Raw genomic sequence first — 60,948 nt, 5'->3', positions numbered from 1 at the left:
GCTCTTACATACACCCACACTCTCTCCATCCCTGCCTTTCTCCTGGGTGTAGGGCCATCTCATGTCATGCTGTGCAGTCCAGAGGCATCTCGCCTAGGAAGCAGGGCGAGGGAAGACAGGCATGACGGAGGGTGACAGAGCTGTGCAGCAGCCATGAAAGATGCAGAAAGTTAAAACCAGAAGACTTTTCTTTTTTGGGGAGGGGGGGTTAAGTTCTACTTAGAGTAAAGCTGAATCCAAGGCTCCTTACTTCTCTTTCTCTTTGTTAAACTCTTCATATCTGCAAGTAAAGAGCCGACAACAAGACACCGGGACTTACCGTTGCAGCACCGCTGTACACAAAACACTTGATCCTAAGCAACCTGATTAGCATTCACTCTGCGTTACCCTAGAGTGGAAAAAGCAGTAAGAACCACTTTATTCAGTTTATCTGTCCCAATTCAGTGTGTTGTTTTATTCTTTGGAAAGTCTTCAAATAAGAAGACTCACAATTTACATTCTAATATTTAAAGTTTATATGCACACTAAATGTTAACCTATCTGCAGCAACAAGCATATCTATAATTAAGTAATTTCCTTTCTGTTTTCCTTTAGAAAGTCTCCAGCGGTTTATAGTTCTGTGCAAAATGCTACAAATGAATGCAACTGAAACAATAGAAAAATTCTAAACATCAGTCATGATCACAAGGATGATGGTGGTAGCTTTGGTGGACATAACGCTTCCTTTTGAGGTGTGAGCCATCTGTATGGGTTCTTGCTTTTAATGCGCTGCCAGTTGGAGGCCATTATGATGAATATGCCACCAACACCACTTCCTGAAACTGAGAAATTGTGGTGCAGCTTAATTATGGACAGTTTGGAATAATGTGACATTTGAATGGCATGTAAATGAAGTAAAGGGCGGGGGGTGGGGGGTGGGGACTATTGTGGCAGCTTTGCAATTGTTTTTGATCCCGATTGCTTCTGAAATCTATGTAATGGTATTTCAGGGCACTATTCAAAGCCACATACTGGCAGCAGTGGCTCAGGAGTTAGAGTCATCCACTAATCAGCTCCTCCAGTCTGCATGGTGAAGTTTTCTGAAGCAAGAAACTAAACTCCAGATTGTCCGTGATGTATCTATCGATGTGTGAGTGTGATAAATAAAGGTCTGTATGAATGAGTGGGTGAAAGGGGCTTGTAGTATAAAGCCCTTCGAGTGGTTAATAAGAGAAAAAAAGCACAATATAAATGCCACTCTTTATTGTCTAACCAGGCAGCGATAAAAAGAGTAGAAAAATAGACATTCACATTAGTAATTCATAAACATTCATTTAACTTTTGCAGCGATTTATCCAGATAAAAGTCATCTTATCTCTCTGATTATCTTAATGCAAATAATGGCATTAAGATAACTATCAGGATTTCCTTAACTGGTAGATTTTAGACAACATCATACGCTCACCTGCCTTAATTCTTCATGGCATATATTCAAGGTGCTGGAAACATTCCTTGGAGACTTTGGTCCATACTGACATGATATCATAATACAGTTTGATTTGCTGGCTGCGTATGATCCATCATGCAACTCTTCTACTCCTTTACATCCCAAAAAGTGTCTTTGTGGGTTACTTTTGCCTTCCTCAATTTTAAACAAACCATAAACAATGCAAAGTTTTTGTCTCAAGATTTTTTTAAAAAAAATTACATCTTCTCACTAAATGCAGCAAACATAGTTTTTAAAAAACATAAAACTAGTTTGGTTTATCAATTAGTAAAATTACAAAAATAAAATAGTCTCTGTATTGATGTTTCTAACATAAAATAACTCTTTTATGGAAACATTTTATTTACTTTTGCACAGAAAAAATGTAAACATAACATGCTGAGATGCCATCTTTATTTAAAAGATAAAACTACTGAAAACTAGCTTTATGCTATACAAACATATCAAAAATTTGATGAAATTAGTGTAAAATAACACAAAAAATGACAGAGCAAAAAGGAATTTTACTGTAATTTTACATTGGTTTGTTTATTCATTAACAGATATGTTGTGAAATTACAGAGGTTATCACCACAAAACTGGTGGAAAAATTGTATCAATGTTTTTTTATGAGTGTATAAAATCTGCAAGTATTGTGTCAAAAGGTATCATTACGCTAATTTCACAGTTGATGTATTTCATATTACCAAAATTGGTTTTAGAAAAATAATAACAATAGAAACTATTCAACCAACTCTTCCCTCTCTGATATTAAGAGGAGAGTGGACTTGCTAGCAATGCTAATGGCTCAGGTGATGTTAGCAGTTTTAGCTTTTCAGCTACCTGTACAAAATAATTAGCATTAAGTAGTATGCCTCTTTGGATTTAGACAGATTTATCTATTTACCTATTTAAGTGTCCCCTGTTCCCACACTTGTTATTCTTTCTCTCGGTAGATTCATTATGACTTGTTGATGTCAAGGGCTAGTGAAAAGGTGAGTTTGCACCATACGCATTTTAGGGATGTTCAGAAATTACACTTATATTTACATGAAAACCCTGAAAGATTATATATATATATATATATATATATATATATATACATGTAATGACATTTGAAAATATAGAATGAAACACTTGAGTATATAGAATGAATGAACCTCATGTTTAGAGTTAATTTTTTTCTGAATTTTCTGCCTTTACAAAATGGCATCAGCTGAACTATTTCAGTATTTTATAGAGTTTGACAACTATTTTTTTCTGACAGCTGTTCAAACCACAAATGGTACAAATAATTTTGAGTCTATATTGCGTCAACTTGATGATCATATTTTCATTATTGCAACATTTCTAGCTCCCAGAATATTTTTTAAGGATTTTTTTGTTAAATCTTTTTTTTTTTTTTTTTACGGTGCACATTGTGAGATTTTGTTTTAATAGTTCAAGACCTTATTATGCAGGGGGTGGCTGTGGCTCAGGTAGAGCAGTTTGTGTACTAATTGGAAGGTTGGTGGTTCAATCGCTGCTGCTCCAGATACTGAACCCTGAGTTGTACCCGATGCATACACAGGAGTGTGAATGTGTGTGAATGTTAGACAGAAGGCACTTGGACATAAAATAACATGCTTGCGTGAATGGGTGTGTGAATGGATGAATCCGGTATGTTGTATTAAGCGCTTTAAGTGCTCAAGTAGACATAAAAGTGCGAAGAAAAGCATTATATTAGAACCAATCTGTTCACCATTTATCATGCACCCAATAGTAGTGAGATGCAGACTGTTTCCTGGAATGTGCAAGCATGGGACACTGTAACAGCATAAGGATCCCACAATGCAATGCAGACAAAACACATAATGCACTGAAAAATATTCACTGTAGCTGAGATCCAATGTCAATAAGACTTTAGTTTAAGTGTTCATACTTGATTTTATTGTTTACATTTGTCAATAAATCAGTGGAGCATCTCAAACAAGATCAAATAAGGTTGTTTTAGCCACTGGCAATGTGTCTAAAACAAGAATACATAAACTGGGATGGGCATGCTGGGGACTGTGTCAGATTTTGGAGTTCTAATTTAGACAATACAACACATTCATAAATGAATATCTTACATCATAAAGTCTAAATTATTTTCACTTGTAAGGTTGTTATTTAAATAAATCTAACGTATACTCACTTACTTTCAAAGCAACTGTTCTAATATCATCTAAAAATGAATCTGTCTGACTAAAAGGTCTTACTGTAGCCCCTTTGGTTATAGTTTGGTGACTTTCACAGTGTTGTCTTTGCTCTCTTCCTTTTCTGACCTGCGTGTGAATATTGTCAGGATTACTGGGATGAAAACAAGGCCGTGAACCATCCCGATAAACATAACAAGAAAAAAAATCTTAAAAAATGTTCTAAAGGTGTTAAACTTTGATACAGACAACACTGACACCCCAAAAATGGTGGACAAGCCACCTTGGAGGATGGGGAACCCCAGATGTGTGAGAGCATCCACAGCCTTTGCATTGGGATCCGTCTTTTTGCTGGAGACGAAGGCGTAAGACATGTGAGCGGAGTAATCGACCGTGAAGCCAATGCAGACGGTGAAAATGATCATGGATATGGAATCCAGGCTGATGTCCCAGAGCGCCATGAAGCCGGTCACGCCTACAGTCACTGAACCAATCGAACAAGTCACCAGAAATGAGCAGACAGGGTTAGGAATAAGCAGGAGAGAGACGATGAACATCACAGCTGTGATCACACCAACATTTTTGATCGTGCTGCTCACTACAACATCATACTGGTCAAAGAAGATGAATTTCTGGTTATAGACTAATAAAGAAGCTGCTCTGCAATCAGCTGAGGTGGACCGAAGTGCTTTAAGTGCATAAAGTTCCATGCTGCCACTGTCAATATCAACCATCTGTACGAAAACTCGGGAGGCATGGATGACATCTCCAGTGATGTTCACATCTTGCTGGTAGAAAGGGAATAATTCAAAAAAATTAGGGAGATTTTTGAGGAAGACATCTTTATCATTAAGGTTTAAATTATTTGCCTGCCCATACAACAAATAAGAGTCTAGCCAGGATGAAAAAATGTCTTTATCTACAATGTGGAGCCCTTTAAAGTCCTCCACGCATGCCTGGAGTTCGTGCCGCTTGGTCTCATCCCAGTATGGGAAAGGCTCACTGATAATAACCATCACAGATGGGCCATAATCATAGAAATAATGCCGATCCTTCCTGTTGTATGTGTTAACAAGGGAGTCATCAGCTGCCAGGTCATGAAGCTCAAACCCCTGCTGTACATGGAGGCATCCATAAATGCTTACAGCTAAATATGCCACAAAGAAGAAGATTACCATTCCCTTGACCCAGGGTTTGATCAAAAATGGGCCGTAGTAATCCTTAAAGAAATAACTGACTGGTTGCGTCTTCTCTGCTCCAGTGCTCTTATCAAAGTCACCTCCCACGCAGCAGATGCTGTATAGCTCAGAGCGATTTTTAGGTCTGTCTGATGGGATTCGCTTGCAGGTCAGCCAGTGCCTGTTGCTGCCTTCCCGCCGCCCATTTAAAGCCAAGAAGGCTCCAAAGAAGGTGATGGTGTAGATGTAACAGAATATGATTGAGGTGCTGGTGTACAAGCAGAAGGCCTGCACGGATGGGAAGTAAGACTTGACACCTATGAAGAACTTGAGAACATCGGTCACAGCGGTGATGGTGATGGGCATGATGGCTTCTTTGTAAGTGTGAGCCATCCTCTTTGAGACCGGGTCATTCACATGTGTGTGCTCCCAGTCAGACACCATTATGAACATGTTGTTCAGACCAATTCCTGGAAAAAAGTGATAACAGTTCATGATAGTTTTACGGTACTCACATGACTCACATGCTTATAAATTAATAAAGTCACCACCTTATAAAACACCACTGAAACTTTTTTTATGTTGTCACCTTTATTACTTTTATTACACTTTTAATTACTTGGCTGGTTTTGCACTTCCAGCTAAAAGCTAAAACTAAAGTGTGGAAGGAAAGAAGCCAAGAGTGAATTTTTCTCACCAAGTAAAAGGAAAACGGCGTTTGCGACGGTGATAACAAACGGCACTCCGATGTAAAGCAGCAGGCCAAAGCCAGACAGAACTGCCAGCACAGAGGAGAGGATACCGAAGACAGCCACCCACACCTTGTTCCTCACATTGTCCAGCCTGCCAAGGAGGAATAGATTGTATTTAAATCCATACAGATGATAAAGATAACAGTGAACTGAGGGCAAGGTCCAGTTTTTCTGAACAGCCTGTAAAGGATCATTGTTGGATGTTTTATAACAAAACAACTTCCTAAATATGATCTTTTATTGTGAATGTTCTTACAATTTGTAAAGTGAAGCTTGTAAAAAAAAGCATCTTGTTCATAGTTAATACAGAGGTAGCAACAGCTGACACAATCTGAGCCATAAACCTGATAAACAATAGCTATCACACGTTCTGAAAATGTCACGTCATAAAAAGAGAAACAGAAGGTAAATATATTGACCTGATTGTTAATTATTATCTTTCCCTGTTACCCAAGTTATATGTTATATTCCCTGTTGTTAATTATTACCTGGTTAAATATCCAGGAAAAAAAAATATGCGCCGCCTTAAAAATCTGTGGAATAAGATTATAAAAAATCTACATTTAAGCTAAATATAGTAATGTATTTTTTTTAAGAAAAATATGGAGGATTTCATAAATGTTTTTTAAATGGTATCTTCAGAAAATAATCATTTGGTAAACATGGACAGTTGTATGTTAACCTAACATGTTCTAATAATATTTTTATGTAAATTGAAAAGTAAGTAAGAATTTTACTGATTAAGTGCACAGCGTGTTATTGATTAATTGAAGCTGTTAGTGATAATAAGTCAAGAAACTTTTAAAGACTCTACAATAATACAGAGAAAATCCCTTTGAGAAGGCACTTGGTGACAGTGGGAAGAAAAAACTCCCTTTTAACAGGAAGAAACCTCTGACAGAACCAGGCTGAGGGAGGGGAGGCCATCTACTGTTACCAGATGGGGGTGATGGGAAGAAGACAAAGACGAACTGCGGAAGAGATTCAGAGTAATCCAATGATTAAATCCAGGCTCACGTGATCAAGTCCTGCCTATAAGTGTTGTCAAAAAGGAAAGTTATAACCTAATCTTAAAAGTGGGGAGGGTGTCAGTCTCAGAGAATAGAGGACATTTCATGTGACATGAACTGTTTTTAAAAACACTGTTCACTATACGTTCTTCTGTCTTCAAACAGTTTGAAGATAGAGGCATCAGCTGCTTTAAATATGAAAAATGGAAACAATGTTTGGCTCTGATAAAGGTAAAAAAAAAAAATGCCTCCGATGTGTAACTCTGAAGCTCTAAAGCTCGGTAATTGAGATTGTGTTTCTTCAGTTGGATCATAAATCAAAGCGCAATAACAACTTCTCCATGTACAAAAGATTTAAGTGAGACATTATTACTCTTTACCTCAAGACAAAACTAGGCCAGTAGCTTCTCTCTTTGACTAAGCTTCTGGCTGTAGCTTGATTTTCAACAACCAAGCATGTGAGTCCTATCAATGTTTAATAGGAGGGGTGATAATTTGCACTTGTTTTACAGCAACAGGAGCTGGGCACCTTGTAGTAATCGACTCAGTCATTAACTCCTCTATATAACGAAAGTATTCTAGAGTCAAACGTGAGGCCATCTAATAGCTAAAACTGAAACTAGGTCATGAGACATCCAGATCCAGGCCTCAACCTGACTGAAATAGTGGGACTTTAAGAGAGCTGTTCATAGATTTCAATGAGCTGAAGCAATGCTGCAAAACAATTGCTCATGTTACTTAAGATTATTCATGCTAAAGGTGGTGTTACAAGCTTCTGAATCATGGGGGTGTAGTTAGGTTTCCACACATTGCTTCAGATTCAACTTCAGCTTTTTGTTTGTTAAATTAATAAAGACAATGTTATACATTGATATAGATCCTGGTTATTCTTCACCTCAGGCTGCATTTCCATAGACTGTTAAGGACCAGATTAGTTTTATTGTCCTTAGAATTTAAAGAAGGTCTATTTCTTTTTACTAGAACTGTAACAATGAATTCAAACTTCTTAATCTACATGAAAATAGCTCAAAACAAAAAAAAAAGTTAATTGTACTGCACTACATGTAACCTGACCTGGGTCAGACTTATATTGATAAACTATAAGCGCTCTGCATCCTGGATTTTGCCACTTACTGCGTGACGGTTGCTGATCACTTCTTACCTCAGGCAGGATATCACAGAGACGGTGACAGCACAGGCATAAGCGATGAGGAATAGGGGGAAGCCATCTGTGGCGTGGCTGTCAATCTCATCCTGCTTGGATTTCGAGGTGTAGTAAGACACCTACAAAAGAGCACAGCAGAAGGAAGTCAGCTTGAGCGTTTAAGTCACAAAAAATGATTGCACATGGAAGTCCTGGCAGCTGTTACATCAGTGTTACTCAACAGTTTGGATGTAAAAGGACAGTTCACCCATAAAAGTCAAATATTTAGATTTTTCCTCTGGCCTGTAATGCCTGCCTGTTCCTCCACTTAGACTGTTTGGATTGAATTGCCCAGTTTTTGGAAGTAAACTGTAGAAAAGTTTATCTTCTCATGAATATAATGGCACTATGTGATAGCAGTACAGTACTTTTAAAAGAAACCCAGCAGAAATGTTTCTTGTTCTTCAAATCATACAATGTTAGTTCAACAAGGAAATCTTCAGACCTTGTTATGAGCATGTTTAACCTCCTAAGACCCGAACTCCTCCGTGGCATTCATTTTTAATTTCTCTTTGATATTTGGGAATATTGGGACCTGATGAATGTAAAATAAAGAATTACCAGATTTTTAATTTTTTACCAAATTTTTGTTTCTGAGAAAAATGAGAGCCACATATGAGGATATTGGTCTAAAATTTCGATAGCACAGTGGCAGTATAACATCCTCGTAAGTGGATATCAGGCCCTTGTAGAGCAAAATTGAGTATTTTGGTCTAAACAACCCAAAATGTGTTGTCCACATGTGTGGACGCCAGGTCCTAGGAGGTTAATGTTGGAACACATCTGCCAACTAAAAGAAATGTGTGCATAGTTCCCATTACAACCATTTTCAGGTTATAAATGACTCTATTATTCAGGAATACTTTCTTAATGGCTCAGTTTGTGATTATTCCATTTTTGTAGTTTCCTTTCATCATGAGATCAAGAGCTTGGTCTGCATAGCCGGCAATAAGTCAGACTCGTTTCCAGTGCATGATGGACTCTGCCAGGGCTGCCCTTTGTCACTGATTCTGTTAGTACATTTTATGGACAGAATTTCTAGGCCTATCCAAGTGGTGGGAGGCTTTCACTTTGGTGGTCTGAGAATCTCATCTCTGCTTTTCGCAGATGATGTGGTTCTGTTGGCTTTATCGGGTGATGGCCTCCAGCTCACACTGGAATGGTTCGTGGCCAAGTGTGAAACGGTGGGAATGAGAATAAACACCTCCAAATCTGAGGCGATGTTCCTCAGGTGGAGTGCCCACTCCGGGTCAAGGATGAGATCCTGCCCCAAGCGGAGGAGTTTAAATATCTCAGGGTCTTGTTCATGAGTGACAGGAGAAGGAAGCGGGAGATTGACAGATGGATTGGTGCTCCGGCTGCAGTGATGCTGTACCGGTCCGTCGTGGTGAAGAGAGTGAACCGAAAGTAAAAGCAATGCTCTCAATTTACCAGTCAATCTACGTCCCTACCCTCACCTATTGTCACGGGCTGTGGGTAGTGACCGCAGAACGAGATCGCAGATACAAGCGGCAGAAAAGAGCTTCCTCTAAGAGAGGACTCTGCTTGGCCCACTGAAGATTTAAAAAGTTATTTTCCCCAAAAATATAGGGGGACGACATGAACTAGTTTGTGCATAAAGTGAGAGAATATCAATGTCAAACAACATAAAAGTAAAGTAGTTATTCCTAAATCATATTTTGTTTAACTAAATAAAATGAGGCTTAAAACTAGAATTACATTTCCACATTATGAAAAGGGCATAATAAGCTGTTAAACCATCACTGATAATGGCATTATGAATTAAAAACACTGTAACATGAAATTTTGTGGGGGTGCTTTTGCATGACTTTGGTATTTTTATGTAGTTTTTCCATGCTGTTGGTAAAGAGAACAAACAACATAAAAAAGGACAATAAAAAAAAGAAACAACCACTCAGTGTGGCTGGTAGTTTTCCACTGCTGATGGCACGTACTTGACCTTCATCCAAATTGTCTTTAACTCAAGTAGAACATTAAACCGCACAATGCTTCCAAAATTTACAACTGACTCCGAGCTTTTTTGTCAAAAAGCTTATGGTGGCACATTCCAATGAAGAAAATGTTTGTAGTTTCTAACTCCTTTGAAATCTTTCTGTAGTCGGTCTGTGGTCAAATGTATCTTTCAGTGATCATTTTATGTAGTTTTATTTTTGTGATTGAGGTCATTGTTTTTGCCCCAATTTTTGCAACCATGTGACTGGAAGAGTTTGGGCTAGAAGCACAAGTTTGCTAACACATTTACTGCAAAAACTTTTTTTTTTTCAAAATTTATGAAAGATTTATTAAAAAATAACAATACTCATTACCAAACACAAAAAGCATCATTTGATGGCATTGTTCAAAGTATTTGTGGCTTTTGCAAAGCATTTCATCAGTCATGTGAAAAATAGTTAATTGTAAATGCACATCGAATAAATACAACCAAGAATCTCTGTTTGCGTTTAAGCATTCGGAGAGGTCATGTTACTTGCTTCAACTTTAAAGTTTAAAAAAGAAAATGAATAATAAAAACATGAGTAATGATGTGATACTCACATAAATGTGTTTGCTGTCTGTGTTGTCTGATAGGAGCTTTTTAAATTCTCTCAGCCATAATTTTGAGGCTTCAACTGTGCTTTCCCGATCATCTAAGTAGTAGAAAAGTTTGACCGCTTCAGCATTTCTGACTGAGCCGCTATCATCTGTAATAACACCACCCAGCACTGCACCTAGAAAGAGTGGAGTAGCTTTGTGTATGTGGACTGGATAGGTGATGCTGGTCTGATTGGTTAGACTGTTGCTGAGGATTTCCAGGATGATGTTTGAAACACACTCTCCCTTGGCTCTGGCACACAGTTCATTGAAGCCCAGTCTCCCATTGTCCACAGTGATATCAAGGATCTTATTGTTAAGTGAGATGATGTCCTCTAAAACAAGTGTGTCCAGTAGATTACGGCTGTTCCTGGCCACAGCAATGAGGGATGCAAAGCTGCCCTTGTCATACTGCCTGTCTTCAGAAAACATGGAGTAATTGTAGGGAAAGTTTTCTTTCACAAAGGCTCTGGTTGCCTTTGAGGGTCCTTTAGTTGGCGTAAACTGGCGCTCAAGACCATTGTCCTGTCTTCCCTCGAGAAAAATGAAGCCCCCGCTGAGTGCTGCTGAGAGTAACACAGGAACAATGAAAAAATATAATGGATAGGATCCTACTTTTGACCCAAGATTTTCAAAAAGCCGTGACAGAGGCTTTGTCAGGCAGTCAGTGCGTCTAGAATCCATCCTTAGTCTTGCAGGGCAGTGACACGGATCTGGTGTGACTGCATTCTTATAAAGGGTGTCAAGATAAGCTTAATCCTAATACTTATTGCTTCTAGAAAGAGCTACCCTTGTTCCAGGAAAAACAATATGACATGCAAATTATTCAGTGTTCAGTTTTTATTCTGTGACAGTAAAATGATAAGGCAAGCCCTTAAAATGATAAAAGGAAACAAGCTAATTAGTGAACCTAGACAAGGATGACCAAATGCTGACCTTGCTCTGACTTAATGAAAATAACCAGGGGGGTGAAAAATCCGATTTTATGACATTATGTTGCAACTATACCTGTAAAACTGTGTCATAAATATGTGATTTTATAACTAAATTACTTTGTAGTTGTATCATGTCACTAAAATTACTTAAGAAGACTCAATGCTGAAGACAAACAAGCTCATAAAAAATTAGATTACTTCTTAAATTAGTTAGTCATATTAGGGATTAAAGTATTCCTTTCTGTGAAGACTCTTTTGACATTTTGGAATTCAAAATGAATGCTCAAATCATTTCTGTTACCAAGCTGTAGCTTTTAAAGTCAACTCCCTGTGAACCACTTGGACCTTCCATTGCTGCTGCTATGATGCAACCTGAATGTCCTGTTACAACCGTTTGTACCCACTGACCTCAGCAAACATCATCTTCTGTGTCAAACTGTCCAGAAGCTGGAAATCCCCAGAAGTTTATTCTTACTGAAATGTTGCCATTTTGCCACAGTGGAGAAAATCCAGATCATTGCAAGCACCTCCAGGTAGTCAGAACAGGACATTCAGAGAGCGTATAAAAGTAGTAGGAGGGCTGGCAGAGACAAGAAGTTAAGCCTTTCTTAAGCTTATACACAGTTATACAGGTATAATGCGGTGTTTAGTCTATTTAGATCTAACTCTGTTTCATTTTGCCCCTTGGTGCGGTTCATTTCTCCAGGTGTGAACACAATAATGGCACTCTGGTTTGTGGTACTCTGGTTTATAGTACACTTCTACAATACATTTTGCATCTCAAAATGTACTGTAGGGGTATGAAGGCTTGCAATTAGCTGTGAAATTAACATAAATTTTCTCACACAGTACCTTTGTCATGTACTTACATTTGTTGCTCCCAACCCAGACATATCTGGCCAGTGACCAGACTGAATATTCTCACGTGGTTTGTAGTGACACATTTTGGTTCACTTGGAGTTTTTGTGACCACACAGACTCGTCCACTGAGAATTTATAATTGATTGTAATTCATTATAATATATTTATAATTCAACTGCACGTGCACCCCAGGCAGCGTACTTCAAGTCAACATCAAAGAACTATAACAGGAATGACTATTCGGTCATTGGATCTCCAGCTAACCACACCTGATTGTAACCTAAGCTTCACACTTAATTTACTGTACTGCATTGTTGTCAATTTTGTTATGTATTTGCCTACAGAGAGTGATTTTCAACCAATGCAAACATGCTTCCATGCAGCCCAAGTGCACCTCACTCAACGTGGATGGCACTGGGCATCAGTCAATAGGAAACAGTTAAGGGAATGACAATGAAGTTCACCAGGAATGGGAAAATTGTGAAATAAAACCATCGAAGATCAAAAATATTCTGCGAACGAAGTGCAGGCGGCGCCACAAAATGCCATTGGACTGCCAACATGCTACCACCACTGAACTATAATTTCCCCCATAATGTTTCAAGGGACAACTGAAGGTCAGTTATAAAAATGTGTTTGGAATTTAGCAACACTTGGGCTCTACAAGGTGTGAAAATCCAGGAGGATTAGTTTTACACTTCCAAGCTTGTCTCCATTGATATCATTTAACCCCTGTCATTCAGCTGTCAGTGAGAGCCCTGCCTTCGAGCCACAGCTCATATCTCATCTTGCAGAGGTCCTTCATGGGGTCATCAATTTCTCATTCTCTTGGTGATTCTAGCAGATAGTTGGTAGAAGACTGGTGGAGACATCAGTTAAGTCAAATCTTTTCTTCAACTTGCCTTTTGTCTTTAAGGCTATTAAAGACCGTAAACAATAGACAAACACTGGTGTCTGTTCTTTAGCCCTCAGTTTGCAAATGAGTTGTTCCACTCCAAAAGCTACCATCTTCAGGTGGGTGAGTAAAAGTTGACACTTTCATTAGCTTTTCTCTCCCTCCTGTGTTAGGAAATGTGTTATAGAAAACTAGGACAACCTGGCTTCATTTGATGTTGACGAGCAGTGGTCCTACTCTGAGTTCCTCACCCTACCTCTAAGTGAGAGCACAGGCACCCTTCAAAGAAAACTCATTTCTAAACCAGTCATGACGACCTTTGTAATATCATAATCGTATCATTAACGAAAATCAAATGACGAAGATGAAAACCCAAACCTCCTAAACCCATACAATGTTTATATTAAACTTTATTATTAATGGCTTTCCACCCAAACACTCTCACCAAAGCACGCGGCCAGCTGCCAAGAATTTAACTCAGATCTTTGCAATGGTGGGCGAGTGTTTTTACCTTTGCTTCAGTACCAGTATTTAGTGCCAGAATTATATGCCAATGCTTTCCTTTTTTTAATGTGCCAAGATGGACAAGGATTAACTGTTCCCCCTGTGGGCTTTATTTTTGGCAGAGTGGAGAAGACTCTGAAATAGCATTTATTCAAAGCATCAAGGGACAGTAAAATGACACTGAACCAACGCTAATGACTTTCTGTGGGGATGTTTGAAGCTGCAGTTCATTTATACAACAAATGAGTGTAAAATTTGAAAAGACAGGGGAAACATTCTATATTTTTACACACATTAAACTTAACCATGGAAAGGCTTGCAGTTTTAATTTGATTGTGCCACATTGCCAGCCACTTCATTAGAATTGCTATTGTAAATATCATATCAGCCAATTACATGGTCTCAAGAGAACATGCTAAAGTTCAAACCAAGCATCAGAATGAGGAAGAAGGATCTCTTAACTGGCTTTGAACGTGGCATGGTTGCTGAATCCATTTGGGCTGGTCTGAATATTTCAGGAACTGCTGACCTACTGGAAATTTCTCATGCAATACTTTCTAGGGTTTACAGGGAACGGTCATAAAAAGAGAAAATACTCAGTGGGTGGCAAAAATACCTTGTTGGTGCAGTAGGTCAGGAGAAAGGGACCAGATAGCTTACAGCTGACAGTAAGGCAACAGTAACTGAAATAAACACTTGTTACAGCAAAGGTATGCAGAAGAGCATCTCTGAATGCACAACATGTTGATCCTTGAAGCAGAAGACCACACCGGGTGTCACTTCTGTCACCTAAGAACAGGAAACTGAGCCTACAATTTGAACCACCTTACTTGAATTAAATTGAATTAGCTGAATATTATTGCTGACCATGTCCATCTCTTTATGGCCACAGTGTACACATCTTCTGATCGCTGTGTCACAAAGTTTAAATCATGTCAGACTGGTTTCTTAAACATAAGAATGAGTCACTCTACTCAGATGACCTCCACAGCCATCAGCAATCCAACAGAGCACCTTTTGGATGTCTGGGAAAGAAAGAATTGAATCGTAGATGTGGAGCCGACAAATTAGCAGCAACTGTGTGATACTGATCATGTCAAAAGGGAACAAATGTCTGAGGAATGTTTTTAACACCTCGTTGAGTCTGTGCCATTAAGAATTCAGGCAGCTCTGAAGGCAAAAGGACAACATCACTGCTGATCTGTCTGGCCTGGCCCTGCTGAGATCCTCCTTGAAGTGGGTTTTTTTTTTTTTTTAGTAGCTCCAGTGCTTCACCAATCGTACTCTATCATTTTTAGTTGTGTTTAGTTTAGTATGTATTCTTTTTTTTGGCGGGGGAAAATCCCAGTTCCCAAACCGAATACAGCTGACTGCAGTCGTACAACACTTCCTCATAAACACCACAGGTTAATAAATTACCTGGCAGTGCTGTTGTTTTATAGGTTATAGAAAGAATCTTTATAAAAGCAAGCAGCTAGAAGCAGAAGCACAATCTCAACATGGTCCACTGGATTTTCTTTCTAAACTCCTGCGATGCATTCATTTCTTCTTCTCTTTTCTATTTCCCTTCACTGTTAAAGAGCAGTTTCCATTATGCCAGTGGTTCACATTAAGGAGATGGGAACAGGCTGCTACCTGCAATTATCCTTGCTCACCCAGCCGTGGGTCACTAGGTGCTGAGCGACAGCTGGCTGTCTCGTTCCCTCCACCACTCACGCACACTAACAGTCACACACCTGCACACCACACTCATGTGGTTCCAGACTCCTTCCCACCCATTCTTTACATTCACCTGCCAAGCAGCTTGATTTATAAGGCCAATGTTCAGAGTGATACAAACCGCAGACACATAGGTGACGCACAGAATCAGTGCAGTGTGTTATGTAATATATTCATGCATAGAAAAGCGATCAGTCATCCTGTAAGTGTGGAAGAACAAACACACACACACAATGTAAGCAGCGACAAAGTGATTGTTAAGGAACAATACTGGCTCGGTTAGACTTTTCTGATTGAAAAACAGTGGGATCAAGTTAGGAACGCCAATGCAAGACTAAAGGTTCTAATAATGAATTACGACATTCCCTTAAATAACAAAAGAATAAATAAAAATAAAGGTTTTATTGATGTATGATGTTTGATACAAATTTGAATGGTAAATACAGTTAGGGCCTTAAAATTTGTGTGTTTTGCCCCTTTTTATGCACTCTCAAAGTATGAGTGTAGGAAGTACAAGACAGAGTCATAAACATGACTGTGCTAAAAAATACAAACAATAGCAACTACAGTTAATGGATAATGAAAAGGCAATCAAATGAGCTGATAAACCTTAGATCTAGAAGACCTAATAGGTACTATACACCTACCTGTGATATTAAAGTGTTAACCAGATTACCAGTTACTATTACAGAAAACACTTCTTCTCACTTCCTGCAAAGAGAGACAGTGATCCAGATCAGAGGGCATGCTAGCAAAGTGCTTTGTCAAATCCGGCCTGACTTTCCATCTATTTTAGCAAATGCAGCCATAAGCAATCCTGCAGATCTATGAAACGTATCTTCCCCCTTCTTCTTGCCACAGCTGCTGAGGCAGCACCTGGATTTAAATGACTAGACTCATTTCTGAACGCCTGATGGTGACAGCTGAGGATGGAGAAATTACCCACAGACCTGTTTCTATTCTTTCTCATGTGAGAGCCATCTGGGAAGAATAACTGTAAATTGTTTAATTCCTATATAACCACCACCTTAACAAGTTCACGTGCTGCATTCTTATCATCGAAATCCACAACGATACCATACAGTACAAAAGTCTTTGACCACTTGTAGTTTGGTGATATTTTGTTAAGGAAATAGGAAACAGGTGCAAGAATAATTGAAAAAAGCACAAACTGTACAAATCTAACAAGCTTGAAAGTCAAATTGGTGGTAATATAGCGTGGTCACCGTTACTGTCCAATGCAGCCTGAACTCTTTAAGGCAGGAGTGGGAAACTCGGGGCCTCAGGGGCCGGTGTCCTGCAGGTTTTAGATATCACCCTGGGTCAACACACCTAAATCAAATTACCAGACCACTGGAGAACTTCAAGACATGTTGACGAGGTAATTTAGCCATTTAAATCAGCCGTGTTGGATCAAGGACACATCTAAAACCTGCAAGATACCAGCCCTTGAGGCCTGGAGTTGGACACCCCTGGTTCTAAGGCAAGCTTTCTTGTCACTTTAGTAGTCTTCATGAATAGTTCTCTGGGCATCTTGAAGGACATTCACAGCTCTTCTTTGGATGTTGGCTGCCTTTTGTTTCTGTTCTCAGTCAAGATGATCTGGGCCCTGAGGACACCAGTTAATGATTGATGGCGCTCCATTGTTCTTTCTTCTGTCCAGGCATGTTTTTACTGCACTGGCAGTGTGTTTGGGACCATTGTCATGCTGATAAATTAAGCCGTTGATAATCAGACACTTTTCAGATCCATGGTGGATCAAAATCTGACAAATCAGTTTTGACAAGATCTCCACCATTGGCTGAAATGCTAACTCCAAACAATGACAGAGCCGCCATCATGTTTTACAGATGCCTGTAGACATTCTGAAAGGGGTCATGTTCAAGGATGAACTGAAAAAGGATGAAAAAGCAGTCTATTACCAAAGATCTTAGAAAGCCCTTCAGAAAGGTTGGAGGATTATTGCTCAAGACCACTTTTAAAACAACTGCAAAAAAGTCTAGCTCCTTGGAATTAACAAATCAAGAATCAAGCGATGGATTAAGACTTTTACACGGTGCTATATATGTCAGAAGTCTGGTTTTTATGACAAAAAAAGCATTTTCTAGCTTATCGAGCAACTATTAAACTCCTCCAGGTTTACATGGTCAATACTGGAAAAAACGCAAATTACTAAGAAAAGATGAGGTGAATAAAACATTGCTTTATAATTAAAAAGTGATTTAACAGTCAGATTTTATTACTGCAAAAATGTGTGATTAAAGTAACAATATTGATTTTACACCATATTTTACTGGTATTTGACCTTCCCCCTGCATCTACATCCATATACTGTTAATGAAACGCAGCAGTGGCCAAGAGGTAGACATCCCCATCTAGTGAGCTTAGAATCCAGACTTTTATGAGAAGAAATGTTGCATAATCAATAAAATGAGTAATAAAGCTGTTTAAAGCTCTATTAGAGTATAATTTGTGTAAGATATGTTCATTTTTCTCAATCCTGGAGGCTCAGACAGATTTACCTTTTTAATTTGTCTTTAAATGCATTTTCACAAGGTTGCTCGCTCATTTGTTTCCCTTTATTGACATGTTAATCAAGATTTTAGGTTTTTTTCCTTTGTAATGTGCAGGGGTGCACATAAGTGGTCCGCAGGTGCGCATTCCCTGTCAAAATAAAAGACGCGCACCAGATAAGAAGTTGCAACGCGCATTTGCGTACATATAAAAGGCAGTGTTTTTGTCCGCTAAAGTGGGATGTTCACGGCATATTCTGCACCACATCTCTGTGCGTTCATCATTTGTTTGAAGCCAGCTCACCTCCTGCAACCACTTTTCCGAGAATACGCGCTTCTTTTGCGGTTCGGACTCCTTCTGACATTTCTTTGGAGGTGGAGGAACACCAAAGTAATTGCTTAAAGGAGCTTGCTTCTTCGACATCTTTAAGAGTTCTAAACAAATGTCTGTCCTCCTCCAGAAAATCTTATGTACGCAAATGCGCGTTGCAACTTCTTATCTGGTGCGCATCTTTTATTTTGACAGCGAATGCACACCTGCAAACCACTTATGTGCACCCCTGGTATGTGTTCTGTTTGCAGTAAAAATCAAGTGGATGAAACAAAGAGGACAAAGACAAAGAGTACTTTTGTAATTTCTGGCTAATTACTTGAAATTGGACATCAACAAAAGCTGGGATCATTTTACATAACTTTTAAGAAGGAGTCCTGTATCATGCTCTCCACCTGGTCTACTAGCACACTGTACTCTGCTTCACAAACACTGTGTTTCCTCTTGGCACTTTCTTTCAGGCATTTTATCATCTCTCTGTGCATTTCTGGTCTGGATGCAATAAGTTCCAGCTTCTTGAGCTGCTCAGCGGGATCCTCTGGAATATTTGGGATTTGTAAAGCTTTGAACACAGCGGGAGCAAATTTCCCATAGTGAGCCGTGGAACAAAACACCACGGGACACGAGCCATCCTGCAGCCTATCAGCGACGACTTTAGCCACAGCCGTGTGTGTGTCCATGACGTAGCCCGTCTGTGTGTGAACTCTCTGGATGGCGGCCAAGCAGTCATCCTCAGAGCACCAGCCAGACAGCACTTCCTGCTGAATCGTGCCAAGAAGAGGCTCGGGAACCTGAAAGTGCTGCTGTCTGTCTAAGCGTGTGAACAGGTCCTTGACAAGATGGCTGTTTCCGTCGGAGATGTGGTAGATAAACCTCTCGAGGTTGGAGGACTTCAGGATATCTATAGCGGGGGAGTGGGAGAGCATCAGAGACCGTCCCCGAAGATCGTACTGGCCTGTGTTGATAAAGTCAGTGATGACACGGTTGTGGTTGGATGCACAGATAACTTTTCTTATCGGGATGCCCATTTGCTTGGCGTACACAGCTGACATGGCATTGCCAAAGTTGCCAGTAGGGATGCAAACATCAATGGGATCGCCGAATTTGATGACACCATCCCTGCACAGATCCAGATAGGCTGAAGAATGATAGACCACCTGAAAGAGGAGAAAAAGTTAGTAAAACTTTGCTTAGTGTTGCAAAATAATACTGCCCTTGTGACTGACTAAAAATCACAGACTTTTAGCATGTAAGTGAATTACTGAAGGACAGCAAAACACCTGGATCAAACTTTTGGTGTTTTCACAACAACAGAATGGGAAACACAATAAAATTTCACTTTACAATAACGTTGTATTCCTGTTTCTGCATTTTAAAGAAATACTGCTTCATTCACAAGCATACTGGGGTCATAGTTTGAAGTTTAGTTCCACTTCCTTGCAGCACAAACCAGAAATGGACACCACTCACCTTCAAAATAAAAGTTTTTTAAAACATGTTGGCTGCAGCTCTGAAACAACTTTTTTTTGGTAACCATAGAAGTCTGCTGGCAACCAAAGCAATCACAATGTTGGCTACGAAAAAGCTTATTAAATTGTAATGTTATAATTAAATGCTTATATTTATAAAAATCAATGTCTTCTTGCAGCGACACTCAGTGATCATCAACCTACCTGTGGCAACAGCCGTGCCCAGTTGATGGAGTTGCCGGTGCTGAGGACTGTGCCGTACTCTACAGCGAGATGCCCTGTCAGCCCCGCCTCCCCAAACATCCTCTTGATATTTCTCTGGCAGAAGTCAAAGTCTGACAGGACGCTGACAGCCCTGGCATTGCCCTCCCTGTAGCTCATCATCTGGAGCTTCTGAATCTCACTCACTCCTCCCTCCGGGAAGAACACCAGGACGCCGGTGCGGTGTCTGTCAGTGCTGCTCAGCCTGCTGAAGCCACTGAGCACTGCACTGCCAGTGTCTCCAGATGTGGCTACCAGGATGAGGTAGTTGCACATGGGTGGGAGGCAGTAGGCGAAGAGCTGAGGCATCAGCTGCAAAGCGAGGTCCTTGAAGGAGGCGGTGGGGCCGTGAAAAAGCTCCTGAATGTACTGATTGTGGGCGAGGTGTTTTACAGGTGCGACAGCCTTGCTGGCAAAGTTTGACCCATACGCCTTGAATATCATTGTTCTGAGATCCAAAGCAGAGACGTCCAGAGGGTGGATGCACTTTTCAAGTAAAACTAACGCTCGCTCTGGGTATGACATCTCAACTAACCTCTGCCATTCGCGTGTGCCTATCTTTGGGAAGCCATTTTTGGGAACATAAAGCCCTCCATCTGGAGCCAGACCCTCCACAACCACATCACTAAAGTATATTTTCTGCTTGGACAATCCTGCGCTATCACATCGGGTTGAAATGAATGTTTCTTCATCACTTTTCTGGTATCTCTCCACAGCTTTCAGCACCTTCTCTGCTACCTCCTCCACTGTGTCTCCTGTTCCACACAGCACCCTCACATCAAGCCATTTCTCATAAAACTGTTTCCTGTAAAGCAAAATGTCCCTCATGGATACCCCTTCCTCCTGGCCCACTATCCTGTTCACCTTCATGCTGGTGAGTCTCTGTAAGATGTCCTCACTGTCCACATCCAGGTAGATGACCAGCCCGCTCTGTTTGACATGCTGCATTGCTTCAGCATGAAGAGGATTAGAGCCCGTCAGGGAAACAACACACCCAGAGGCAGAGAAGTTACACAAAGCTCGACCTTCTTCCTCCAAGAAACACCTTCCGCCAACTGCTGCCAACTTAGCGGCAACAGGTATCTTCCATGCCGTCTCCAAGACGTCATCATCAACATCTATGACAGGGAGTCCCAGTTTGTGGGCCACTATCTTCCCCACCGTAGTTTTTCCTGCTCCCGGAGGACCCATGAGCAGGATGTTCTGGTCCCCCAGGCAGGTGGATCTGGCAGAAAGCCATGATTTTTGTGTAGACAGTGAACTCAGGCACCATTTGGCAGCTCTTATTGGAAGCTGGCTTGTATTCAGTAAACCCATTCAGGAATCAAATGACAACTGCCCTTACCCCTGTGAAAAAGAACATATTTCAGTTTTCTTTCTTTTTTTAGAACAATGGTATTCTAAGATTATAGTACACCTAAATTTACAAGTCAGCATGTTAGCTTTTTGACAGACCTTGAAAAGTATTATATAATCTTGTCACACACCCTAAGATCTTAAAGATAAAAGACACCGTTCTAAAATCATTATCTCTACCATTTAGACAATAACTCTTATTGCTTTTAGATTGGCCCTAAAAAGCCATACCAAAGCTGTAAATATAAACAGAAATTTTTCTGATTACATAAGATGGGTAATAATAAACCTACCAAGCATATATGCAGTTACATTGCAAGTACATTTAAGTGCACTGACAGGCACACCTCCCCTTTTATAGTCACATGCACTGATGTCCAAATATGGTGAAAAGTGTCCCACTTTATGCACAGCATTTCTATGCCTTCTCCCTCATTGTACACAGCGAGAGGCTCTAATTTACAATGGCAGCGAGATGATTATCAGGCAGAAGAAAAGATCATATCTGCTGAAGATATCAGTATCTGATTACTGGAAAGGTGGGGTTAACAAAATATCAGATAACATCATAAAAACAAACCTCCGCTTTGATTTTATACAAGTTCGTAAGCTTGTATAAAACAAGATAAAGTGCATCTGTCCTTCAGATGCCTGATGTGAGAGTTTTAACCTTCACACTTCACACGCAAACATGTGCTTTACCCCATATGCAGTCTGAGGGGGACAAACTAGATAACTCGAATTCATTGCAAGGACTTTTTTTTCATAATTCGTACAGTTCAATAGTGTTCAACAGCAGCATAAAAAAGTCTTTTTTTAACGTAGGTCAGTTTGTTTCATTTAAAATGACCGTTAAGGTATAATTACAGATATCAGTAGCATGTTTAGATTTCTGCTTTCGAAATTTAGAGAGGAAGTTAGCCGAGGAATTTAAAGTCAGCTGCAGTTGTAATTGCCAAGCTCATAAGCTTTGATAAAATATCGTAAAAGGCTGCGATAACTTCTCGGGTTATTCCGGACACTCACAGATGACCCTAAATGAAATTGAATGAGCAATACACTCACGCAAATAACGACTTTCCATAAGCTCCACCTGTTAATAAATGACTTCGTAAATTACGTGATTATGCGATCTTGTTAGTTTACACAAGGAAATGAACTCTTTACGGCAACAGTCTCCACAACAGACGCCATAAATAACTACGGTGAGACTACAGGGACAAAATTTATTTTTATCACTGGAAGCATAAAAAAAAATGCTTATCTATATACTAATTCAGCGACGTTTTAAACTGTAACCCAACAGCTTAGAAGTTGTAGCAATGAATGCGAAGTTGTAGCAAACATCTAGAAAAATCGACAAAACAAAGATAAAATCTGAAGGCAAAGCTGAACTCTTTGCTGCTTTCAAGTCTGCCTCGAAATTGCCCGCCTCTAAACGCCAAACAAACTTCGCGAAAATAGCATATAGCCCTAGTAATCCTAAAGCAAGAAGACAATAATTTATTTATTTTTTTTTGCAATTTAATGGACAACATGAAACATTTTACATTTACAACTTTCAAAAATAACAAGATGTAACCCTAAATGAGACACTTCCCGACCGCTCATGAACGCAACATCTGCTGTTCTTGTTTCCTAGCAACTAGCCGAGTCAAACAAATTTGGATTCGGTTAATGTGGAGAATTTAAGGCTATTAGCCTTCAAAAGAAGCTACGGCACTCTTTAGTTAATCGCCTCTTTATTCATGATGTCTGAAGATGTTCATCCTCCAGAAAGTGCCTTCAATCTCCTTCCAGTGGAAGACAAAAAGAAAGAAAAAGCGCCCAGGTAAATTGCTTCAACTTAGCCCAAAGTACGCAGTTAGCTTTAAACTATTATTTGGGGTAAACAAAACAAAACCACGACATCAGTTTGACATTAAAGTTTTACAAAGTCTTTGAAGTTTTTGTTTGTTTGTTTGCCTGTTTTGTTTTCCAGAAATAGCTAATAAACTTGGGGTAAGTAGTAAATTGTAGTTTTACAGAGAATTTTTATTAAAATAAAGAGAAAAGAAAAACAACCCTATAGCTTTATGTTTTTGTTTGCGTTTTTAAATGTTTGCTTTCAGTTTTATTGAGATTGTTTTTTAGAGTATGTTTGCTCATTTTTATTGAAACGTTTTGGTATCTGTTAAAGGTTTATTTTTTCCTTTTAGGTATGTAAAGAATTAATTAGAGAGATTAGAGAGATTTTATACTTGTTTGATGTTTTAGTAAAGACTCTGGATTCGTGATTCCTTGTAAGCTTTTACTGTGTGTAACTGAGGAGACATTACATGCAAGTAGCTTGACTCCGGGGGTGGGAACCCAGTCCTGTGTTAGGCATTTTTACTGCGTGCATGCGCAGTGAACTGTTCGCTTCGAACAGGTATGGTAAACCCCCACTGATCACTAGAACACTAGTCAGATGTTCTACACTACTGTAAATTTAGATTAGGTCGTAAAACAGAAACGCAGCTTTTGGACGGTATTTTAAAAAATAGTATAGGAAAAAAAAACTCCAGTATTGTGTAATAATGTGTGAGTGAGTGCATTTAATGTTCTTTCAGCAGAAAAGACTAAAAACAGTGATTTATAATATTAAATTTTGTGAGTACAGTATATCAATTCAGTTTTCTTTTATTTTAAAGCATAGTTTTCATTTGTTTTTAATTAAAAAATAATAATTTTCTTTATAAGTTTTTGTAGTGATTGCTTAAACTGATGTGTTGCTTTTTCTTTTTTCTTTTTTTTAAGGTATGTATCAAAATTCAGGCCTGCAGTTATGTTGGAGAGAAAGCTGGTGAAGGAGCCGATAAGGACGATGGGACCTGCCAGAGTGGAGTTGCCATCTCCAGAGAATTTCCTCAAGAAGCATTCGAAAGAGCCCAAACTGCCTGAACGTGAGTTCATCTGTCAGACCGTTTTATTAGCGTGTGGGTTTGCCTTGAGATGGTGAATATGAGCTTCTTGGCATTGCATGTTTCAGAGACTCAGAGCTCCAAAGATGTTCATAAAACCTGCTCTTTCACTGAGAAGAAACCTCCGGTCCCCAGAAGGAATGACAAACCACTGATGGGAATTCACACCAAGAGGGACTTTTTAAAGGAAACACCTGAACTGGTGCCAATGAAACCACAACCTGCATGCGTAGACACCAGCAAGGGGCACAAACAGGTGCTGGAAAACTCAGGGCTTGTCCCAAAGTTCATCACACGAAAGGTATTTTCCTACAGTTGCTACTTGCAGTCTTTTAAATATCAACATAAAGCATGCTAGAATAATATCATGTTTATATTTGCTCATAAAACACACCCTGCATGAAGGACTTTGGTAGAGTACCAGCGTACCTCCAGCGGCGCAGCGAAGCAGAGAGGAGGGCTCAAGAGGAGTATGAAAACTTTGTAAAAGCAGAGCGGGAGCAGAGGGCCATGAAACACATGACAGAGGAGGAGAGACAAGCCATCCTGAAGGTAAACAAATGCAGGGGAACCATGCTGGATCTTACAATTTAGTGGATTTAACTTGAGTTATACAGGGTTTTGAACTTCAGTTACTCACATGCATTAACACAGTGAAGCTGTAGGATGACAGTTAGATTGTTCTCAGTTAAAGTAAATGTTGAGGGTTCTTTGTTAGAGTACAGTTTTTCATTTAAACTTGATTTTTCTATATAAGGACTTACAGTAGGAAGTCAGAAGACTAGCGGGACCATCGATATTTAACTTTAGATCCTTGATTTCTCGATGTGGGCATCATTATTTTGTGTTTAAGCTTTGCCTCGTGTGAATGGGTGATATGGTATCCAGTGATTCATATGGCACAGAACAATGTTAATGTTTAGCCATTAACACGACACAGTGTCTGTCCCTGTGCGGGGTATGAGGCACAAAAACTGAGATCTCTGAGATCATTCCAGCAACATTTTCTGAGTTTACTTACAAAAATGTTCACAACTAAACTTGTATAAAGTGCATGTAACATCAAATTAATTAGAGTTCTCATACTTGTGTATACTGTTTTTTAGTTCAAGAGATTTCTCCTTAACTGCTGCACATGCAAAAATAAACAACAATACACCAAAGCCAACTCTGGCTGCAAAATACCAGTTTTCCTTCCTTACACAGCAGGATTTCTTAGAGAATTACCCTCTGTAACATCTCTGACTGATGCCTGTTTACTCAGAAAAGCCTTGAATACAGATAGTCTGTCTTGTGACATTGATGCGTTTCCTTCCCCAAATCTTCTGTCCAGCGCCTGAAGGAGACCTGGGATAAGCTGCATCACGAGTACCAGGCCCTTCCCCTCATCATCGACACTATGTCACAGAGGGCCACCAAGGACTGCCTCGAAAGGCAAATGAAGCAGCTGGAGGATGACATCGACTTATTCGAGAGGTTCAAAATCATCTACATACCTAAAGATGATTAAACTCAGCAGTGATGAGATGCAATGTAGTGAATGTTGCTATTTGCCCCATTCATGAGGAAAATAAACTTGTTGATTTACTGTATTTTCTTTTCAGTGTCAGTTAATTTTTTTACAAAGCTAATACAAAATACAACATTTTTTTCCGACAAACAACACTCACATGAATTTATGACTTGGGCCACTTCCATATGTAGTCCAAAAACATAAATTTGTTGTGCTGTGTCATGACATGAGAGAAAGTTTTGGCTGATGATGATGAACCCTGCCGTTTAGTTCCCGTGAGATTTTAACAGAGGAAGAAAAACTCAAAACATAAATCAGGTTACAAGCTCAACACAGACTTCCTTTAACCCTCTTGCTCTTTTAAAGCTATCAGGGGAAAGTAGATTACAAGGTTGTTGTTGTTTTCCAGCATGATCTCAGTTTAAACTGAGTTTTGTGGATGAGTGCTGGCAGAAGATCAACCCTTAAAATACTGAAACTATGACTGTTACCTCCTGCGCTCATGTCCCCTCCAACGGTTGACCTTTTGAGTTTGAAGGTTGTTTCATGACCAAAGCCCAAATGATGCAGGATTTTTAAGAGCAATACTAAATTCACTATTTTGAGCATTTAAAATTCTGATATATCAGCCAGTACATTTTTTTCTTTCAGTCACATGTAAGATAAACATATTTTTCTGGCATTTGTTGTGTAGCTGCCAAGAGGGAACTTGCAGAGTGCCCTCTTTGGGGAAAACGGTGCAATGTCAACACTCATATCATGGTTGAACGGTGTTTCTCTGATGTTGTCATTACTTTATAAATTTTCACTTGTCACCCAGTATAAATAGCTAATATCCAAAACCATCAGACTCTATTCACAACTTTTCTTTCACGTTATTTCCATTACTCACAGTTCCAGTTAAATTACTGGAGGACAGTCGACAGTTGCAACGTGACACTTTAATACAAATTAAATGTAAGTCAAAGTGGCACATGAATTTGCAAAATAAATGGAAAACATTTTACAATAAATCTAAATGTTTGCTTTTGTCTGCCGTGTTTTTGAGCCTGATGTGACTTCAAAAAACTTGGCAAGTCATGTACTAAAATTTTCCTCAGACTTTCTGATTTGTTTTTCAGACTTGAGCTGACACTTGTGCAGGACTGTGCTGTTAACTGAAGTTTTTATTTCAGTTACAATTTTGGCTCCTGGGCAGCACAGCAGTGGAGTGGCTAGAACAGTTTTTTCATAGCAAGGAGGTCTCGAGTTTAAATCTATCAGTCACTTGGTGCCTTTCTGTGTGGGTTTTCTTCGGTTCTCCAGCTTCCTCCCACAGTCCAATGACATGCTTGTTAAATGAAATTTGGCCTTCATTTGAATGGTGATCTGTCTCTTCCTGTTAGCCTTTTGATGGATTGGCAAGCTGTTCAAGGTGCACCCCAAATTTAACTTTATAACAGCAGGTCCAGCCTTTTCACAACACTAAATTGGATAAGGAGTTAAGAAAATGAATGGATGTTGGCTTTCAATAAGTATTAGAACAACATGATCTCAGCCCCTTAGCTCTCATTTACAAGTGTCCTCCATAAAATCCCAAATTCACTCCCCCACAAGGGTGTGGCTGTGTTTACTTCAGGTCATATTTCTCATTTTGTTTTTTTCTGATGAATTACCCACTATTTTCCCAAAGTAATCGCATTACTTTGGGAAAATCACAGTGATCTCAATATCGACCGAAGTAATTGCAATTACAATTTTTGCTGTAACTGAGCAGCCCTTCATTCAAGTGGATTTTCAAGTCTAGCTCTTCTTTTCTCCTCCTGTGAATACATAAATCCAGAGCTAAAAATTTAAGCACTTATTAAATGACAACTAATTCCTTCTTGTGTTCCTTAAAAAGTATAATCCCTCAGAAAACTGAGTAAAATTTACTGCTTACAAACTGAATCATTTGTTGTTAGATTTCTTTCCCCCTTCCCCCGTCCGCGGTGGCCTGCGATGCGGCCACGAGCCAGCCCAGCATCACATGAAGCTGATTATCCATGTAAATCTCCACAACCAAAACAACGCTTTCCTTTTGCACAAATGACTCAAGCGTGATCGCACGGCCCATGAGCCTGGCCGGGACTCGTCTGGATGCCTCACCTTCCTATTTTCCCTCTCTGCTTTGTGAGTGGGCGCTGAAAAGAAGGCAACAGTAACAGTAAGTGATGATTTGTTAACAACAGATTAGAGATGTTGCTCTGGATGTTAGTGAAGTTCGTATTTGGAGAAATGTTTCTCTACATGTTACCACTTTTGTCTTGTTCAGAAGGAAGTAAGCTGTTTTTGTGTGTTTCCACTTAAGGTCACTTTCACGTGGATTCGTCTATAAGTTGTGCCACAATGTCAGCACTGCTACAGATGGACAATGAAGGGATAAAAAGAAGAATTGTGGTATGTTTAACACCACGTTTAAACATCTATAGTGCTAAAGTAGTGTTTGGTAGTTACTTTTTCGGCTATTAGAGGCTATTATTTTCCTTTTTGCTACTTAATATCTTTTGTGGTTTTGTAATAAACAAAGCAGTAAAGACAACTGTCTGCTTTCAATTTTAGTTGTTTTTTTTAAAATTCAGAGATTTAAGAAAATATATATATAACTTCCAAAGTTTTTTGTTTATCAAGACACACAAGTCAACTAAATGAAACTAAAATGAAAAAGCAAAGCAATTTTATAGTAATGTAAATTAAATAAATATAAATAATTGATTAAAACAAACATCATCACACTATAATGATTGTAGCATATGTATGTATGTATTTTTGTATCTTCCCAGTATATGTTTATACTGCCAATAATCGGTCCTGACAATAATTTGTCTGTCCTAGATAAAAGATGATTGGCCAGGCTACAGTCTGGACCTGTTCACCTACCCTGAGCACTACCATGATGACATCGAAAGTGTTTACATTCCACATGGGGTAATCATGAATAGGTAAGAAAGGCCTACAACATCACAATGATGTCATAAAATTTCATAAAATCACACGCTGCGTGAATATATGTTAAAATGTCACGTTTTTACAGCTTATTGACAACAAAAGATTTCAGCCACTTCTGCTCCAATCGTATGAGTAAAGAAAATAAAATACACTATTTTAGAATGTAGCGTTCAACATCACAGGTCAAAGGAGGACAATCTTTGTTTGAGCTCATTATTTTCCCAATACAACATTATGTTACTTTACAATGACACGAAAACATTATATGCTATCCTAGATTTCTATATTAACAATGCTGACAGCATAAAACATCAAACTAAAAGGCATGAAACATCAAAGGGCTCTTGCCCTTAGGAGGGGGTTGTGATCTCTGAGTGTTCTCATTAGTAGTATGATTTGATTTGCTCTTGCAGGACAGAACGCCTGGCCCACTACATCATGGATGACTTTCGGGATGACAACATAATGGTCCTGTGTGTTCTGAAGGGAGGCTACAAATTCTGTGCAGATCTGGTGGAGTTCATCAAGATTCTCGGCCGGAACTCCAACAAGTACCTGGAGACCCGAGTAGAGTTCATCCGTCTGAAGAGCTACCTGGTGGGTAGTGCAGCAATCTATGAAAAAACTTTCATAAATTGCCTCAAAGGGCATTTTGCCCAGCATCTCCACCCTGTGGTGTGACAGGTGCGCTGTTAGATTTTTACATTTAATTAATGCTTTAAGTTAGGAATGTTTCACGTAGCTTTAAGCTCTCCGTCAAGTCTCAGAACTGGACCTCTTAATTTTAATTGAGGTGTAGGTGCCTATTGGAGTAATTATCTGCCAAATCACGTGGCAAGAAATCTGTAAATGAGTAAAGGTGTAGTATTTTAGCCATATGCTACTATCACAAATTACAAGACATCTCTGTCTGTGCAATGAACCCATAAAGTCTATGGATGCACCTTGTTAACCAAGTTTGCCACTGTGGGCTGATAACTTGGAACTCCATCATTTCATCCAGATTGGTCACTTCTGGCTGAAAAACAACATAGCAGTAGGTAAACTGAGGATTTGCAAACTAATGAACACATGGCAAATGTCAAAACATTACAACATATTACATGCTTTAATCACATCGTCCCATTTTTCTCCTTCTTATACACTCCAGCTCAAATATTAGTGAAATATTCTTGGTTCTAGCTTTCCACCTGGGAGGACTTCCTTTGCAGTTTTATATCAGTCAATTGACTGAATATGTTGTGTAAACAGACGAAGCAAGCAATGTGAGGATTCCAATCTCCTATCAGGAAGTGGGACATGCATTTTACTGTGCTTTTTTGTTATTTTAACCTTAAATAAATAAAAGTGAAACAAAATCTTAAATGATAATGACCACAATTTTTGCTGAAGCCCTGCTTTCAACACAGATTTTAGCCAGAGCCACCAGATGTCACTGTTGTTCATGTTTAATGTGAAACATTCACACAGGGCAACTCAAGGACCACTCATTGTGGAGTGACTGCATAGCTCAGGTCATGAAAATAGCAGTCTGCTAATTGGTGCAGCTGTTGCTGCCAAGAAAAACTGCTCATGTCATGATGGAGTCCAACACCTGGAATGCATAAACTGTGGAACGACACAGCAGTGGTAACAATTATATCAACTGTCGGCAAAGTCACTTGTTTTATTGTGGTGTGTTTTGGCAAGCAGCACATCTGAAAGGATGTGATTTGTTTTTCTCTACATGTGGTCACATTTTTTTAGTCCCTTTTGAGCACGGGGGAGGATTCACTGGCTTTCGTGGAGGTTAAAGCAGCGAGGACAGCCTAGCGATGCTGTGATGTTCCACGATATTAAGAAAAGAAGGTTTTTATTTTTCTTAGGGCAAGGTTGAATGAGTTATTTAAATAATACCAAAATAAGTTCAACTTACTAGAGCTTTATTTAACTCTGTGAAGGCTACAGAAAATTAAGACAAAAGTACAAAACTGGCAGAAATCAAACTTAAATCTGAAAAGATATGATGACAAGTTAAGAGACCATACAAAAGTATAGTCTTATATTAAAGTTCATCTGATTTCTGATCATTGTATTTTCATGTCAACAACATGGCGTGGGGTAGCGGTTGCTGTTACTGCACTGTAGGACTGTGTGTTTGAGTGATAATGTTGTTAGTCAATCTCGCAGCTCATGATGGAGACATGTGACCTGCCCCAGGCCAGGATTTTGTCCACGTCACTGCTGCTCTTATCCGAGTGATGCATCTATAGCTTCTAAATTTTTATATTTTCTGACCGCCTGTCAGGATCTGTTCGCTTCTTTAACACAGTGGTTCCCAAATGGTGTGCCTTAGATTTTGTGTCAACTAAGCATTTGTGTTGTCACTGTACAAAAAGTAACAAATGTAATTTAGATGCACTATATTAGAACACATGAAATTCCCTGATTAGAGGCCCTGGTTATTGAAGTCAAATAATCACTGTATTAAGTAATGGATAAACAGTGGAGAAAACCCAGCAAAAGAAACTGTCAAAAGAAACTACTGCAAAAGCTACGCTTCACCTGGACAGCCTTCTGCCCAAGTGTATCATTTGCTGAGAGGAGTTATTAAGATACACTCATTCACACACTCAGACACCAAAAAAGTGTCTCATAACAAGATGGATGCAAGTTCTATACAAGTGGAGTTTATTGCAGATGTAAGGATCTGTATTCCTGCAAGTTCCTTCATCTGACAACAGCAGCAAATGAAGAACTGCTGATATTCCAGATGACTTAGAGGCCATTTTCTGCAATTATGAGAATGGGTGTGCCTTGAAATTTTGGATTGAACTTTGGTGTGGCTTGAGCAAAAACAAATTTTGAAAACCAATGCAGTTAACTGAGGTTGCTCCACATATCCCTGACTGTAAATCACAGTTAAAGGCAATTTATTGTAATTAACAGAAACCATGGAGTAACAAAAAGGGCAAACATTACAATTGCTGGGTTCCAAAATAAAAAATTAACTGCCCTCTTTTCATCTTCTCACCAGAATGACCAATCAACAGAGGACCTGCACATCATAGGATGCCGAGATCTGTCTTTTCTGCGTGGAAAGGTGTGTGTTTGTAATTAAGCAAGGTCAAGATAATGACATGGGATAAGGATATTTTTACATGCTGTTTTAAAAGAAACTACCCTAGCCTCAAGAGGGAGCTGTCAGTTAATCTGTCTTTAGGTAGAAATTTTTTCCCAAATGATCAAAGTCACACAGTTACATTTGTTAAACTTAGTCTTAGACAAGACCACACCGTTATGCTCTGACTTTTGAGGCTTGCTCACCATATCGTCCTACAGTCTCCAGGCTGGCCATGAATCAGAGATTTCAGGCAAATGAAGAAGGCAGATTTATTGACTGTTTGTCCCTGCTAATCCCTGGCAGGGAGGACTGAGGAGCCTGTAAGGACAGTCTGTGGCATTGTGAGGAATTACCCTGGAGTAAAAAAAACACTGATGTTGAATTCTTTAAAGTTAGCTGTCAAAATGTGCTTTAGCTACAATGTATTTTCACTTCGGTTAAGAAGGTCAGAGGGAATAAAAACAGAAAATCTGACAGGCACCTTACACAGAAAGCATGAATCATTTGGAAAAAAAAATGTTGGTGCTCTTGTCATAATTCTTCCTCTGGACGGAAATGTTACACACAAGCCTCCCACAAGTCTCATACATTATCAACAAAACTAATCATCAGTCATCATCATTTCCTGAGCGAAATGTTTCTGAGGCTCAGTTCCAATTCGAGTATGAGTTTCTTTGTGATGATGCCAGCATAATGTCAGCTCAGTGATGTAAATGTTATGTTGATCTGTGAGGTGACATGAACACAGAGCTGTGCCTGAGATGACCATATTAATGATACTACTACTACTCTGATTCGCATCACAGGGGGAATCTGCACAAAGTTTGGTGCACAGGATGACTCACAACCAATTAAGTTTCTGAATTTTCCTCTAGCGCCATCACCGGGTCACTATTTCAGTGATAAATTAACATTTATTCCTTCTAGTGGTAATTAAAAGGTGTTACAATATTTAAAGAGTAAACTAAGACAGGTAAAATTGCAGTGGGTCTAAATCAGGAAAATATAGCTCTCCTCCTTCAGGTTAAATCGGGGATGTCAAACTAATTTTTTTATCGTGAGTCACATACAGCTCAGTTTGATCTTAAGTGGATCAGACAAGTGAAATACATCTTTCTGTCACACATTTAATCCCTGAGATATCTTAATATAACAAAAGGCACAATTTCAACAGCATATCTCAGTTTTTCAAAACAAAATTCTGCTGTTGTAAATCTTTCGGCATGATTCATTTTAAAAAATTAGTAAAATGATAAAAAAGGGGGAAAAATCCTATATCCAGGTAGCTCACTGCCCACATGATCATGTAATTATAGAACAGAAAGTTTCTGTTAATTCACAGAAAATGTCCTCTTGTGAACATTGTTTAAAAAAAGCAGGAATTTCTATAGTCAGTAGTGAAAATCGGGAATTTTTCTGTTATTTAATTGTTTATCCATTACTTAATTACTTAGGTGTAGTATGAATACCCAAGGATGTGGTGTCAATCAGTAGTAAAAGCTAGAAAAAATAAAAATACCTTAAAAGTTCAAAAGTGTATGCCCTCTTTCACATTTTCCAAAGCCATCCAGTGGGCAAAATTGGAATCTTTGCACGGCCAGTTCTGGTCCACGGGCCGTATGTTTGACACAACTGGGTTGGATTTTCAAAAGCCTGAAAACAGAGACTTGAGGAGGTGCAGACAACTAGTTCCCTCTTAGATCACTTGAATCACAAAACGTTAAAAGTTGGATGACCTGAAAGCCTTGTTTGTCCCAACTGGCCATGTACACCGTAAAAAAAACATCTTAAAAAAACAGTAATATTCCGGCAGCTGGGGTGCCAAAATAATACCAGAAAATAACAGAAAATAACTTTCTCATGAAAATACAGTTATTTTCAGTAATGACAATACAGTTTGTTGCCCTAATTTTACATGGGATTTTGCCTTTTTCAAGTGCTTTTAAACATTAAATTAGGAACATTTTAATGTGATTAAACAATGAAATTACCTATAAACAAGGTCAATGAATGTGGCAATATGAATAAAAATACTTAAATGTACAGAAATATACAGTTAACAGTAGGTTTAAATAATAATGGATTGCATTCACATAGCGCTCTTTGAGACCCTCAAAGCACTTTACAATTCCATTTTATAATTCCCCTCTGGCCATCACCAGTAGGTGGTAGGTGAAGTGTCTTGCCCAAGGACACAACGACCGAGAGTGTCCGAGCCGGGGCTCGAACCGGCAACCTTCTGATTATAAGGCGAACTGCCAACTCTTGAGCCACGATCGCCCTAAATAACAATAATAATAATTATTATTTGATGTAAAAAAGTTTATAAGAATCATTTTATATATTTTTCCATAGCATTACATTTGAATTTAACAGTTCAATCTTTCAAATAACGGACAAATATTTGTGAAATTATGATACATTTGTGAATGTATTTTAACAATCTAAATATGCATATGTACAGACAAATACATTTAAAAAACAAGAAAATTATGTTTTATTACATTTACAGTGATTTTACGTTAATTTACATTTGAAATGTAAAATCACAGTCTATTTATGTAAATTTAATGATATTCTAGAAGAACAGTACAAAATTGTAAAATACACAGTAAAATACCTTTATATTACAGGGTTTTTTTACATTGTACTGAATGCATTCCTCACTGTAGTAAAAGCAAAAATCTCAATTAGCAGGTTTCTGACATGTTTTGTCCCCCCCCCCCCCCCCCCGCCCCCAAAAAAAAGAAAAACTTTCTAATGTTTACCAGCTTTAACTTGGTAAACATTACAAGTGATTCCCAAGGTTCCCAAAAATGTAATTACAAAAACAAGTCAAAACATCTCATTTAGAGATCCTAGGAGAACCATAAAATCCCAGCAAGTGATGCCATACACAGTGAAATAATTGCCAGTGCATATTTGTTGTCCAACTGGCTCCATAGTTTGCAGCAGGCAGTAAGACAGGTTTGTTGTGCTGTAGTTCTTGTGTTCTTTACTTGTTCCTATTAAGCGTTATGCAAGAGTGTTCAGGTGTAGACTGGGAACACTGGCCATGCGCCCGCATTCTCTGCGATCACTCTCCCCAAAACCATAGATACTCTCCACTGCTCTCACAAAGAGTCCCATACACCCAGCCAAGGAAACAAGAATTCATTTGAAAGTGTGCAGCTCCGAAGTGACTTTTGCTCACTGTAGACACAGATGTTCATTACTGAGGAGAAGAGAATGAGTCGTCTGTGTTTTTGTTCAGGCGCTAAAGATACTGCCAACATCGCTGCTATAGATACCATCTCTAAGAAATTCAAAGACACAACACCGCCTTTATTTTTGTTTTGCTTGAACAGTATTAAATTCAAAGGTGACCGTTCTCTAATCTTTTTCTTTCTTTTTTTTTCACATGTTACCAAGAGTGTGCTCATTGTTGAGGTGAGTGTGTGTGTATATTTTTCTATTTTTGTCGGGATAAATCCTTTCAATTAGCACCATTTCTGCCCCCTTTGAGACACCATTTACTTTTGAAAAGTCGTTGTCGTTGTTGTGGTTTATGTCAACGCAGGGGGAAAAAATTCATTCTGTTCCTCTTTGGGATCATGTTCCAGTTGTGAAGGTTTCTGGACTCAATTCAGACACACATAAGAACATAGTTACATGGGCCATGCAGGATAAAAAGCATGCTCTGATAGCTTCAGATGCAAAACAATGAACAGCTGCTCAAGCTCAATGTAATCTTTCTCAGTTATACGATGTTTTAGCTCTTAAATGAATGTAACAGAAAAGTTTTAAGTAACTGGAAATCTTCTCTCAGATGCCACTCATTCATTCATTAATCGCTCATCAATGCATTTACCTATTTCAGTTGATCAATATCTGTGCAAAAGTCTTGAGCAACCCCTCATTCCTTTTTATATTTCTGGGAAAATGGGAAATAGGTGCAGAAATTTATTGAGATGTGTGTAAGCATAAATAAAAATACAGTATATAACACAAAAACAGTCTTTGTACAGTTCTAACAAGCTTGAAAGTCAATATTTGTTTTTTGCTTTTTTCATTCTTCAACGCAGTCTGAACTCTCTTGAGCAAGCTTTCTTTTCATTTCTTTAAGTAGTCTTCAGGAATATTTCTCCAGGCTTCGGGAAGCTATTCAAAGACCCCACACTGCTTTTATAATATTGAGGCTAGTGTTCCCCATTTGACCGAGACCATTTCTGACGAGTTTTTAACAAACGCATGGATCAACTGAAGGGTCACATGGATCTCTAAGGTCTTGTGTCAAGTCTTTGCTGGATTTTCTTCCTAATTCTTAATGACATGACTTTCAGATTCTGTCCATCTGCTGTATATAGCTTTTTGAGACCTGCTTCTTCTTTTGTCCACTTATCAGTTTGGTGTCCTCCTAAGAGTTCTTTGGGAAACACCTCAATTGCATTATCTTTGGCATTTTTCATAGTGAAAAGTGTTTTTGTGACAGGCTGCTCATAAATTGTCTCAGAATTCCTCTGATGGACGGGTGCAAGGACTGAACACATGAAAACCAGCCAATGTCCAAAGGCAAACTTTAAAAGACCTTCATAAAGCCTGAAAAACTTTAAAAGTACAAAAAAACCTGCCTCCTCCTGGAAAGCAAATTATAAAGAAATCAGTTGTGGCTCAAGACTTTTGCATAGTACTGTATCTTGATCTTTTTTTTACTCTCATATATCCCACGTTCTTTCCTCCAAATCTCTTCCTCTCTTCCTTTGCTCTTCCCTCCCCTCAGGCCATAGTTGACACAGGAAAGACCATGAAGGCCCTTCTGAAGCATGTGGAGACCTTTGAACCCAAGATGGTCAAGGTCGCGGGGTGAGACAGTTTTTTAGTCGTCTGTATTTTCCCCTGTAAAGGAAATGCCAAGCGTGTGACGAGCACGAGAAGATATCACTTGTCCACAGTCACTGCTATCTCGTGTCTGTGGGCTGCTCCTATGCATTCCCGAGGTCACAGAAACACGATAAACATCTCTCACACATGGTTCATGTTGAAAGTTTATTTCCTCTGGATTGTGAAAACACTCCAAAAATGTACATTTTTAAAAATATTCAAGTCTTTGTCTTATCACCATGGTTTTTGTACCAATAAATGTCTTGAAATTAAACTGAAAAAGTCAACTTTTTGATATTGTATACATAATTTAACATTTGAGGGTAATTAACATTATTATTTTGTATTTCAGGCTGCTTGTGAAGAGGCTCCCTAACGTGGCTGAAAGTCTGACAGACTGTAACTATGCTCTTTGTTTTAACCTTCGTAGCACCCACACAGTACCCTACTTGCCAGTCTTTTTCATTTATTCTTATTTTTTCACCTTTTTTCAAAGTTTAGATAATTTAGTAAATTGTTCGTTATTAGGGAAGTGTCCTGACCTGATATTCCTCCCATAATAATCCCAAAATACAAAAGAAGTGTGTATTCAAGGAGCTTGCCACACAACACAAGTAAGTGACCTCCTGGAGTTCAGGAAGTCAGTTTTTGAACAAATTACACAAACAAGATATAGCTTTAGGTTACAAATATTAACTACTGGCTGCAGTCATGGGAAAAGGAAGTATACTCGTGTTGAACTCTAAAGCCTTGCATATCAGGACATAATCAAAATGATCTAGTCTTTAGCAGGTTCTGAAATGACCTAAATACAACCTCATATGAACAATCATACATGATCTACGCCACGTCTTTATGTGTAATAGAAAAACTAAGCCAAAATGCAGGAACAGTAGGTTAAAACTAAGTACACTCCATGATTTTTTTAGCTTGTAAAACCACCTTTAGCAAGTTATCATTTTATGTGGGATTTTATACTCAAATGAAAAAACCATTTTTGAACCAAGCTTTGAACTGTAAACTGGCCTCTTGTGGCTAGCTTAACTTTCCAGCTCTAGATACTGGCATTTAAAAAAAAAAGAGTTTACAGCAGCTTACAGCAGGGTACTCAGAAGTATTAGCACATAAAGGTCCACATACCTAGTTTTCTCTTTTCATTTAAATTTTCTTTCTTGGAGTTTAAGCTCTGGGTGTTAGATTTTCCTCCTAACATGTGTCACTTGTTTCTCTTGTTCGCTTAATCAGATGTGATGATTCAGGTGAGACTGCTTCATCAACACCTATCAGTCATCTTTAATTTGAGCTGAAATTTATTTGTTACAACTCATAATTAGTTCAAATAAAGGCATCAAAATGTGTATTTCTAGCTCTTATGTGCAATATCACAGCCACTCACTCCTGGTTTATTCAAAAGACTAACATGAAATTTTTGTTTAATGTTAAACAAATCAGGATACTTAACATTCATGTCTGTGTTTGCATTGTCAGATGTTGGATTTGAAATTCCCAACCGGTTTGTTGTTGGCTATGCCCTTGACTACAATGAATACTTCCGTGACCTGAATGTAAGTCTGACACTCCAGCAAAGCCTGTGACCTTTTAAAGAGCTGAGAGAAAGGGATGAAAGAGACAGGAGGGGAGAGTAAACATAGTAAATCAAAGATGACATTTCTTTTGCCTGAAACCTAAACTCACCCAACAGGTATGCTCCCCGCCCGAGGAGATTTTACATGTAGGGAAAGTAGCTCAGAGCAGGTGGTTTCTGTCTGTGTTCACAAGGAGGTCTGTATCACCCAGGACAGGAGTCACTGAATGATATAGATAATAGATTTTTTTACATGTAAGATAAAAATGAATGAAGTATTGTGTCTATTTTTTCCAGTTCCTGATAAACCATAAATGGTGAGTTTACTGGGTTGTATGAAGATGTGGCCAACAGACTTGATGTACTAACCCCCCAAAATGATCTCAAACAGCACTCATTAGCCACTTTGTGAGGTACATTAGTTCAACTGCTTGTTAAAACAAATATCTAACTGGCCAGTCACATGGCAGCAACTTAGTGCGTTTAGCCATGAAGCCATGGTCAAGACAACCCGTTCAAACCAAATGGGGAGGAAAGTGTTCTTAGATGACTTCGAACATGAACATTTTTTCTTGGCACACTTTGGCCCACAGCTCTTTTCTGACACAGTGTACCTACCTTGTGATGACTCCTTTCAGCAGGATAAAATCACCATAATATAGAGTTTAAATCACATCAAACTTGTTTCATGAACATGACAGTGACCTCACTGTACTCAAGTAGCCTCCACAGTCACCAGATCTCAATCCAAGTTTTGGATTTGGTGGAACGCAATAATGTCCTCATGGAAGTGCAGCTGTCTAGTTCTGCAGCAACTGTGTAATGCTATCATGCCTGTACGGACCCAAATCTCTGAGGAATGTTTCCAGGAACTTGTTGAATCTGTGCCATGAAGAATCAAGGCACTTCTAAAGGCAAAAGAGGTCCAACCCAGTACTAGCAAGAGGTACCAAATACAGTGTACAGTGAGCATACGTTGTTGTTGCTATGAGTCAAGATTCAAACTGTAGCACAAATATCAATCTGAAAAATTGTTCGAAAGCGCTTTAAGTTGAACAAAAAAACACAGATTTATCCACTGCTTCTAAATGTTAGGATTAAGAAGACTGCTGTTTTATTTTAAGCTAAGTAAAAGTTCCTCTGGAGAATAGAGTGGACTGCACAGCACCAATGGCAGCAGTTATTACCAATGAACTAATATCACAGTGCTTCACTTTACACAGGGGTTCTAGGCAAGGATGGCTTCTCTGTCCTCCTTTGTTTGCCATTACCATTTATCCTGCTTCAACCTGCTAATTCAAGCATAAAATACACAGCATAAAATGAGCGCTATACCTGCAAAGTCTTCCTCTTCAATATCGAAAACCATACACTATTCACACTTAGCAAATATCATCTATCTTTTGCACATTGTTAAATGCACATTTTTAATAGTCACCAAACTACAACCCAGTCTTAAAAACAGCAGAAGACAACCCTTAATGTTGGATTAGTCTATACCTATGATAAACTACTTATTTCCAAGCCCCCATCCACTTGGTTCAAATTCCTAGAAACTCCAACCTCCAAATGGCATTACACCACTAAGAGCAGGACACATGGTTACTAATGTAAAAAAAAAAAAAAAAAGACAATGGCAACTTTGTTTGTCTAGCACATTTCATCACATGTAAGCGCAATGTGCTTAACACAGAAGGTAAAAAATATTAAACCCTGTGTAGGTAACAATGCGTTAAGGTACTGAAATAAGCAAAATAAATAAGCACTGGTCAGAACTCAATAATGTACATGCATTTTATTTTTGTTTCATGTTTTAATTTGAGAAGGATTACCTCTTCCTGTGCTTTTATATCATTATTCTTTCTGCTGAAGCTCAGCACATGACCCACAATTTATAACTACTCTGTATTTTCCTTGCTTCTTTTAAATTACTACACAAGCATTTGCGCAATCTTTTTCTATCAGTTTATTTCTGTTTACTTTTAGTGGAAATATAGTAAAACATATGGATTATTTAGATTAGTTTTTTTCTTTAGGCTGTTGTGCCTCTGTAAATATTCTCACTTTCTTTTTGATATGAATTCAGTTTAATTCAAGTCTTTCTGAAAGCAATAAGTTCAAATCTATATGGACCCTGCTGTTTTTATCTGTGAAACGTGACCTTGAATTTACCTCTTACTCATGTGAAACACTAAGCTTGACTCCCACAGTCACGTACAGTATGTGCAGCACGCACTGTTTGTAGTGTATGGTTGTGTGTGTGGCTCTTGTCCATGTTTGAGGGGGGTGGTATTCGTTATGAAAGTTTGAAGGCGTGTGACCTGTGGAATGTAGAGGTTAGGCTCTGATAATCAAACAGAGTTAAAGCTTACCCTCTTATCTGTCCTCATCCCACAGAAGAAATATGAGTTGAATCCCCAGGACACCCAAAGCTAGATTAATGAATGAGTCATATCTTTGGAGATTACTTTCTTCTCTTTTCAAATTTGCTGGTTTTTATGGTTTCATGCTGCAAATGGAATTTAAAGTTTGTAAAAATGATCGCAAAGCTAATTGTTGGTTTTTTTTGGTTTTTTTATCACCGCTTCTCCTTTCAGCATATCTGTGTCCTCAGCAGAACAGGAAAGATGAAGTACAAGATATGAGAAGACATGAAGCCATTAGTTATACTCAGTTTTACAGCAGCACATATTTCTCTCCCATTGCTGTAACAATTTTGGGGGGTTTTTGGTCTTCATTACAATTCAGTGCTGGATGGACACTGTGAAATGTTTTTATGTGTGAATTAAAAGGCATTTAATTCAGTTATTGCCTCATCCTTTCACTGCATGTTGATGAGATTCACACAGGAACAAAGAAAGTGTTAAATAAAAGAAAGACAAGCCACCCACCAGGACAAGACGCTGGTGACAGATGGAGAGAGCTTATGGACGTTGGCATCCTCGTACCCGGATGACGCCCACAGCACACAGTGGGTACAGCATCTCCACACCCCGCTGTATCTGCTTGTTTCTGTCAGTGTGGGGGTTTTTTTTTTCCTTTGTAAGTTTGACCTTCTCTATATAGGATGATGTATGTGTAGAGTTTGACACTAGAAGATGTTTTTACTTTCACTTGCTAAAAGTTGCAATACCTTTGAGCGTAAGGCAAAGATGCACAAGCCTGACTAATTAGAAAAAATAATTTATTGGCCCGTGGGAGTCCACGTGGCCTTGACAAAAGTGCCGTGAAAGCTGGAAACTACAAAATTGTAATTTCAGTGTTACGTTACTTGAGTGACTTTTAAAACAAAATTTCTTTAGCTAAAAGAAAAAAGAATTTTTGTTTTCTTAATCTATAAATAAATGTGTATTTGTATTTAAGTCATATCTGACATTTACATTACTCTCAAGCCAAAACACATTAGCGGGAAACTGTATGTGGCCAACACCAATGAGATATTTTACCTAACCACATAAAGATTACAGTACCATAAAATGTGGAATATTTGTGCTAAAATACTAAAACCATTTAATTAATTTTGATTTGTATAGCGCCATATCACAACCAAAGTCACCTCAAGGTGCTTGATATTTTAAGGTAAAGGTCCTACAATGATAGAGAGAAAATCCCAACAATTATTGATGACCCCCTATGAGCAAACGCTTGGCAACAGTGGGAAGAAAAAAAATACCTTTTAACAGGAAGAAACCTCCAACAGAAGCAGGCTCAGAGAGGGTTTGCCATCTCCCTTGACCGGTTGGGCGTGAGAGAAGGGAAACAGGACAGAAGACACGAGGGGAGAGAGCCTAAGATTAATTATAACTAATGAATAACTACAATAATAAATGAGGAGTGGTGTATAAACTCATAGTAAGTCAAAGAGAAACACACATTGCATCATGGGAAGCCACTAGCACTCTCCTTTTAAATTAAGTAAATTTTAATTTAAAAATATACAGGGAATGCCCTTAGCTTTAGTGTTTAGTAGCTTGGTCAAATTAAAAAAAAAAAAAAACTAAACTAAAAGGAGCATACACACTCGGGAAACTAACTGAAACAAACCTGAATTGAAAGCAAAAGTTCAAAACTAAAGAATAACAAGTCATAAAAAATAGTCCTCAGCCAGTCATAGTTGAAGTGCAAAGCAGCCTTGCTTTCATAAAGGAATGTAACCAAATTATAACCATTTGGCAACCAGATGAGTCGAGTCCCTTACTGCAAAGAGACCAAAGAGACTCAAATTGTTGTGTTGGGAATCCACCTGCATTTAAAAATGAGACAACAATTATTTGCAAACTTTTGCCACTCTGTCTGAGAATGATTGCAGTCAGTCTGAGTCATACCATAATCAATGGAGACACTTTGTCTCTCACCAGGCGAACTCTGTAATCACGTTCTGATTGAAACTGGTTGCCCAGAAGTTGAACAACCAACGCCCTCAACATCTGGGCAACGCGAGTACTTGTAATCGATGTCTGACGTCTGACATCAAAAATAAAATCAGGTAACCATCAATTTTTCCTACTCATGAGGCCTTTTACGTTAGTGTGATTGAGCTGCAAAGAATCACTGCATATTTATATTATGTATATATGTTTACTGTCTGAGCTCTTGATTTCCGGGAAAAAGGCTTGCTCTACACTCGCCACATTAAAATACCTGCAGTCTAGAGGAACCTTCTCTACAAACAAACACACACACACTCATAGTGAGGTTTAAGTCTAAGGGAGTCAATTGTGCGTATCAACAGACAGACCAGAGCACGCTTCACTGCATAGCAAGCACTCGGGGAGTGTTATCATGTGGCTAAGCGCTCTTGATTCTCAATCACCTGAAACTGCAAACAGCCGTCACATCACATAACAGGAATGCATGTATACACGGAGGTATCATTCGAAAGATCTGAAAAGATTTCTTGAAACAAACCGGGGTGGCAGCATCTCAGCTAAAAGAAGATGAAATAATTAGTGTGTTTATGTTTACTCTTAGTCTGTGTCTTCATCACTTAATGCCGATAACTTGTGACTGCATTCGCTGTTTCATGTAGAGGCCACCAAGATGTGAAGTGATTCTTGGCTTGAAATAATATATTAAAAGGAAATTCATTTTTTTCTCATCATCTTTCTGTAGTAATTCAAAAATCAAATGTGTGTTTTTCTCACATTTTAAAAACATGTTTCCAAGCCAAAGGTAATGATGCGTCTTCAGCTACAAGGCCTCTCCGCATTAAATGACCTGTTAAATGAGTTGCTATTTGGATAATATGAATGAGTGCAAACAAAGGAGTTCTGAGAGGTTTGGAGCACTCAGCTCCTGCATTAGAAAACACTCTCAGGTTTCACAGCACCTTAGCTATTATATTTAGGGGAACCCTGGATTTAGTCAGATTTCAGCTCTTGTTTGTGAATCTTGCAGAGGTGTGAGATAAGAAATTGGAAAAACTTACAAATAAATTACACAGCTGTCTGGTTTTGAGCTCTGTGCAGTCTGAGCCACAAAGACCCCCATTGTACCGCCGTGTATCCTTATCATAAGACATCAGCACTTGGAGGTAGTTGTTAACTTATCCCAGCGCTAATGCCCCCCTGCGCTGCCCTGGGAACTCGCAGGCCATTGTCCTTCACCTCCATGCAGAGTTTGGTGAAAGCAGGAAGGGACAAAAAGCCTTGTAGGGTTCACATGCTGCAGCTTTGTAGTGCTTCGTCGAGGGAACAGAGGTTGGGGACGCCCGCAGAAAGTAGGCTACAGGTAAACTGCAATCAGTACAAAAGGAACAAAATGGGAATTGTGCATTTGAATGGCCACACATCCCTGAATCTGACATATGAAGCCTGTAGTTAGAAACAGCCAGCTGGATAGATTTACATCTCACCAGCACAGCAGATGAGGCATATTTTTTTCCTGATGGCAATTATTTGGCTCTTCTACCATTAGAGGAGAGGTTGACATTTCATGTCTGTTAAATACACAGCCAGCAGTCTGTTAGACTAGCTCTGCATAAGGAATGGAAGAACACAAACATATGCTAATTTTGATGACAAATAAATAAGATACCAGAATTTAACTCACCAAAACCAGAGTACAAGCTTCTCTGTACCATTTTTAGCACATTTAAACACACAAAAAAGCATTTTATATATGATAATAATAACATATAGCCAATAATGCACAGCAGTAAGCATTATGTACATTTAAACAGGTAAGTCATAAAAAAAACCCTGTACAGTTGTGATCACACACCTAACATGTTTCTTATTGAGGATGGTGTGTCTTGTGTCTTGGCTGACTTAGCTGGGTATGTCTGCTAAAGCGTAATTTGTGGTCCTTTACCCCACAACCAATTTGTTGTTTATGAAATCAGACAGCAAGGAGAGGGATTTCCACCCACCATTTCCACCCACTACCCAACATATGCTCACATATAGTCCTCCAAAAACAAACAAAAAAAAAAGTAGGCCAGAATAGGGAAGCAAGTGACACCAGACACATAACTTGGCCCTCAAGAGTGTTTTTTCCACATACGTTGTACACTGCCTCCATCAACAACAAAGCTCTCCTCAGGTAGATGGGCTGTACCCGGACTGCCAGCAGACTGCAAACACACAACTTCCCTAATGAACAATAAATCCACTTTAGATAGCTACCCTGTGGACCTGGATAAGTGGCAGAACATGGATGAGCAGAAAATTGTAATTACGGCTAAAATTACAGGCTTTAAAGGTGTTTATTTCTGCTGTAAAGTTGGGTATTTTAACACAGGAGTCAGTGGAGCCCGACTCACTTTTGAAACCAACGTCAAGTGGCCATTAGATGAATTGCAGTTTTTGGCTCAGCCACACTGTCTTCATTTTATCACACATCAGCTTTGGCTTAACAAAAAACCAATAAAGAACAGAAATTTTGTGAAATGCAATCATTGCACAACCTTTTGTTTCTGAGAGCTTGATTAGAAAAATATGTTTGAAACTTTAAATTTCACTAATTACCACAAAAATCTTGTTATTTCTTTATGTGTGCACATTCAGCTTTAAAATAAATTATTATGTACTGGACTTTTTACTCTACCCTTTTATTATATATATATATATATATATATATATATATATGCATAATATTAATTAGCAGAATTTGGATCTTAATAAAATACTGCTTCACTTTTACTGACGTGTCTCGGTACACAAATAGAAAGAACATCCTCTCCGCTTCTGTATTCCACTCAGTGACTGGCTGTCCAGTGTGCTTGATAGACTGACTGCCGCTGACTTTCGTCCAGTCATCAAACTGTGTGCCAGATCCACTTACACAACCTGGAGTAGGGAGTGATCCTCATCCTCTTAAACTCTCAAACTCTGCTACAGCTTAAAAAAATCCTTAATGAAGTTATATATGCCGTGTCTGATGAATGTAAACCTTGCCTGAAGATTGTTTATGCCTCATGGGTTGTTGAGAACCTGTTTTACATACACTCAGCACGCTGTGCTGGAGAGGCGTTTCCACCTGTCCTAATCCTAACGCTGCTGGGCTTTGAACTTGGGCTTCATGTGATGTACTAATCCAGCCAAGCATTTTGCTGCCACGAGAGAGCTGGTAATCTCCTCTCTGCTGAATGTCTGAGTCAGTCTGACTCTGCAGCGTTTGTAGTGAAAGTATTTTCAAATGTTTAAACAAAGTTTGAAACCCTGGAAAAATGCAGGGGAGATTTATCTGCTTCAGTGAGATATGAAAGAGGTTTCACCCACTCGAATACAGCAGCCTGCAGACTTTCTACAAGCTCTCAATGAGCTTTGTTCATTGATCTAAAATCCTCTGTCCTCACCATTCATAAAAACAGAACTGCGTGCACTTAATGTGTTGTGCACATCAAAGTCTGCAGTGTTGAAGTAACTGAAGTGGAGGGAAAGCCCCACGTAAACAGAAACCAGTAAAACGTTTTATTTTTTATTTTATAGTTTTCTGGAGAATTTTTATGCACACATGTGATTCATAGAGAAGCAGATTGTGGGTTGTTTGTGTGGGAAAATACTCCACCTCCAGCTGAGTTTTGTCTCTGATGCAGAATAACACTTGATGTCAACTGCATTGAATAATGTGGCACGGGTTCAGTAAACAAATTAAATGAATATGAACCTCGTGTTTACCATCACATAATGCAAAAGTCTCACTTGAATCATTTTAAAGTTCCCCATTGTCTGAATGAGGGTGCACCGGCTCTTTAGACAATAGAGATGCTCTCTGAAACCGGGGAAACCTCACCACAGTATGGGTGAAAAGAGTCCTATTGTCCTATCTTCTATTGTGCTGCTGGAGTAGCCTGCAAACAGAACACTGTCAGTCTTTGTCTTTGTCCGGATCAGCTGGGCATCCCTGTTTTTTCATGCTCTGCGGAGCCCCATGTGGCTGCCATGCCCTACATGTCACCGTAATAAAGTTAAGGGCACTGCTGTTACAGTTGGTAATGGAAAGGCAAATGTGTTTCACCGGCTGAAAGTTAGAAGCTCGGCATATGTGTAGCCCTCAAGGCTTTTTTCCCCCCTCAGTATTTACAATGATGTTCTTGTGATTTCATTTGCTGGCTTTAAAAGGCTTAAATGGCTTATTGACACAGTATGGGAATAAAGTGCTGATTAGCAAATGACTAGCTGTTTATTCTGTGAATGTATAGTTGTCCCTGTCATTGTCACCGATCGCCGATCATTAGTCATCAGTAGTGGAAGATGAATTTAAAAAGGGGTGGGAGGGTAAGGAGTTCAGTACTTCAGTAATTTTCAGCTAAGCAGATTGACAAAACATATAAAGTACTAAAGCAAAAATAAAATGCTAAAGTACTTAAGATTAGGAAACCACTTGAGAAGCCCCTCTTTTATTTATTTATTTATTTATTTATTTAAATTTTCCATTACTGAATTTAAAAAGACAATCTCAGCCATGTTAAAACATGAAGTTGTATTTGAATATGTGGTAACATAGTAACAAGCCTATTCTAACAAAGAGTAAAGCTTCTGCTCTCAAATTTATTTTGAGTTTAAATGAAAAAGTATTATCAGAAAAAGTACATCAGAAGATCTATAAGGAGTATGTATAGTACTTTGAAATTATTTTTCAGTGTGTACATGTTATGCTTTAAAAAATTAATTGGAAAATTAATTAGAAAAAAATAATATGGGTAAAAAATATATTTTGTTCATAGATTGGGGTAAGAAATACCGTACATACCGGAATATAAACTTAGTGTAACATAAAATACTATAGTAACAATGTAGCGAATAGTAGTTTTCATCCAGTAACCAGAATGAACCAGCTTCTACCTTTTACTGAAATTGTTATGTAACAATGCTTTCCATTGGCCCGCTTTAAAATTCCAAATTTAAACTGATCACCTGATTGGGTTTCCACCAGAGGGAAGGCAGGCCGAGGGGCGGAGCTTTGTGCTGGTCCGGAGATTCGTCAATCTATGTACAGATTGTCGCGCCGCCAACCGGGACCACATAGGAGTACACGTTACTTTTTTGTCTCTATTTGGAGAAATTTAACATCGAAGTGAAACAAGCAAATGAGTGGAAATGAATGAGGTTTAATTTTCGTCGGGTCTCCCTGACGGAGAAATGTACACTGAAGGGCGTTTTCCGTGTTTTTTCCAGCGTGTTTTTCCTAACAGGTAGTGAGCCTGAGCGCTCAGTCAGTGCAGCTCTGTGAGGAGACTGAATATCCCGCTTTGTAATCTCTTGACAGCCTTTTTAACCCATCTTTGGCTCGACGGAGGCTTATCTACTCTCAACAGAAATATGGACTGTGTGTTTTTTTTGGATATTTTTGGGCGTTATTTTCTGAATTTGTAATAGGTATGGGTTTCTTCTTTTTCTCTTTTTTCAATGTTCGCATTTATGGCAACAACCTGTCGTCCGCCTGGTTAGTATTTGGCAACAGGGAACCGTATTCATAGCCACAGGGGACGATTTTGTTGTTTAAAGTAGCCGAAAAATAACAAAAATGTTGCTTTTTCTGCAGCCTTTGTGTCATGTGTGAGAGAGAGTGAGCAGCGTATAGTATTGTACACGGTGGCTGATGTATTGCCTTTACACCGCAGTGGCATACGTGGGGCTTGATGTGCACTTTCCTCCCCATGGAGTCACGAATAACGCTTTTATTTAACGCGCATGTATTTGTGCAGATTATTATTTCAGGTGTGTCTTTAATTAAAAGCATTCGTATAAAGAAAACAAACCCACTCCCCCTATGCACCTGCCACCGCTCACTTTTAGCTCTCCCTCAATTGAACTAGAGCTAGATTTTAGACAGGTGCTGGCTGATTTCCCACTTTGGTATCTGTGTGCTACGATATCACTGTCATATTACTAATTCTGTAAGAATTTAAGGCGGTATAAAGTCTATTAGAGACGTGTTGTTTTCTATCAATAATAATGCAAGGATGTGGCGTTCAGTGGCTGTAGTAATTTTCTAAAGGCTTGCAAAAGTCTGCAAAAGCTTGACTTAGTTTAACTTTTTTTTTTTAAATTATTTGTGCGTAGGTTTGAGCCACTGACGGACATGAAGAAGGAAGACGGTGTGGATTAGGATCTTCCCCTACCCCTTTTTTTCTGTTCTTTTTTCTTTCTATCTTTCTTTCTTTGGTTTAATCCCCCCTCCTCTCGTCCTCAATGTGGGCTCTAAAGGACTTCTTCCCCCTCTGCGGCTTGGAATGAAATGATGGCAGCACGTTGGAGTGATTCACCCCAGGACAATGAGGAGCGTAAACACAGAGCCATAACTCCATGTGGCAAGGTAGGACTAGCTGCTGGATGGTGGCAGTTGATCATATAACTGTTTATTGAGTGCATCAAAGTTCATTAAGGGCATTTTTTTTCTTCCATATGGACCATCTGTTTTTGACACAATGTGAGTTCTGTGCTGCTGAGCTGGGCTGTTGTGCAAGGTGCTTGCATGTGGATTCACTTGTCAGAACTCATCACCTAAAACCTCCAAAGTACCTAACATCATCAGCGCTGTCATATAGAGGTATCATCACTTGCACAAAACCTGGGGCAAAATTTAAAAAGAGGGCAAACAAGGGAGTGTGAGCGTAGCGCACAGCACATCTTCCAGTGTTCGGGGTGACAGGGTTCATCTTTTTTTCTTCACTCTTGCAACTGTTTAAGTGCACAAAGAGAGTTTTATACTTGCGGCACTAATCTTACTGGGTCCTTTGTGTGTCTGCATGCCAAACTCTGATAAATGGCACATTGTGGAGCTCATCCTTTTCCTCTTGTGCGCCAGAGCTTCAGCGGTTACATCATCATAATCATCATCTCGGACCAGCTAGGCTTGAAGCATGTCATAACAGCATTGGACTGGTGGCATGTTTTGGATTAATCCATCATCAGAAAATGGCAACAGTGCTCTCTCTCTCTGTTTGTGTTTGTGTGTGTGTGTGTGTGTGTGTGTGTGTGTGTGTGTGTGTGTGTGTGTGTGTGTGTGTGACTCTAATCCTCTTACTGTGTCAGTACTAGCTGAGGATGGAGGACATAAATCTTTGGGAATGGAGTAACTCAGCATCCTAGGAGAGCTGGATTGTTTTTGCAGTGGTTGATGGGGTTAAAAAGGAGGTGTCTGCTAATGCTTTTGGTTTAAAGTGAATCTTAATGAGGCCATCAGGCTAGATTGTCAGCAAACATAGTTTATATGTTGTCTGTAAAAACAAACTGCCATGAGGCAAAACCTTTTCCTTGTGTCTCAGCGGTGAAGTTTTCCACTTGCCTGTTTCTGCAATCTAATAAATGCTCACCACAACATCACTTAACTCTCCCACACTGCGGAAAACTCCAATCACCATATCCCAGCAAGCTCCCAGCTTCCTTTTTCACTGGAAGTCCAATACTTAGAGCTTTTAATCAGCTGAGAACCACAGCTGATACTCGTAACATGCTCAGGGACAGCCCACTGAATCTGCAGGTTGATACATTTGAAATCTGACTCTCCATCACACCTCTACTTCACTGCCGAAGCTGTGACTCACCCATGAGTCAGTGCCTGTGTTTAACCTGAATATTTGCAGCCCGGGGCCTGACATATGAGCGAGGCAGGTGTTTTTATCCACCTGATGCCTACCGCAGACAAACGCCCAATTTTAAAGCTTGGCTGCTTATGAACTGCTGTCTCCCCCCAGGGGTCTAGTGAGAGTGCTCCCGCTCTTCCTTCTCCAGCTTCCCACCCCCACCTCCATCATCTTGGCTTGTTAATGAGGGAGAATTCAGGGGGTGGCTTCTCTAAACCTGCCCCCACCAAACCCCATCCTGCTACTGCCAAAGCAATGGCAGCAACTCTGTGATAATTTAGACACAGCTGCCCGGGTCATTAGGAGAAAAACACCCCACACTGTCTATCTGTCTTATTTGTGTTCTTTTCCTTAGTCGACCTTCTGTCACGTTCAGGCTAGCAGGGCAGCTATGAGGCAGCTGAGGCCCTGAGTTGTTTACATCTCAAAGTTGCAGTAAAAATATATTGCAAAGCGAAAGACTTTACACTATCTGTGAATGTTGTTTTTTTTTTTTTTTTAGTTTGTGTCCTAAATAACCTTTTGTTTGAAGAACAAAACACATCAAACCAAAAAGAACATAAGCAGGTTAGCTCTTGGTTGCAGCTCATGTGTGCATGCATTATTAAATAATACCATATTAGATGCTTCTGTTATGTCCTGTGGACAGACAAATGAAGCAGTTCTCCACCTGCTGTGGGTTCTGGTTAGACCCTCCAGTTTGTGGTGGATCTCTAGAGCATAACAAGGACTACTGTTCAAAGAGCATGTGTATCCATCTGTAGAGTGTGAGCCTCACAGTCAGCACATGAGCGTCTCCGGGCATTGACTTACTTTTGCTCCCAACCTCAATTGTCCACCATAACAAGTTTTTGGCACTACTGTGCTGACTTTTATTCGGACCCAGAGGTTGCTGTCTGGTTATCAACAACCGAACTTTCAAACTAAGAACGAAGGGGTTGTGCTCTAGAAGATTAGTCATGGATGGCCTCACTTTTCTGGGACACATGAGGCAAAAAATAAAATGGCCATTTTTGTATAATTGGTCCAGACGATGACTACTACTGGGAAAAACCTTTCTCTCTCCAAAGCCCTAAATTTAGGTTTCATTGTTACTTTCGGTGAAGAAAGAATTTGGGTTTCCAAACTAAAGGAGAATGAGAAATTGTTTGTAAAGGATTGGAAACATGTATGAAACTCTCCAGCTCTCCATTGATTGCATCCCTTGTTGGGGAGGAGGAGACCAGTGATGGTGCTCTAAGCAGCGGTGATGCTCTCTTTCTTGGACTAAATATAGCCCTTACTAATTCTGTAAACCCCTGCGCTTTTTTTTCTTCTTCCTCACCCGTCCACATGCTTGTCTTTCACCCGTCCTCTATTCCCGCGTGTTTTCTATGATGCTATATTTAACCCGTGGAAAGACGAATGCTGAGAGGGGAAAAATGGAGTCACTGTACTGGAATCGCTGCCTTTTTTCTCCCGAATGCCGTTAAAAGCAGCAAACACGTGAATGTTGGTCAGCAGAGTATCATTTTAGGGTTCAGGGAATGCGACACTGGTCAGTTTCTGTGGAAATTACAGAAAGAGTCAGGTTTTTTTTTTTCCAAACACATACCCAGCTGGACACGTCTTCAGTGTCACCTCCCAACCCTAATATGATTTCATGAAAATGAAATATCTAGCTATGGAGTGCAAAGTCTCCAAAGGATCTAACCGTGTTTGGGCCATGATGTTTTATCAGTCAAAGCAGCGACAAAGGGATGTCGATTTGCATACATCTGAAAAACAAATGTGTCTCATTGTAGTAGATCAGGCCGCTTTTATGTTCTGCAAACAAGGCATTGACTTGGACATGACCTGGCTTCTGATTTAGCACACACGCGCGCGCGCACACACACACACACACACACACACACACATGTGTGTATTTATATCCTTGTGGGGACATCTCATTGACACAATGCTTTCCCTAGCCCCTTACCCTAACCCTAACCATCAAAAATGAATGCCTAACCCTGACCCTTACCCTAAACCTAACCATAACCTAATTGTAACCCTGACACTAAAACCACATTTTGAGGCTCAAAAATGCCTTCAAACTCGTGGGGACCGGGATTTTGGTCCCCACAAGGGCTGTTTGTCCCCACAAGTATAGTAAACTACCAATTTTTGGTCCCCATGAAGATGTTAATACCCGTCCACACACACACACACACACACACACACACACACACACACACACACACAGAAGGTGTCATGGGAATAACCAGGAGCACGCTCTTTGAAGGGTTTTCCCATTTGAGAACGCCACTTCTCCCTTGCTCTGGCGATCAAACTGAAAGTGGAGTGCATGTGTGTATATTTTGGCATCTCTTATCGGAATCAAGCTTCCCAGCTATTTTTTTTTTCCTGGAAAAGACAAAAAAGGAAATCTGCATGCATGCTGCACTCAAATCAAGGTCACCCGGGATATGTGTGCATATGTGTGTCGGACCGCACCCGTATCTTTTCCTCTCGTGGAGGGGGTGACATTAACGCTCGGTAAGGCTTCTCTGCTCGGCCACACAGGCCGTAGTCATGCTGGACGCTATTTTTCCATTAGTTAGAAGCACAGACAGATGATTGATGGATGGATGTGTAGGGGGGAAACAAATGGGTGGGAGCAGGAAGCGGGAAGATGAGTTTATCCACTGGAAAAAAAAAATACCCCCCTTTCCTCATCTTTTATTTATTTATTTATTTTTTGTTGTTGTTGCCAATTGGCTCAGTGTCGCAGCCTCTTCTGCCTGGATGCCCCCACCCCTACGTAAGATTAAGGGAGGGCAGGGGGTGGTAGGAGTTTGGGTAGCGGTGGTAGTGGGGGGGTTGCACATGTAGGCAGACAGGCAGAACAGAACCAGTCTAATGCTCAGTGAGCATGATACACTATCCATTACACATGCCTAAGGCACCTCCATCAACACTTGCCCCCTATCTGGCTCTGTCTTTGGCTCCGAGGCATGACATACATTGCTCAGATGTGTGCTCAGTTGATCTGCATAGCACATTTCTTAAGGCGGTATTCACACTCCTCCTCCTTCACCCTGTCATATTCTACACCCTGCACGCTTCATGAACCACAGATTATGTAATGCACTGCGCTGTGGCTGCTGGTAGATAATGAATATGTGGAACACATACATCGAAAAAGGGCACACATTTCATATGACCTTTTCTTACATTTATTATTTATTTTGGAAGAGAAGCGTATACTGTATAGCTGTTATGCATTAGCAGTGTCTGCGTAGGTTCTCAGTCATCCAGGTCATGGTAATCTAAGGAGCTTGAAGTTTCTTGAAGACGTTTCACCTTTCATCTGAGAAACTTCTTCAGTTCAGCGCATTAGCAGTGTTTGTTTTTGAAAGGACCTTATGTAACAGGCTGTTATCAGAATACATATCGTAACCTGTGGTGTTAGTCTGGGCTCTGAGGTCTTGGCAGGAAACCACATTATTTCCTGTTAGCATCAGCAGTGGAAATGAACAAGGGCACTCTGATGAAGGAATGATTTCATGAATGGATGGCAGAGAAGCCACTGGAAGCTGTTGGGGGTTTATTTAATATGGCCTTTAAAGTGTACTACACCAAACTGAACACAGCTTCTTGATCGCAGTCTGGCAGTTGTTCACAGAAAAATAAGTGGAACTGGTGAGGTCAGCGTGAGTATATTTAATGTTGCACATACTGGAGCGCGCTCGGTCTGCTATAATGCTAACTGAGTGACACAAGACAAATAGGCGAGCTGTGCAAGTGCTGCTCTGCATGCACATGGTGGGTGAGAGGAGAGACATGGAAGCATGCCAACTGAACAGGCAAATAAGTATGAAGTCATAATATTTGCCTGTTGTTTTCTCTTTTTTTAAAGTTTCTTTATAGTTCTTTTGAGTTATTGTTGCAGGTGAACAGACCTGCCAGACTGTCGGGATGCATGCTGCTGGTAGAAAATCTTGACCACAGTTACTAAATGACAAGCTAACAGTTAATACTAGAAAACTTCTGCGATTTAATACTCTAATTTACAGTTGGGGAAATATGGGATGTTTTTGGTTTGTTGAAGCCTTAAATATAATTTTAATCAGAGTTAGGCCACAGGAACCTTTTAGACCATGGGTCTTTGGTGGAAAAAAGTGGTCCCAGTGGGTTGTGGACCTTTTGGCTGCTGGGGATGTCATGACTGATGAAAAGGTGGAGCACGAGCTGGGCTGGCAGATTGGTGTAATGTCATCAATAATAAAAGCATTGTACCGGACTGTTTTAGTCAAGAGAGGATTGAGCGGAACGTGTCTTTTTCGATTTTACCAGAGCGTCTATGTTTCAGCCGTCACCTATGTTTGTGAGAGCTGAGTGATGACCGAAATAATAAAGTTGCAAATACAAAGGTCCGAAATGAGTTTGGCTAGCCTCTGCCTTAGAGACATGGTGAGGAGGTCAGATAGAAGTCTTAGAGTAGAGCCCCTGCTCCTTCATGTTGAAAGGAGATAGTAAGGCGGTTAAGGCATCTGGTTTGGATGCCTCCTGGGCACCTCCTTTTGGAAGGTTTCCAGGAACGCAAAACTGGGAGGAGACTCCGGGGTAGACCCAGAACCTACTGAAGAGATTATATATATCATTTGACCTGAGAATGCCTCAAGTTCCCCTGGTGGAACTGGAAAGTGTTGCTGGGGAATAGGATGTCAGGAATACCCTGCTAAGCTTGCTGCCACCATGACCTGGCTTCAGAAAGGGAAAGAGGACAGCTGGATGGATTTTTAGGTAACAAGATAGTGGATTGATCAGCTATTTGTTTTGACAAAAATGTAATAATAATCAATGAAACCATTTTGCACATTATACAAACAAACAGTAGCAAATGTGTTTCTAAAATCATCTTAAAACGTTAGGTTGAAAGAACAAGCAGTTTAAAGTCATTACACAGGGTAAAATAGGCTGCATTTAGGCAGTGCTTTTCTAGACTTATTAATTTCTTACAGCACAAGTCATAATCAGATTATTCTGGTCACCATTGACGTCATGTTTATTTAACACAATAACTCAATAACTTTTGAAAGAGCTTAACAAAACAAATTGATTTGCAGCTGTTTTTTCTTGTTTGGCTTCTTGAAACTAAGGTTACCAAATGGCTTAATTTGTCGTAGCCTTCTTGTTCAATAACGACTTTCTTACTGTCATCTTGGTCCAGGCAGAACTAAACCTGAGCCAGCATGCTGGCGTCTGAGGTTTGAGTTTGAACACATAAAGTACAGTTTTCAAATATCACTCACATACACAAATTAATGACACATAGCGCAATGGTTTTTTGGGGGGGAGGTGGGTTTAGTTTCTTGACTAAAGGCACTTCCACCGACTTTCCTATTAGCGGATCGCCCGCTCCACCTCCTTGGGATTTCTTTACCTGCATTTTCTGTTTAGCAGTTATAAAAATTAGCGTTCTGGATGGATTTGGACTGAATAAAAATGCTAATTTTGATGTGTATTAACTCTTCTCCACTGATGTTAATAACCCACGTCATCCATCTGCTGTCTCAATAAGCCTCGTGTCCTTTCGTGACTTTCATGGCGTTCTCTTCCTGATGGCCTCATCTATTTTCCGTCAGTGAACTGAGGTAACGTGGACATCCGTGGAACACACATGCGCTGTGTGTTGTTTTGAACGCGAGGTCGTGTGGCACTGCCTGCGTGAGAGCGCCACGAGATCCATAACTCACAATTGATTGGATTATATTGGCTTCATCGTGGGGGGAGGGCACATGCTTTTGCTCTTTACCGGACTATTCCTGGCGTGTGACGGAGGGAGTTTTGGAGCCACATGGTGCTGCATGATGTCACAGCGGTTTACTGTCTAGATGTTATTTAGACAGTTGTGTGTCAGTAATTCAGCATTTTATGCTTTAAATTATTCCAGCATGAGATAATTTGGACTAACGTGATGTCTTTAATTTCCAGAAATCTAAAACAAATTCTGCTATTATAAGGAAAACTGAACTGATGCAAAGTCCTCTCTCACAAACTGCTTTCAGAATATTTTTCAGAAACATTTTGATGCCTTTTAAGAGGTAATTTCACTTTTTTGAAACATCGCCAAGGAATGACGCACTTTATTAGAATTGCCTGGCCTAGATTTAGATATTGTGGGAACAGTGAGTCCTTGTTGAAGATATTGGTCGAAGATTTGCTTGTATTAATCCCCCTGACTTCTTAAGCATTTTGTTGTGTTTTGTTTTAAATGTAAGATGTCAAAACATCGGCTTTGACGTGCTTAATCTTGCCAGGAAGTCTGCAGACAGCTGGACGATTTGACCGACATCATGTTTTGACTTATTCTATGTGATATTTTGGCTTGTCTTGCTGAGCGTCTTGACAGAAGCCCCCTCCACCCATGTGGTTATTTTTTTAAGCTAATCAGACATATTTGGTGCCTTCCCTCTGGAGGTAAAGTTAGCTGTAAGTTTAAAGAAGCAATTTCACAGTAAAATCAAATATGCATGTTTTAATTCCAGTCTGCAGGCTTCACACCAAACATCTACATTTACATCTTGTCACTCCCATGAATGTCAGCCTCTCCTCACAGCTATATGCCATCGACTGCCTATAAAAGATAGAGATAGCCACTGTGACTTCATCCTTATTTACGTATTAGCTTTTTGTTCTGAACGTGACCATATTTGGATGAGAGGGTTAGGTACTAAGTTACCAACTAGAGTCACTACACCTGGTTAACAAAGTACATTTATAAATAGTACAGGTGCAGTGTATAGACACAGATATAGGTCATTAATGGTAAGTAACAGACTAAGAAATTCACGGGAACTGAAGCAGAATTTTTTGGATGAATGTTACGACTCAATAAGCTGTAATGTTTGTCACATAATTACAATAAAATTCTCTAAAAGGCACAGACTGTGCAAACACAGTGTTCTGAGACCTAGGACACTGTGCTGGCACACACTGGCCACACTTTATAAATGCTTCAAGCTAGGCTTAAAATCCACATGGATTATTATAAGTAAATTCACATGTTGCATAGTTGTTACAGTAGGGAGCTATCCATATAGATCTAAACAGTTTTTCATACTAGGCTATAATAAGCATGCTTTGGTATAACGTTGAGCATTTTAACATATGAGACCATAGTGACTGAAGCAAGCCTCAAGTGGCCAGGAGAGGAACTGCAGTTTCAGGCACCTACTGTGTCTGCACTGTGGTACAGGTTGATTGTGTAGTTTGATAGAATGAAAATAGCTCCTATATGAAATTGCTCACCACAAACTCCCACAGTGAACACCCCTTTAATTAAGTTTAGTAGACATCTCTATAGATGATATCCCTGAAAAAGGGAAACTCATATCAGAGCAATCTAGGTGGATAAATAGCACTACAGCCCAGAGGAAAAAGCAGAGAAGAGCCAGTGAGTGTTCATCTCCCGAGCTGGTGAGCACTGAGTTTTGGGTAGCCATGTCTGGTCTCCAGTCGAGTGTGGGGACTTGGCTGACCTTTTGGGCCAGACTGTGTTTGTAGCCTCCTGACCTGACACAGTCTCATGTCTGCATGATTACTCAAGCTGTCTCACTCTTCTTTTAAAAATATAAAAGGAGTACTGCTGCTGCTGTTGGTGCCAGTTCACTGTTGTCCCCTTGTGTGTGCAGATGCCACTCAAAAGTTGAACATTTTCAAATTAGGGCACGATAATTTTATGGATGACATATTCTGAATTTTGCACACGTTTAATTATAATTCCTGCTCAGGCTTTGCAATCTTTAGAGAAGGAAAAAAACAGAAGCTTTTATTAAAAATGTATGAATATTTTTAAATCCCACCTCAGGCTGCTTTGTAGTTATGGCGTTTCTCATTTGAAGTGGATTTAATGCATCTCCCTGATGAAGCAGGCTGTCACAGTCACAAGCATCTGGACGTCATAGAGCATCAAAGGAGTGGAAGAAACATAAGTAGTCCCAGGCAGCTGTTTACTGGCATCCAGTAGTTTGCAGATTCTGTCTTCTCACATATTAAAATGATTCACTGCATACTTTTTCTTTCTTTTAAAAGCTTGATTTCTTTGATATCCCACAGCGAGAGGAAGTCTTAAACTGGACGCTCATTTACTTAAGAGAGCAAAGTGGGACTTTGCTCTGTGATGGTGGGGGCTGCGGCACTCCTCCTGCCTTTTGTCAGGGAGTCTGAAGAGTTTTTTGCAGAGTAATGAAATAAATAACTCAGGCTGCACAGCGTCCCGCATTGCCGGCAAAGTGCAGCATCACTCAGGTTTTCAGGTTGAGGCAGAGCGCCTGCATAGCGCCTCCCTACTACACCTTCTTGCAGGATATCTTGAGCCCCATTTAGGTATTACAAGCATTTAATTGAGCTTCAGTATGAGACTGCAGAGGAAGATATGGATCAAGTCAAAGACAGAGACTTTTAAGGAGGCAGAGGAAGAGAGGAGGGTAATCATTTGGTTGTCCTGCATTGTGGCCTGATGCATGTAGATTAAGAGTGATCCTGCGCCGCTCTCAATCTCAAGCTGCTTGTGCCTGGTACCACTGCAGAGACGAGCAATGGGAGGCACAGCCAGCCTGGAAGAGAGACAGAGAACATCAAAAAGAGCCTAGCAAAATGCAGAGGCGCATAGCAAGGAGAGGCGCATCCTTCTGCGTTGTCTTTTAGGCGTCTCCGCCACCGGTCAGCTTGCTGTTAACTCTTTTCTCCCACTCCTCTCTCTTTTTTTTTTCTTTTAAATGCTAAGATAATCCCCCGAGTTTCTGTGCAGCCTGAATCATTAACATATTGTTCATTAAGCGTGTCTGGGGCGATGGCCACAGCTGACAGGGTACCTGCTGGGCTTGCAGATGGGCACGTGGACGTACCCTTCTGCTGATGCTTCTCTCTCGCCTCCTCGCACTCGCCTCTCCGGGGTGGAGAAGACGTAGCGACGGTGCCAGCAGGGTGCTGCTGGGCACAGCGGGGTTTGGTACACACAGCTGAGGGGCAGGTGTCTGGGCGGCGCATGTTTCTTCAGTGATAATGGCTCATCTTAAAGTTCTCGACTGTATGATTAACAACAACTGGAGGTTGATCTGTGATCTGTACTGCGCCTGGAGCAATCAGGTCAGTCTTCTCTTTTCTTTTTTTTTTTGTATTATAACAATATTCAGAGCCATCTTGCTGTAAGGCTGTTTTTAGCTATCAGACTAACATAGTTCCCTTACGCGAGTCATTCCTATTGCAGCAGTCATGCAGCAGCATTACTTTGACCTGCAGATATCAGTCACCTCTCCTTACTCTTCTTTACGAACTCGCCTTCCTCCCTGGCCCCTGTTTCTCTCTGGAGTTCTCCAGCAAAGGCATCCCTGACATTTCGGGTATTAATAGCCAGCATTCATTCAGAAGTGCAGTGTGGAATTAGAGACTGTGGAGTGCTTGGCATGCTGACCTCTGAGTGTCCCCGTTCTTGCAGACAGAGTGCCTCGTGTAGCCTCAGGTGGCTCGACGCTAAACTTGATTTTATAAAATCAGTCTTATGAAGTGATTTAATAAGAAGTATTCTCTGTCCAGCACAACTTACTGGAAGGACTGTGGAGGAGAAAATAGATTGAATACGATAAGAGCGATAAGAGAAATACTGACCCAGTTGGGAGCAGTGGTACATTTTTTGCATCAATTAGTGTTTGGCTAGCTATGATGATGGTTGTTTTCTTGCATTGGTTTGCATTTTTTTTTTTTTTTTTTTTTTTGATGCTATAAATTCAGGTAGAAAGATAATGCTGCACATATTTTAAAGCAAAGGTGTTGGGATAATGTGAATATCACTGTTATATAGCTATTAGGGAAAGCAAAATAACCTTAAAATTATAGAAAAAGACTGAAAAAAATGCTGAACAACTTCTTTTTGATACATGTTTTTTTTTTTTAAATTTAGCTTGAAGCAGCAAATGAAACAGGCATTTTCCAAATTTATGGCAACGTTATCATGCAGACTGAGCTTACAAGCTATCTGAGAGCACGTGCCAGGTATTTAGCTGCGTCTGTGTGCTGCTAGCTCTATCGGCAGTTACCGTTGGGCGGTGGCCGGCTTCAACATATCGCCCAACATCGATTCGGGCTCATTTGTAAATGCAAAAAATACTCTTGATTGGTGTTCAAAAGTGAAGAATAAACTTATCGGGTTAGCTTAGGATCAACGCCTGGCTGCTGAAATCTAGAGGAAGTTGTACTTTTACCTTTTAATGGGGGTGGGATGTCTAGTAAAGGGCAAAGTCGTCCTATGTTGAGAGAATGATGTAAGCGCGAGGACATCCAAGTATATGAATATGGATGTCTCGTCCATACAATGCTGTTTTCTGTGTTATCTAGTTTGGATCCATCTGTCTTTACATGCAGAGAAGTCAACTTGGCACCATAACAAACCCTTCATATCTCTGACATGCCTCTTAGGCTTTTTCACTGGATACCCACACAGACAGCTCATTGTTTCATGCATTTTTCCCCTCTCCCTTTTTTCATTTTGCCATGGAATGCCTGATGTGAGGACTAAAGAAGTCTTGCCGTGTTGAGCAATGTGGCAGCTCTGCTCTCTGGCTTGCCCCTTCCCCTAATTTAATTTTAGCTGCGCTGAAAATTGTTTGCGTCCCAAGCCGAACTGATAGGCCTCTGTTTCCAGAGAGCCGCTGCTGTCCAGGGCGCTGAAAACAGCCTTTGTGTGCCAGTAGCACAGCA

At 39.8% G+C, this 60,948-nt stretch overlaps 5 protein-coding genes across 6 annotated transcripts in view; 3 read left to right on the top strand and 2 right to left on the bottom strand.

The window, feature by feature from the left end:
- Positions 1-3,719: 3,719 nt before the first annotated feature.
- On the bottom strand, positions 3,720-11,062 carry LOC134635097 (patched domain-containing protein 3-like). Its single transcript, XM_063484604.1, has 4 exons — positions 10,343-11,062; positions 7,745-7,866; positions 5,518-5,663; positions 3,720-5,290 (listed from the first exon to the last, which is right to left on the bottom strand). The coding sequence occupies exons 1-4, from the start codon at positions 11,060-11,062 to the stop codon at positions 3,720-3,722; spliced, it is 2,559 nt and encodes an 852-aa protein (XP_063340674.1).
- Positions 11,063-18,306: 7,244 nt separating this feature from the next.
- On the bottom strand, positions 18,307-22,398 carry LOC134634357 (threonine synthase-like 1). Of its 2 annotated transcripts, none has more exons than XM_063483511.1 (3): positions 22,288-22,398; positions 19,810-21,213; positions 18,307-19,293 (listed from the first exon to the last, which is right to left on the bottom strand). In XM_063483511.1, the coding sequence occupies exons 2-3, from the start codon at positions 21,181-21,183 to the stop codon at positions 18,490-18,492; spliced, it is 2,178 nt and encodes a 725-aa protein (XP_063339581.1). In that variant the 5' UTR covers positions 21,184-21,213; positions 22,288-22,398; the 3' UTR covers positions 18,307-18,489. The 2 variants fall into 2 exon arrangements, with proteins under 2 accessions (XP_063339581.1, XP_063339582.1); XM_063483512.1 differs by lacking the exon at positions 22,288-22,398 and adding an exon at positions 21,516-21,575.
- Positions 22,399-22,935: 537 nt separating this feature from the next.
- Positions 22,936-25,674, top strand: enkur (enkurin, TRPC channel interacting protein). Its single transcript, XM_063483191.1, has 5 exons — positions 22,936-23,053; positions 24,001-24,146; positions 24,233-24,465; positions 24,570-24,716; positions 25,498-25,674. Exons 1-5 carry the CDS (start codon positions 22,971-22,973, stop codon positions 25,672-25,674), a joined length of 786 nt encoding a protein of 261 aa, XP_063339261.1. The 5' UTR covers positions 22,936-22,970.
- A 2,074-nt stretch (positions 25,675-27,748) lies between these two features.
- Positions 27,749-40,996, top strand: prtfdc1a (phosphoribosyl transferase domain containing 1a). Its single transcript, XM_063483853.1, has 10 exons — positions 27,749-27,862; positions 28,007-28,095; positions 28,531-28,637; positions 29,058-29,241; positions 31,661-31,726; positions 35,159-35,176; positions 36,507-36,589; positions 36,960-37,006; positions 38,096-38,172; positions 40,790-40,996. Exons 2-10 carry the CDS (start codon positions 28,045-28,047, stop codon positions 40,835-40,837), a joined length of 681 nt encoding a protein of 226 aa, XP_063339923.1. The 5' UTR covers positions 27,749-27,862; positions 28,007-28,044; the 3' UTR covers positions 40,838-40,996.
- A 6,644-nt stretch (positions 40,997-47,640) lies between these two features.
- LOC134634223 (rho GTPase-activating protein 21-like) overlaps positions 47,641-60,948 on the top strand; it is a 103,604-nt gene continuing 90,296 nt past the window's right edge. The window contains exons 1-2 of the mRNA XM_063483294.1: positions 47,641-48,013; positions 48,701-48,953. Of these exons, the coding sequence (XP_063339364.1) occupies positions 48,876-48,953 (78 nt within the window). The 5' untranslated portion in view covers positions 47,641-48,013; positions 48,701-48,875. The remainder of the gene's footprint in view (positions 48,014-48,700; positions 48,954-60,948) is intronic.

This window comes from Pelmatolapia mariae, linkage group LG9 (genome assembly GCF_036321145.2).
Source record: "Pelmatolapia mariae isolate MD_Pm_ZW linkage group LG9, Pm_UMD_F_2, whole genome shotgun sequence".
NCBI lineage: Eukaryota > Metazoa > Chordata > Actinopteri > Cichliformes > Cichlidae > Pelmatolapia > Pelmatolapia mariae.
Note: the sequence above shows the minus strand (reverse complement) of the source record. Positions and strands in the feature narration are given on the sequence as shown.

Excerpts from the sequence above, each read along its gene's own strand:
- LOC134634357 (XM_063483511.1), bottom strand. The coding sequence starts at position 21,183 with ATGGGTTTACTGAATACAAGCCAGCTTCCAATAAGAGCTGCCAAATGG. Across the intron at positions 19,294-19,809 it reads GGGCACGGCTGTTGCCACAG|GTGGTCTATCATTCTTCAGC; the intron begins GTAGGTTGATGA and ends CTCCTCTTTCAG.
- LOC134635097 (XM_063484604.1), bottom strand. The coding sequence starts at position 11,062 with ATGGATTCTAGACGCACTGACTGCCTGACAAAGCCTCTGTCACGGCTT. Across the intron at positions 7,867-10,342 it reads CAGACAGCAAACACATTTAT|GTGTCTTACTACACCTCGAA; the intron begins GTGAGTATCACA and ends GCTCTTTTGTAG. Across the intron at positions 5,291-5,517 it reads CGCCGTTTTCCTTTTACTTG|GAATTGGTCTGAACAACATG; the intron begins GTGAGAAAAATT and ends ACTTTTTTCCAG.
- prtfdc1a (XM_063483853.1), top strand. The coding sequence starts at position 28,045 with ATGTCAGCACTGCTACAGATGGACAATGAAGGGATAAAAAGAAGAATT. Across the intron at positions 37,007-38,095 it reads GGCTGAAAGTCTGACAGACT|ATGTTGGATTTGAAATTCCC; the intron begins GTAACTATGCTC and ends TTGCATTGTCAG. Across the intron at positions 38,173-40,789 it reads AATACTTCCGTGACCTGAAT|CATATCTGTGTCCTCAGCAG; the intron begins GTAAGTCTGACA and ends TTCTCCTTTCAG.
- enkur (XM_063483191.1), top strand. The coding sequence starts at position 22,971 with ATGATGTCTGAAGATGTTCATCCTCCAGAAAGTGCCTTCAATCTCCTT. Across the intron at positions 24,147-24,232 it reads AGAGCCCAAACTGCCTGAAC|AGACTCAGAGCTCCAAAGAT; the intron begins GTGAGTTCATCT and ends TGCATGTTTCAG. Across the intron at positions 24,717-25,497 it reads AGAGACAAGCCATCCTGAAG|CGCCTGAAGGAGACCTGGGA; the intron begins GTAAACAAATGC and ends TCTTCTGTCCAG.